The sequence below is a fragment of the Aulonocara stuartgranti genome (assembly GCF_965226115.1).
Source record: "Aulonocara stuartgranti genome assembly, chromosome: 19".
In the NCBI taxonomy this organism is placed as follows: domain Eukaryota; kingdom Metazoa; phylum Chordata; class Actinopteri; order Cichliformes; family Cichlidae; genus Aulonocara; species Aulonocara stuartgranti.
Window position 1 is genome coordinate 19,116,249 of NC_138955.1, and position 51,677 is coordinate 19,167,925.

General features: G+C 42.0%; 1 protein-coding gene across 2 annotated transcripts; it reads right to left on the minus strand.

Moving 5' to 3' along the window:
* Positions 1-867: 867 nt before the first annotated feature.
* Positions 868-48,116, minus strand: ldlrap1b (low density lipoprotein receptor adaptor protein 1b). 2 transcript variants are annotated; one of them, XM_082517174.1, is made up of 9 exons: positions 47,654-48,116; positions 23,658-23,800; positions 22,170-22,282; positions 18,401-18,515; positions 16,812-16,884; positions 10,113-10,208; positions 6,145-6,239; positions 5,683-5,717; positions 868-1,996 (listed from the first exon to the last, which is right to left on the minus strand). In XM_082517174.1, the coding sequence occupies exons 1-9, from the start codon at positions 47,736-47,738 to the stop codon at positions 1,852-1,854; spliced, it is 900 nt and encodes a 299-aa protein (XP_082373300.1). In that variant the 5' UTR covers positions 47,739-48,116; the 3' UTR covers positions 868-1,851. The 2 variants fall into 2 exon arrangements, with proteins under 2 accessions (XP_082373300.1, XP_082373299.1); XM_082517173.1 differs by having other exon boundaries at positions 6,106-6,239; positions 47,654-48,115.
* Between the last annotated feature and the right edge of the window lie 3,561 nt (positions 48,117-51,677).

The window sequence follows — 51,677 nt, forward strand, 5'->3', positions numbered from 1 at the left end:
ACTTATAGTTAAACAGCTTTCAAAATGTATTTAAAAGAAGAAAAAAAAAAATCGGCTGTATGTTCTTGTATGTTCCACACGATGGCGCACTGAGACAGCTTCTTTTACCCAGGCGACGGCTGGAGCTCTTTGAGAAGTGGACCACACAATAAGTAAACGAATAAAAGACGTAAATACACGACCCATATTTCGACCTTTGGCTCGACGAAGCAGTGAAATAACCGAGATCCGTCTGTAATCCTGTGCGCATGCGTCTCCAAATGCAGAAAAAACATGAGGATTTGGCGCCACCTTCTGAGTTTTGCTAGTTAAATGTACACATTTATCTTAAGGAAAAAGAAACTTACAATTACAAGCTACAAGTATTTAAATATTTTTAAATAAGAGGGTTGACTCATTGAAATAAGCCGATCTGTGAGCGCGCAGTCTCAGAAACAACAAATGTTACCTGTGAGGCTCACCACCCCCTCCTTCTTGGACGCTGACAGATGTCGTCTCAGGACTCCGACAAGCAACAGCATCAAACTCTCCTGAGCGGTCATGATCATAAACTTTATTTTTAGTCATTCAATTTTTTAATTAAAATTTTAGATTTGTGCAGATTTGCCTCACGCCACTGTGCGAACAAAGGTATTTCTATTACGATGTCTACAAACAATTTGTGATTATTTTATTATTTCTTTTATCTATAAATAAAAAAATATACATGCAAAAGCAAGCAGAGTTTTATGAGCTCTGAATTAGACAAATCAGTCCAAAAAAAAGAAAGAGAGAAAAGAAAACAGGCAGCAAATCCCCACAGTGGAGAAGACATGACATAAAAATAATATTCAACATTTAGATTTCAGAATAAAACGTGACACACACTGATAATTGGATTTTTATTGAAAACCAATGAATTAAATTAAATGAATATATTAACAAATGCTAAAATAACACTGGGATCCATCCCTGGGAAAAATATAGTAAACTGGTGGAGTGAACATAATTTAACATATGGTGATGGAGCGCCGCGTAACACCTGCATCCTCTCACACTGCTTGTTTTTTATAACTCTTTTCAGGTCATCTTCACCGATGGTGAAGTCTCACCGAGGGTCAAATATTTAAGGATGAGGAGGAAAGGCGAACAGAGGCACTGCATATAGTCCTAAATGATGAGGCTGACACGTGTGGACATTAAATTCCCTTACATGAAATGTGTGCTTTCGAACACGGATGAATGCAGAGTGCAAAAATAGATTTTGCAATACAAAAAAAAAAAAAAGATTGTCACTTTGTTCTTATTACACAAACACTCTCTGACCAACACATACACACTGTTTTTTTAAAGCTTTTGGTGCCCAACAAAAGGCCGAAGCACACAGGTAGTAACCTCACCAGTGAGTTTCCCTCAAATCCAGTTACAGTGCTCCATGTTCAGGTATATAAAACACTCACCAGCACCCTCTGTGACCTCACTATGACACAAACAGCACTCGGCTCACTTTGCACACATATACACTGCACATTCACACAAACACGTGGTGTACACAAGCACAAACACAACAGTAAACAGACACAGGAGTGACACACAGACTGCAACGCACATTAACTGACTGCATGTTTTTCTTTTTAAAAAAAGGAATAAATGGTTTGTATTGCTTTGGCCTGTTCTGTGAGCAGCCTGCTCGTGTCGCCTTCCTCCTCCGGTCACGCAACTACGCATGCATCAGAGAGAAGACGACAGCAGGGAGGCGGTGGGGAACATGGCGGATGTCACAGTGTCCGTTTCGTCACTGCAGTGTTCGGACACGTTTACCACCGGGATCCTCGTTTTCCTGGTTTTCCCTTCTTGGCCCGAGGCTTCACGTTAGAACCCCCACGTGTCTTTTTGTGCCGTGAAGTCCGACTCCTCTTGGTCCCATTTGCCGGGGGACAGGCACTCTTCAGTGCTGAAGTCCTGAGGGTTCACCCCAATGTCCAGGACCTGGGGGTTAGTGCGAGACTCAGCGAGTCTGTAGCGACAAAGGGGAAGAAAAAAGAAAAGAAAAGACATTTTATTAGCGGCTTTGGTAAAACTATAGACTGTACATAAAAGATGGACATGGCTTCCATCTGAAGCTCTAAAGATGACTGGGGTGCAGGGCAGAATCGCTGAGATGGAGTCGGCAACGTCTGGAGGAAGCTCAACGGAGAGATGTTTCTCCTCTGTGCTGATAGGACCCAGTTGAGCTTGCTCGGGGTCTAATTAGGCTTCCTGGACTATTTTTGAGGTTCCACACAACTGGGAGGAGTTCCCCGCAGAGATCACATCCGGTTTGGGAATGTCTAAGGAAGCAGTGCTTTCAAGTTCCCAGAAGGAACTTGAAAGCACTGCTGAAGAAAAGGACATCTGGAACACTTCAAAGGATAATGTCCATCTTTTGTATACAGTCTATAAAATCTGATTTTCTGTTTGCAATGTTTACAGATCTTTGATAATGGTCACACAAAAAACAGGAACATAAAAATGGACATCACATTTTTAATGAAAATGATTAGAAAATAATAACAATGTGGCCAGATGTGGAAATGAAACAAATCCCCTATTTAAACAACCATAACAATCTAACACGAGCTCCTCTGATCATAAACAGAAGGGCTTTTTTTTTTACTTCGTATGAACGTGCCACTCTCCGTCTCTGTGTTAAAGCTGACGGATGTGAGGCAAACACTCAAACATCTGTGATGACGGCGTGGACAAAGTAGAGGAAACATCAGGATCTGTGGCAGAAACGTCCCTCATACTTTTTTTAAACAGTGAAATGGTAAAAGAGTGAAGGCTTCCTCCTCACTGTACTCTAAAGTTAGTCGACTGGCTACCGTTCTGTGCTATGTTAATGGTTCCTGTCATGAAACATGATGCGGAGACACGTGGGGTGGTTGATCACGGCTACCCGCACAGATGAGCAGGCTTAAACAGTGAGGTTGACGACAGGACGATGAGGTCACAACATCCAGTGACATGATATTATTACCTGAGTAGGATTCAAAGCTATCCAGACTGCGGCTGAGGGTGCAAAGAAAACATCACAAGTCAGGCAACAAACTCTCCTGAAAGGCCTAATTATAAAGCAACTGGACTGATCCAGCCAGCAGAGGGCAGTGCAGAATCTCAAATCCCAACAACAGTCAGCTGACAACAGAGACAGTGGACAGGCTGGTGACAAATTAAAGGAAAGCTCTGAAAGCTTGTTGTGGCTCTGTTACTCTGTGTGAGGGCATCTTGGCAGCTTTGTTTAGAACCACCGAGCTCACCTTCAGCCTAGCAGGAAACACTGCTGTGCTGATGGGAGGCTGACAACACAGCGACATGAAATGCAAGTGAAAGCCACATGACGGCCTCGATCGGTTCAACAGATTTTGGAACGACACGTCCATCACTGCCCTCGAGCACCGACGAGGGGTGCTGCATCCCTTCAGTAGAACTCTGAGACTCTTTCAGACGCGCTTTTAAAAACCATCACTGTGGGAAATGTTACCGAGTCTGAATGCATGCTCTCACTTTAAGAGTGAGCGGGTTTCTGAGCTCAGTAAAAAGCACGATTATTTAGGAGCATGAGAAAAAAGAAATGAAACAAAAAGTTCAAGCATTGCTTGTTACTTTATGAACTGTGAAACATCCTGCAGTTTCACAACACTGTATACTTTGGCTCATTCTGGGGATCAAAATCGGGCCTTTAAGGGAACAATCCAGCAAACCATAGGGCATAAATTTAGCACTTATAGCAGTACTTCTGTCAGCTTTACACCCTTCTTACTGACATCACCTATGGCCATCTAAAAGATAAACTATTAAATAACAGGAAGGTTCCAAAAGAGTCATACGGATGCGTTTCTTTTATTTAAGACAGCAAAATGTCTTTAAAATGCAGAAAACCTTGACTTATCCTCTGAGATGAACCTCACTGACAGTGAAGATAGGGGAACAACTCAAAGGTGCTTTTTTTTTTTTTTAAATTAAAAATGTTTACCAGAAAATACTTTGACTAATTGACATCAGGGAGACTAATATTTTTAACTACTGTCTAACAAAGTTTATTGATAACACTTTCCTGAAACAGTTCAAATGTCCTGGATCACAAACAACAAGTTTATTTAACGCATTAAGAAACTCTTAATTTGTGCCTGTGTGCAAAGCAGCTACATATGGTGCGTGTGCTGCTCGCCCCTAATAATGAGTTACAGACCCTCTGACCACTAATCTCTGCTGCTGCTGTTTCTTTAATCTGAAATAATACCGAGCTGTTTCTTAATCAGACAGAACAGTGATTAAAAAGTCACATTTACTGTGCTGTAAACAATCCATTAATCTGGAGCTTATTTCACTCCTCGTGCTAAACTGTAAACTGTAAATAACGTCATTACTCAGTGACATCCTCATTCACAGACTCATAAATTGCCTCTAATTTTTTCACTCTCTCGCTCTGACCCCTCATCAACCAGCACAATCAGCTCCTCCTGACAGACAAAGAAGTCGACCTTTCCCTCGGGGAATCCGAACTTCCAGTTAGCGGATGCATCTCTGCTGATGCTGGGAGCATCCTCGTTAATCACAGAGAGGGCAGCTAATGGTGCTAGGGTGTAATTACAGTGTGTGCAGACAAATAATCATCTGATAACGGGGCTAAAATGGCCTCTTAGTGCTTGATTACAGAGACTGAGCCGCCCATTCGCCCGCCACTAAATGAAAAGTGAGAGGATGTGAGGCCCACTGCAGAATTAAGAGGGAATGAAAAGCGGAGCCAAAGGAAATAAACGCAGTCGTAAAAAGCTGAACGAGTCTTTATGGCAGTAAAATGAAAAGCTGTAAACATTTGCAGAGTGCAAACTTGACAGCAGACCACCGCCGCTTATCAGAGAGGCCTGCCGATGGAGCCCAAATTGAAGCATCGGTCACAGCGGCCTCCAGCTCCACTCTGACCAGTTTGTTGATGGTACAGACAGAAGTTAAGCAGAGACAACCGACTTCCCAGTCAACCTTGAACCTGAAGACCTCGTGTTTCCTGTGCTTCATATTCAAGTTCCTAGTTTGATGTACAGTCATGAAAACATTCAGTTTCAACAAACAGCCTTAAACTAAACAAACTTTCTCCACATTTGTGTTTCGAGGCAGTTTTCCAAGTACAAATTATCCTTTCATTTTCATTCCTTCCAAAGAGCTTTTGTTTTTTATAGCAGTTAACTATTTTTGTCCTGCATCCACTCTTTTAAATTTCGTTTTTGGTTTATTTGAACTATAAAAGCCTCGCTCGGTATGCACTCAGACGTCTGCTCTGTTGAAAGTGTCATGTGTAAATGTTCCTGTGGTCCAACCTAGTAAGATATCAGAGTTAGATTATCAGCTGTGAGGGCAAAAAGACTTTCCTATACTGCAAATAACAACATCTTCATTGAGCTTGGGATATAAATACCAAGCAATCAGTCTTCTTTTCCCCCCTCGTAGGAAATCAGTGTGTGGCAATCAAAGCCTAGAAAGGCAGCATGACTCAGGGAGGGTGTCAGCTGAGTCAGGGCCTGTAAACTGAGCCGGGGTGAGTCAAGCGGAGGGAGAGGCAGTGTTTACTACAAGTGCAGCCCAAACTACAGACTCCTGATCCCAAAACAGCAGCTCATTAGAGCCTGAGCTTCAGGGAAAACCCAAATTAACTCATCTCCTCACCTTGAGAAAGCCTCGTCCAGACCGTCCTCCAACTCCTGCCACACAGAAAAAACACACACACACACACACACACACACACACACACACACACACACCGGTTAAATTCAGAGTTCTTGTCTTATGAGGTGATAACAGTCCTTACTTATTATACATGAACATGCACAAAGTCTCCTCTATGCTCTCAGGAGGTTGAGTTATGCTGTTTGCAGCCCCACACCCTCGCCAGTTATGTGATAAGGCCCGTTCTGTTCAATAGGCTATTGTGTGCTTCATCACGGCAGCGGCTCGGCTGTAGAATACACTCCTTTGAATACAACAGGTACAGTACATCACTCGGACGCTTAATCACCATTTCCAGCACGGCAGTCTTCTTATCAAGCTGAAACAGCTGAAACGTACTGACCAGCCCTTCTCTCGTCTTACCCATACAGTATTGTTGTTCTCTGTTGCGTGATTATGCACCGTAAAGGGATCCGACTGGGTCTGCTTTGTTCCTGAGTGGGTCAGCGTCGCGTTCGCTCCCTCAGCCAAATCCAAAAGTTTCCCCGTGGCGACCTCTGAAAATCAAAACAAAGTTCGTAACATTAATTTACTCCTAAAAACCACACGGGCACCTGTGATGGTCAACAAACACGAAGAAGCAGGAAGTCAAGTGGCTTAAGTGGGCACATGAGATTTTCCTCATGTTCGAGGCCGAGGGCTGGATTGATCTCTGTAAAAGTTTGTGCTGAAGGTCGACAATGGGCAGCGACGAACACAATCATATCCAAATAAACTAAAAAGCACAGAAGCAAATTAAAAGACGAGACTCTCGTCCAACACAGGAGGCGGTTGGAACTCAAACACAGCTGATGCTGAACAGATTACATGCGGTCAAAGTTTCAAATCAACGTGCTCAGCCTTAAAAATAGTTTGTTATGATGTCATAGAGCGTTCCATCTGTCCATCTCCCACTTATCCGAAGATGTTACAAAGATCTCAGGATCATTGAACTCTCTCCCTGCTAATCCAGAGTGAGAATTGCACCTTTTTCGTACAGAACCATGACAACCTGACGAATCGCCACCTTATCATAGCGGCGGTGTTTGTGCATTCCTGGTTCCTGGTGTGATCCTGGCAGCAAGAGCTCCTGTTAGGGTCTCCCATGCCAAACTGGTCCCAGGCGACACAAAGGGACCCTCAGTAGCTTCTTGGGCCATAGAGACATGGTCATCTCAGTCTCTGTGAGCACAGAAGCCCCACCCCTTTCTGTTTCTGAGGGGCAACCAATCAGAAGACAGTTGATTTAAAGTAAAGGCCATAACAGCTTGTTTGTCGGGGGCCTGTGTAGCAGCTCAGTATGAAATAAAAGCTGGTTTAAAATGTGAATCATGCAAAGAATGAAAATATGGAGCTGGGAACAGGCAGAACAGCCCCACACTTCTCTTTATCAAGCTTCTAATGCATCTCATCAATTCAGCCATATGTGGCACGTCACTTAGTGATAAGTGAGCACGCAGTAACCCCACGCCTGACTACGGCGGCACTGCTGAACTGTAATGGGATTGGCTCGTAATGGCCCTGCCTGATGATTAATGCGTGTCAATAATGTGTGTCAACACTAATTTCAGTCGAGTCTTTAGGCTAATGTCACCCTCTGAGAACAGTAAAACCACAGTAACTCTTCTAATGGTGGGATATAAATACTCTTCAGTCCTTAGCTGACCTTTTTACTAGATTTTATGCTCCTTAAGGGAAAATGGTCCCGTATAACTGAGTCAGCATGCAATAAGATTTTCATGCAGTCTGTCCTGTGTGTCAACAGAAGGCATTCAGACCTTCTGCTGTTATGAAAAAGGCAATACTGTGAGACAGACCTTCACGGGGAGGGGAAGGACTCATCTGATGATTAATGCTGCTCACTTAAAAGCTTATTTATTACTATAGTGAAAGACAGGGTCTGTGAACAAACAAGGTAGAACTAATTCATCAATCAATTACCTGAAAGGTGATTAACAAGCAAACTTTTTTTAAAGTGGATAAATATTTAAGATGATACCAAAAGTTTTTTGTTTCTTTTGATTTTAAACTGACAGTCGTCTTTTTGACGTCTAAGGTTTTATAGATCAGGATACAACAACAAAAAAATCATCTATTCTTCGATGAACAACAGCGTTGCAGTCAGGCTGAGGTCTGGATTTCGTCTGGGCCACTGCAGCACCTCCATTCTTTTCTTTTTCAGCTAATCTGCAGATTTGCTGCTGTGTTTGGGATCACTGTCCTGTTGCATGACACAATTTGGATCAAGCACATCTAACTCTGGAATACTTTAAAGTTCACGAGAGAGAAGAAGCTTTCTCCCAGTAATCCTTCCAAACAAGCTATACTTTGTAACTGTGCTGTCATGAACTTTAAACCTTAAGCGCTAACTGAGGCCTGCAGAGTCTAAGATGGAGTGATCTGGGGGTTTTGTTGGCTCTTAGTCTTTTTGCATTGTTTGACCTTGGGGTGACTTTGCTGTGGTATCCACTCCTGGGAAGATTGGCAGCTTCCTGAATGTTCGCCGCTTGTGAATAATCGTTGTCACTGCAGAATGATGGACTTGAAATTGTTTGAAAGTGTAACACTTCGCAGCAAAACCTGCTTATTTAAGACCACTGTTGATGTTTTTCCTCCTTTTCCTCCTTGGCATTACGTTCCCACACCTGAAAGCTTCCAATCAGCCTTTTATAGATGTGCTCACACTTGCTGATGATCAATTAATCGAGTACATTTGACAAGCAGCACCTGGCTGCTGCTTACCCTCTTAATTCCTACAGAAGCAGTGAGAGTTGACTTTTTCCACACTGCTTCTTGCATTTTAACTTAGTTTGATTAAAATACATGTTTTATTGTTCAGTTCCATACTTTTAGGACCAGATTAATTTGTATTACACCTTGATACGTCAAGCCCTGGAATAAGCATGTACTGACTGCACATGCTTGTTTAATGCTGCCTATCTCTTAATCACAGCTGTTTTACTTCCTGTTGAAATAAAGACTAAAGTTTTTAATTTGCTGCTTCATATCGTGTCACAGAACTATGCATAAACACTTGAGTGCTGAAACTTTTAACCAAGAAAATGATCATCATCTCCTCCATCAGATTAAATTATAAGGAAACTAAGCTCTACTTTTAACCTTGTGAAGAGGAAGAGACTGAGAGGCTGATTCATCTCCTGCAGGCAAAATCCCCCAACAATCAGGTTATGGCAGGACGTGGCATTTACAGGCCTGGCGCTGGGAGAAAGTCGAGGGTATCGTGTGTCACGAATAAAGCTGACTCACCTCCGACAACGCCACTGATCCCGAGAGTCTCTGACACGCTGCTAGTGCATCAGCCACACAGTGAAGAGCAGATAAATGTAAGAGCTCTGCTGTCCCTGATCACTGCTTCAGGGCTGGCAGCGAAAACTCCAGAGCACCGAGCTTTACTCTGCTGTGAAATTATGCTAATTTGCCTCACAGAAACGCAGTCCACTGGCAGCTAAATGACCCACCAGGGGGTCAGTAGGATAATGTTAGTCCAAAAAAAAGCCTCTCTGCTTGCAAAATCTCTGCTTTGTTGAGTCTTCTCACAGAGGATCATCTTTAAAGCCCGTGTTGACCATGAAGCGCTGCACGTGCAGCACTGCAGAGCCAAATAAAGCATCAGAACACATTTAGGGAGCTGCGCTTCTCTGACGGGAGGCCTGCTGGCTGAGCAGAGGAGCACAAAGCTGATGTTTTTAAGACTTTCCTGTAAAAAAAATGGCCACTCCAAACAAATATCGAAAGGATCGGGTCGGGACAGGGAAAGGCATGCGCAAACACAACATGCACAAAAATAAAGCATCGTATAACAACATGATGCTTTTCGTGTAATTTATTCTCTGGATGCGGACATGTATGGGATTAATAATGCCTTCAGGTCGTCTGGCTCAGCGGATGTTTAGGGTCTGATTGAACAATGGGGGCAACAGAAATGTGAAATTCTTTCATGCTTTCTAAACAAACAGGGCTGTAATTGTGCTTCCAGAGTCAGGCGGAATAACTGCATGATAGCAGTCCTTTGTTTTCATAAAAATGTCAGGGGAATCGCTGAACCAAGATTCAGTTTAATGCATCCACAATGACTGCAGTGTGGCTTTTATGTGTTCAAATTAACCAGATCATCAGCAGCACCATTATCACCGCATGTAACTGCCTTAAACAGTCACCTACTGTTAACTTTTGTGATGTTAGTGAGAAATGGTAACCAATGAAAAGCAGACTGTCATCAGCTGACCTGCAGCCTCCATGTAGGCCAACCTTTGACAAGTGGCTGAACACTCTTCCGTCCCTTGAGGCTACGATCGCTGCGACACGGAGAGAGAGAGACAGAGAGAAAGAGGAAGAGAGAAAAAGATGTGATGATGGGCGACGTGACTCACCTCCTCCCTTCAGGCTGCCCTGGCTGGCCGAGCTGTCCGACTGAGAGCTGCTGGCTCCTTCCCCATCTGAGCTCGACTTTACTCGTTTCTCTTTCTCTGAACAGAAACACAGAGCAGGACAACAAAAAGGAAAAGAAAGAAAATGAAAACAGTGCAGTCAGTGAGGACAATCTGTGATTCAGGAAGTTCTAACCACAGGGCCAGAGTGGTTGTGCTGCAAAGAACAGTTTGCCTTCATGCAGCTCAGATGTGGTTAAAAGTTTCACTCAACAAGCATACATTCAGTGTTAAATGTTCACAAATTCTATATTCATTATGTGCAAAGTGAAATATCCCAGGGCGTCTTTTGCTTCAATTTTGATGATTATCGACATGCTCCATGAGGACAGTAAGACACAGAAGGTCACTGCTGAAGAGCCTGAAAGCTGTATTGAAGAATATTAAGCAGCAAGCGCAACAGGAAAAGGTGCAAAAACAACAGAGACGACCGCAGACTTTAAATGGTTGTAAAGAACAGTTGAAGAAATTTTGAGAGCATCACACAAGCAGACTCAGGCTGGCGTCACAGCATCAAGAGCAACAACGCACAGTTGTTTTCAGGAAGCTACAACCACATCATTCCCAACATCACCAATCCTAAACCAGACATTACATCAGAAGTGTTTGGTTTAAAAAAAATAAACATGATGGTTTCTCTGTGGCTCTAAATCCTCTTTTCAGATAAAAGATGCAATTTGGAAACTGAGGTCCTGCAGTCTGGAGGATGAGGCTCAGAAGCCAAAGTCAACACAGCGTGACCCGGGAGGTTTTAGAAAGCGTCACGCTTCCGTCTGCAGACAAGCTCTCTGGAGATGCAGATTTCTTTTCCCATCAGTAGAGGAAATTTGCAGTAGTACCAAATGTGTCCGGCCTACCAACTTGTCTGACCTGAGCCCCACAGAGAATCTATGAGAAACCTCGAGGAGCAACAACTTTCAACAGAGCGTATAATTGAGCATATTTTTCAGACATTTGATATTTCAGTGTTGAAAATCATGTTTGGTTGATCTTCTCAGAATCAGAGACACTAGATTTGTGATTTTCATTGGCTATAAGCAATGATCAGCAAAAAAAAGCTTGAAAGATTTCATTCAAAGCTTAATTAATGAATCTTTTCAAAACTTCTGCTGCTGTACGTTATACAATCCCCCCCCAAAAAGGAGAGAAATCTTTGAACATGTTAAGACTATTACTGAAATCATCTGCCAGCTACAGCAGGGTGTGTAACCGTAGCCTTTAAACAGGGAGCGCCTGGGTCTGTGTTTGGCCCGGGCGTTCCGCTGAAAAGTTTCTCCATGCAGAGCAACAGCTCCCTGCGACTTCCTGCACAACATTTCTGTTAATCTCAGTCCAGCAGAGCAGTTTCAGGCCCTGTATTATTCACACATGTCAGAGCCACAACTTCAAACTACATGCAGAGTTAACTGAGGACAGAAAACACTTCCTTTAGGCAAACCCTGGGTGCACTGGGTGCATGTCTGTGACGCCATGTCTCAGACACATCTTTGTCCCACTCTTTGCACGGCTTTAAGTCACACCAGAAGCATTTTAGCAGTACAGGATCTTTTAGTGTTTCATTTCCTGCCCTCCTCAAGTGCTCTGTACAGCTCGAAGCAGAAAACCTCTGTGGGGCTTTTAATGTGGACCCGAGTAGATCTGATCGGCTCCAGGATAGCTCCTGAATAGAATCAAGGACTTTCAAGTAATTTATTAGGCTTACAGAGCTGTACTGGACACAGAGTTTGACCTGAAACAAAAGGAACAGAGACGCGACTAAATAAATCCTGGTCGATGATCTATGCGGGGGGACTGGAGATGATGGTTGTCCTGCAGCCCCAGAAGAGCCAATCAACGGTCAAAGCAGGAAACATGTTAGTAGCTGTTTGACTGGCACGTTTCTGCATTTGCAAACGGAAACATGGCTGCAGAGTGGCAAAGCTCGCTTCTAGAGGGACTCTGAAGGTACTGCTGTGCAACAGTAGTGGTACAGATATCACACTTTGTGGCAAACTGTGGTTTTACACATAACAACAACAAAAGCCATATAAATATTTACAGACATCAGACGGTAATTAGTCAGTAATCTGCCTGAGCTGTGTCACATACGACCACATATTTCACCAGTTCTTTGAGGGCGCTGCTGCAGCTTGCACAAGCGCATGTTGCAACTCCTCTCTGGCATGCCATTTAATGAGCAACATGAAATCTCTCGCTTCCACTGATACGCCTTTGAGCTGCATCCTTTGTTCACTCCTATGGCCTATATGTGGAGGAACAAGAGAGGATCCACCAACCCGAGCAAAGCACAGCGGCTCACAGAAATCTCTTTCCCACAACATCACATTCCAGAACCGTACACGCAGCTACAAGCTCAAACTGATCTCACACGCTTTGAGTTTCACAAGTGTTTTTGAATTGTGTTAAAATATTTTAAAACTTGCTGTTTAAGCATGAATCATCAGAATTACACAACTACATGTGAAATCCGTCTGTGCAGAGACGGAAAGTACTCGTGTGCAGTTTGAGAAATCTTTCAATGAGCCCAGTGTCGTCACACGAGCGCTAGCATCACTCCCTGATTTTCACACCTCCGTTTATTTGGGGCCAATCACAGCGATTGATTAAGTTAAGAAAGCCAAAATATTTTTTTTGCCACTTGTTAAGCAATTCTGTCCAAAGTTTCAGTTCACAGTCTCTCCTGCTCTTTTACCTTACATGTGTATTCATGTCATACATGAGGAAAGGTGTGCATTTTCTATTCACAGATTCGTGATTGACCGCGCAGCCCATGACCACTTCTCTTCAGCCCACTGTAATCTGGTTTTCTTCCATTTAAGTGTCCGTCCTGGTTTTTGTTTGGAGTTTCTCTGCCAAAAACACTGATGCCCGCTTTCATTTATTTCGTGGCTTTTCTGTTTTCGGGGCAGACTGCGTTGAGTTTTCAGTCTTGCAGCTTTGATGTGTTTCATAAAAACAGCCGTTTGTTAAGAAATATTTGTGAGTCATATCTGTGATTTGTGCATTTTCTACAGTTTCCCAAAAAAAAGAAAAGAAAAAAAGGAAGCTGAAGGAGAATCCTCGAGGTTTATCGATTCCACCGTTTTTGTGGGTCGGCAAAACATCCATAAGGCTCGATAAAATTTTTAGTTCAGTCCAATTTGATTAAATTGGTCAGAAAAAAACTAATAAAATTATCACGTTGTGAAATTTACCAAAAACAACTGCAGCTTTGAAGTTTTAAAAATGCAAAAAAAGAGAATAAAGTTCATTAATAAGAGGATTTACTTGGTCTTTTTCATGTTGTTATACAGCATTTTTACATTTCTATATACAAGCTTGTTTATTTTTTAATAATTTTTCTGCCCTTTTAAACTTATTGAGCCATTTTATATCTGTATGTTTTATTTTATTGAGTTATTCCACTTTGTTTATAGGCTGTGTTTAATGTTTTGGTTGTTATAAATCAAACTTTCAGCATGAATAAAGTTCTACAGCTCGTCTTAAAAATAGATTATAGAGCTTTATTCCCGCCTCACTGCTTGAGATGAAATGTCGCTTTCTGCTTTTCTAACCACAACTTTCTTATACGCACCGTCATTCTTGGTGCAGTGAAAATAACATTTCCCATGAGCCCGGGTCGCTTGGTAATGGCAGCCTTAGAAAAATTTCCCAGGGCACCCGTTTTTTTCTCTCCTGCAGATCCTCACGTGTGCACTTTTCAGTCGGCTGCTAAACATGGAGCCAACTCACAGATACGGCAGTTCAAAGCTTGCTGTAGTGTTTGCAGTGAATATTCTATGAAGGCAGATTTATGAGCAGAGATGGGATCTGTAATATACAGAGGAATGTGGGTCAGGAATGTGCAGAACCACGGTGGGTGGTGGTGGTGGTGGTGGAGAGCTTGTAAGAAACAAGCAAACCACACAGACATGCGGTGGATATCTCCCTTCCTGCCCTCGTCCCCGGGGTCTTGCAACTTTAATGAAAACAGACTCCAAAGGATTTTTTTTTTCCTTCTCCCCATCTCTCTTTCTTCTTCCCTGTCACAAGAGAGCACCACGGCTTCTTTATAAAAAAAAAAATATATATTCCCCTCCATAACCCCACAGAACAGATAACAACTCGTTCAATTAAGCGACTTCGCCCACATTAAAAATTCGAGGTGAAAAGTATAGAGCGAGGGAAGGAGAAGGATGGGGCGAGTGAGACTGTACTAAATTGTACTCTTTAATATTCGACTCAGAAATACAAAAAAAGACAAACGAAGAGGCGTGAGGCGAGGAGTCCGTGGCCTTGATTTTGATGGGGGGAAAATAAAATAATCCCTCGTCAAAATGGAAATGTGGCCAAAGAGGCGGCTGGATTTTCAAATAGAGCAAGCGTGCGTCTCGAAAGGACTGAATAAATAAGCACGCCGTCGCTTGAGACGGGATCAATGACACTGACACTGAATCTGTCAGGAGGCTGAGCTCCCGCCGACACACACACACACACACACACACACACACACACACACACACACACACACACACACACAATCATTTTCCTTTCTCTCTCACACACTCGCCATCCAAACACCCCTCCCTACCCTGCCTTTCATGCTTTCTTGCCCCTCTCTTCTCCTCATCCCCATCCCCCTCAGTCGCTCTTCTCCACTCCTTCGGAAAAGAACCAAAAACAGAAGAAGCGATGGATTTGGATGGAGAGGGAATAGAAAACAACTAAACTGTGCATGCACGGGGAAGGCAGGTGTAAGACAAGACGACAAAGGATAATCACAAAATTCAAAGAGCACTCACAGGGCGATACAAACGTAAAGATTAGAGAAAATGGTTGAGGGGGTGCCGATGCAGAAACTGATATTATGTAGCAAGAATTGCTCATTTACGCTGGAGTCATACGTGCAGAAAATTACATGCATGTTTCTGCTGAGCTGCAGAAACACCGGCCTCACACAGCTCTCTGATTGGCTGCCGCCTCCACGGTTCCTTTGACACTCACACCAACTGTTCAACTGGGTTTTAGAGAGGCTCAACACAACTCAACAAAAATATAAATATACTTTGTTAGCTTCCAGCTAAATTTCTATTTTCTTAATTAGTTTTGGTGGAATTTCTCAGCTTTGATGGCAGGTTTGTTGATGGAGAGTCGCAGGCAGCTTAGAAAATTGATGGATGGTTTTATTAATACCTAAAGGTTTATACATTTTTTTCTGTATTAAATGTGTACTGTTTGTATATTTTCCCCACTGCCATCTTCCCAAGCTCAATCTTTCTGTGTTTTTATTTTTTACATTCAGAGTCAGGTCCATAAATATTTAACTTTGGTAATATTGCCTGTGTTCTCCACCACAGTGTATTTTAAATCAGACGGTCCAGATGTGGTTGAAGTGCAGACTTTCAGCTTTGATTCAAGAGGTTTAATAAAAACATGCAATGAACCGTTTAGAATTAGGGATTTTAACTGGACAAAGTTTTTAAAAAGAAACACGTTTGAACTCAATGACTTACTGAAATCTAGAACTCGTATTCATCACCAAATGCTGCGTTTCCTCCCTTGAGCCCCTCTGCATTTACATTCATGAAGGCATTTCCTGAATGTAGACTTTGACAATGATGTGCTTTCCTCTTCGAGGGCGTTCTTGACTTGGTTAGATGCTGTGCAGTTGTTGTGCAACTCTGTTTTCATGCACTTGTCTTCCTTGAGCTGTTCGGTGCATTTACTATTTTTTCAAAACTACCTGATTACAACTACTAAAAATGAGTGCTTGGAATCAACTCAGCTTTTCTCTACTTTGTCATGTAACATCTGTCACCTGTCCAATTAACTTTTAACCTCTGTGAATAAAAATGGTTGTAATTTTTAAACAGTGCAATGCTTTTATTAAACCTCTTGAATTAAAGCTGAAAGTCTGGATTTTTGATTTAAACTCCACTGTGGTTGTATGCAGATGCAAGATTTGCATCTCTGTCCGAACACTCACTGACCTAACTGTATGACTTCATGCTTTGCTATGCAAAGTGTGTCATGGGGTCAACTTTGCATGAAAAAAAGAGCCCAACAGTTAATCCAGCGACTAGCCTTTTTGCATAGTAAAGCAGAAATGCACATGGAAGTGAAGTAAATGCAAAATAAATTGCATTTACAGAGGAAAATATGGAAAATTGACTGCAATGTAATGTTAATCCAAAGTAAAAAAAAAAAAAAACATTGGTGCATTTAACAGCTTCCACATTTGAGTTATGTCTCAGTTTGGCACTTTTGTTCTTCCATATAATAAACTACATGAGAAAAATCCCACTTCCCACACATCTGAGTCTTTATTTTGTTGTAAAGGGAACAGAGAAGATCTATTCTAGTCACCCCACCTCTGCCCCAGGCTAATCCTCCTGTCCACCCCTCCTCACACTGATACCTTTAACTGTGAGACTCTCTAACCATGACTAAGTTGCCTTTAATAAACTGAACCAGGTGCCTTTGGCTGGTGATTTCACCGCTGTGCAGGGAATCGACGAGGACATCACTCTGTGAGTGAGAGAGATCACAGGGAAAGCCAAGCAGATCTCCAGTATTTCACGTGACCTCTCTGGAGGGTGTAAAAGCCAAGAGCAGAAGAAAGAGAGGAAATTTTCTGTGGTGATGAAGAGCGACCATGCGTACCTTCTTTGGCAGCCTGCCAGAATTCAAACGCCACTTTGAACGCCTGAGCCACCGTTAGAGTTACCGCCTGGGCCTGTTGGGACGGAGGAAGAGACAGAGACAGGAATGAGGGATGAATAATACACGATACGCATCTCATGCATTACAGGAAGGAAGGGAAGGTATGGCTGTGACACAAACAGGAAACGACCATCGACATAAGAAGGATTTTCTTCACAGATACTCGGAGAGAGGGAAGAGAAACTCGCGGACAACACGACGAGTTGTTTATGCAACTGGGAGGATACGTGGCCTTTTGACCACAATGAAATTAGTGAAGGGAAGGAAGAGGAGGGAGCGGCTCTTTCGGCAGAACTCCAGGGATGGTGAGAAAGCCGAGAGAGGGATGACAACCTGCTCGCCTTTCATGCTCCCGCTCCTTTCTTTTCCCGACTTAATATTTACACATTTGCATAAATACAAGTAAAGTGTCAGCGCGGCGACTCTCAGGTCTCTGAATAAACTGTTCTTCATGTGTGGCCAGGTGCAGAAGCTGCATGTTTTACCTGAATCCAAAATTGTATTAAGGCTCTGAAGCTGCAATGTGTGTCCTTAGCTCACATTGCATTTATTCATAGAAAACATTTCGCAGTAGATTTCTTTGCATTATGAGAAATCTGCCTCTTTAATTTCAGTTCCTTCACTCAGGGATTACATTATATTTGTTACATTATTACATTTATAACCCTATCATGTCATTTCCTGTATCCCAGCTGGGTAAGCTTTAGTCTGATCAGCAGTGGTACTGCTGGTTACAACAGTGCTTGTTTTTTAACAGACCAAAAAACAGATTTGCCAAAATGTTCAATTTACCTTTAAAATAAAGGGAAAGACAGGAAGTGTTTCATACAGAAAGTAAGTGCATATAAGTCACCTACACTTGTGTAAACTGGAGGCTGATTCTGTTATTTTTTGTGTGTGCCGGGGAAAAGAAAGAAACCTTCATTATAAAAACTAATTGCTATGACAGATTAACCTTTTATTAAACCTTCTCTTATGTCATTACTTGTCGAGCAGATTAGCACAATGTCCCCGCTGAATAAGGTTTTCGCCTTTTTTACAGTGATGGGGAGCTTTGTCCTTCCTTTATCCACCCCAAAAGTTGTTTTAATTATAGTGTGAACATTAAGTTATGGATCAGGCTTTTTTTCCTGGGCGAGCAATCCAAACCACACAGTAACATATTGATGACTAACCTGTGGATCATCTCCAATCCTGTCTTTTCTGAGGTTTGGTTTATTTTTTGCATCTTCTTCCTGCCGTACGATGGTGCCATCAACATGAACGACATCTTCATTATGCTAATGTGTGTATATTAGCCTAACTGTAGCTCAGTTGCTGGCATTTATTTATTGCAGTGCTGTTAAACCCTGTGGGCAATACCTGAGCAAACAGACATTTTATTGAAGCTGAATCTGGACTGTTTTGGGGCTCAAAGAAGAACAGGACTCAGACGTCCTGTCGCCCAGCGACAGTCGACAAGCTAACGTCAGCGACCACGTCGACTCTTCACACAGCAGGAGGCGTTTGAAAAATATCAACTTACTCACCATTTTCCTCTTAGCGCAGAGGAAGGCGTGACACTCGAGGGTCTCGTTGTGCTGACTCTGGACGATGTAGGCAAACACTTTGTCGTGCATTTTGTCCGCAGTGCAATATGATATTCTGAAACAAACACACACATTCAGAAAGCCTTTAATTTAAGACTCATCTGGGATTAAATGAAACTTTATCTGCTCTAAGCCCTTAAGCTATTCCAGAAATCTGACTTAAAACTGCACACGTGATCAAACAAACACACACACACACACACACCAGCTGTGTGCAGGTACACAGCTGGACAAAGTCATAAATCTGAAAAGGAACGTGTGCAGTGGACATCTGGGCTGTTTGGTTTCTGTTACTACACACACCCACAGTGTCAACCCATAAATCACAGTGGGGACATTCCATATAAAAAACAGTTTAATCTGGAAAACAATCAGCTGCTAATAACTCCAGTATGTTTAATGATGCCACGCAAAATTTACCATGAATATTTTCCGATCTTGTAAGCCATCCGTGTTGAAATTTATGCCGTTTAATCTCAGCACTTTTGAGCCATCCTAACTTCATAAATACAGGAGATATCTACATGGATTTTTATAGGGCTGAATCGGATGAATTTAACTCCCGCTGCAAGCATCACAATCTAAAATCAAAAACTCAACTTTGTTCAAACAGGTGTCATTTAACCCTGCTGGTACCCTGTATGTTTGATGGAATTTCTGATCATTCACCAGAGAAAACTTTCAAGTCTCATATCACCGTGTGATTGAAGGAGCAGCCATCAATCTTAAAACCTCTCTTTTTTTACCCGGGGCGCTTTTGGAGCCATGATTCCTTCTGTGTTCAAATAACTTTCTAATTTTCTTTTGACAAAGAGCCGTCATGCTAATAATTTCTCTAACATAGTTTGGACCTAACATATCACCCCTGAGCTAAAACTGAAGGTTCAAGAATCCTAAAACTCTGAGCTCACAGATGAGCCTCAATCACAGAAGTACAAGCCAGGAGCTCAAGAAACTGCAGCAGCATGTTCCCCTCCAAAAATTATTAAGAGTGTAAAAGATCTTACAGCAAAAATAAATAAATAAATCAGAAATGCTGGAAAAACTAGAGCAAAAATTTCACCCTGCCTTAATGTAACTGGAGGAGCTTTAATTTCACTGTATGCTGGTAAAATTTTGCATGGCTTTGTGAAATAGGCTAAAGTTACTTTAATAAATTACAAGAATTCGCCTGGACTCTGTGCAGACCATGGGGAAAACGTGCACACGCAGAAGGTCATCTTGATGTGCGAATCCTCTGCATCGTCTGTCGCTCTGGCTCGTCAGTCTCAGGTGCAGAGTACGCTTTCAAATTAAGCCATAATAGCTTTGCTCCACTATTTGATCATGATGCCATCACTCTAACGCCAAAGACTCGAGCGCGACGGCCAGTCGGGGAGGGGATACCCAAGATGATGGAAGAAGGATATAATGAATTTCTGCCATCTGTCCTTCCTTTCTCCTTCGTGCATCATCTTCACTGTGCGATAGTCACACAGTCTGCTAACCAATGACAGACATAAAAAACTTTGGAGGGGTGAAGAATCACAGCTGTGATCTGAGGAACACAACCGAGATTTACGGGCAAATGTTTAGGCGGGAGGGCGTCGGGGAAAATTGGGTGTCAGGCAAATCTGTTTATTGGCCGTTCATCTTCTTTACGTCTGAGCTCTATGCTGAGGTCACAGCTGGACTCGCCCGGTACAGCTTTTTAATTACTATAAACTATTTATTTCTTCAAATAAGCAAGTTCATAATTAACGCAGCGTTTTTCTGGAGTAGAGGGTTGGTGCTGAACAATGACGCCAACACGGACGTGTCAGCTTCCTCTGATATCCACTTGAGTTCACGTGGACATTTTAACAAGTAAGATCGCTTACAGCCTGCAACCCAACTTCTTTATGGCCTCTTCTTAACATCTCAAATAAGGTTGAACTCATCCACCTGGATACTGCAGTTACAGCTGGAGCTGGGACATGCCCGTGACTTGTCTTAGGTCCTTTTAAAACAAAACAGTAGCAACCACTCCATGGACCTGGTGGTGGAGGGATTTGGGTGCCCGAGAGATGCCAGGAGCTATAGCAAATCAGTCGTGAGCGAAGAGCAGCACCAAGCTTGACTCACGAGCACGCTATAGAGACGACAACTAGTAGGTCCAGAAACCTGGCCTGCACCAGAGACACCTCAACCTCCAGGCTCAGTGAAAACGAGCCACATGAACTCATTTTCCTGTAGCACACCACCTGCGGGTGGAGCTGCAGATGTGAAGTGCTTTGTGGCAGTTGAAGGCGGACGCCTTGGAGGTCGAATCCCGGCTACTTAAACTAGCTTTAATGGAGTAAGGAGGGTTGTTTTGTGGACATAAAGGTTTATGCTGCATTTTTGGGCCTGATTTCACTTTTCAGACCTGGAAGCTCTGTTTTATATGGAGTCTATTAGTTAAATAGCGAGGGAAAGATATGAAACAAAAGAAGTTAGCTGTTCTAGCTCCACCCTGTTATTTGGCTCTCCTATCACCAGCTTTAACAACACCCACACAGCCCACGGGAATAGGAGTGTCTACTCCTGCATCTCCCCAAATCTGAAAATCAGCTCAGAAATCACAACTTTCAGGTTTTCTTCAGTATCCAGTTAATCCAGTGATAACAGGACATGCTGTCAGCTCTTCCTGCATCATTTTAATTTGAACAAATATGGAGCTCGGGGCTAAAACTGTAGATCCCTGCATAATTTTCTGAAGCCCATTTCGCTCACTTCCTCCAGAACGTCCTTGGTTAAAAAAAACAAAAACAAAAAAAAACATTGCTCACAAAAAAATGATGCAAATAAAAGAAATTCTTACAGAGCAAATGAAGAATTGATCTTAATGTGTTTGGATACACTTACAGCTTCCAGCAACACAATTAATCAGCTGAGTTTTATCTCCACCCAACCCTGTGACATCTGTCATTCTGCCTCACCCTCCCTTTGCACAACAGTGAAAATGTTAGCCAAGTTTAGTCCCCCCAAAAAAAAGAAAAAGAAAAACAGCCTGGAGATGGAGAGACGAGATTTTTAATATAGATAAATGGTGCATGCTGGAAAATTAGCTCCATCTTGCACAGCTAGGCGACAGTTGTTCAGTGATAAGCGATGCAAAATTGAGCAGGTGGGGAGACTTTCCTCTCAAATACAGGCAGAAACACGACTTGTCCATCACATGGCTCCATGATACCTTGAGAAAACGGTCAATAATTTAAATGTTGTCCTCAATCTGCCAGCTTTGAAAAGAAATTAGTGTACACAGCCCACATTCGTGCTGGGAAAAACGCTGGAAAGTCCCAACTCTCCTTGATTTGTCAACTCATATAAGTGGAATTTGAGAAAAGTGAATCCAGCTCGGGGCCAGCATATGCAAGCTCTGGCAGGCAAGTGAGCTCTTAAGACAAGTGTGTGTAAGACACATCTGAGGTAAAAGCTCAGACACACAGCTCCCGAGAGCACCGAGACTGATTAGAAACAGCGCTGATAGACTCCTACCCTCCCTGCCTCTCCCACCGCCTTGGGAGCGCCACACCTCCTAACACACATCTATCCAGTGATAAATGACAGCAAGAGGCGGATAACAACTTTTGCTTTATTGTGAATGATAAAGACAAGCTTAGGGTGAAACTATTTCACAAATCCAGACAACCTGGTCAGGTCAGCGGCACACAATGTTTGCCTGAGGAGGTGAAAGAGGCAGACTGACCTGTATATGGAGACGTTTTCTATCAGCTGGTTTGAGGCACTGTCACGCAGGATGATTCCACGAGGGGAGACCGTTAACGAGACTTTCTGGAGCTTTTTTCCACTGGCTTTGGCCTGGAGAAAGGAACATGTAGAGAGAGGAAAGGGTGGAAAGAGAAAGGGTGGAGGCCACAAAAACAAAAAGAGGGAGAGAGAGTTAGCTAACAGAAGGAAAAAGAGGCTAAAACCTCAGGTGCTAATCTTCATTCAGCATGGTTAAAAATAAAAACTACATAAAACATTAAAGTGGCATGTTAGACCCACTCTATCTGGAGTGGGCTGGAACAACCAACCTATTAAATGATAACTTGTATCTCTCGTAGCAGTTTTATTCATAAAAAGAATATTTTAGCTAAAAAGAAAAAAATGTGTTTTATATCCTCAAGTTTAAAATTACTCTGAGGTTGAGATGTAGAAATGCTTTAAACCTTCCCTCCGTTTCACTTTAGTGTAGTAATGTGAAGATCATTTTAACCTGGGCCTAACTGGGCCTAACTGGGCACGGAGTTCATTTCCAGCTCCACATTTTCATTCCTGGATTTATCAAAGTAGCTTCGCATGATGCGCTGCTCAAAACAATCCTTCTTTATCATTTACCAAGGCTTGATGAAAACACACTATTTTAGCTCTTCCACCTTTAAACATACTTGCATCTAATTGGCTGCCCATTGCACACACAAGGTTTGAATGGCAGGTGGGCGGAGCTTCTGTGTCCATCTCAGGGACATCATCAAGTTTAGAAAAAGCACCTGAAACTGTGCGCTTAGAAGAGTCTAAAGCCTGAACTTGTGGCTCTCAGGATTACTTGTACAAAGGCCTGTCATGTAATACTTCAGCCATGTTTAATATGAGCACCTCTCGTGGTTAGAGCGCCTATGTGACAGCAAATAATTCAGGGTATCGTATACAATCTATGTGGTGTCTATCGTTAGACAAAAGCACTGTCACACAAACCTGTGCGATAAAGATTATTTACTTTATCAAGTCTATTGCTTAAAATCACTCAATTCCCATTCAGGAGTAAGCATCCTCTGCAGGGGGGCATTAAGGGCAGGCAGCAGATTAGACCCAATCAGAGGCTGTGACTTCATTCACCGTGTCCCACTATTCTGCCACCGCTAACTTCATTATCCACTGAGCTGCCAGATCCAATAACATTAAGCTCTCCACCATGATAAAGCTGACTGAGTCACACAGTGTCCACATACTAATTGCATCCTCCTCTAAATATCAACCTGGGCCTCAGGGAAGCAGCCAACCAGTCACTTTTCACCGAGGTGTCGGCGAGGTCAGGTCATAACGGAGCACGCTTCTGAATGACTAAAATATTTAAGCGGCAGAGGTGATGATGAAGAAAACGTCACGTATGCTCGAGAGAAACTCATTTTCTTGGAACCGTTTTCTGAACATTAAAAAGAGATTTTAAACTACTCGTGCGTGCGTGTCTCACCGTTGCCACTATCCTCTTGACAGCTGCTGCTGAGAGCTCCTCTCCTTTGGGCTGCTCGACCATCGTGACCCCCAGATACTTGAGCTGGAACGACATGCCCTCCAGTAGGGTCTCTCTCGTGTCCGTCCAGTTCTCCGGCAGCTCTGCAACATGAGACACACACCATTGACACTTCTGCTCACCACCATTACTAGCCGTTTGCACGGCAGGCTGCAAATCCCCCCGTCAGACATGTCACCACAGCTTGCAGGCTGGCAGAACGTGTCCTTATCATGGGTCTGTACACCCTCCTTTCACAATGGTAAGATTATGCTCTTGTATGGAGTATATTACACTTGCTACATTAAAGTGAGCTCAACTTAGGTGAGTAACAGGAAAAGCAAGGCCTTCAACCTGACCCTCACGGATCAACTGATTTGTTTACTAATAAACAAAACCTTAATACTAAGAATAGTTTTTGATTTAAGGGCCCTCAAGGCCAATTTACTCAGCAGCAAAACTGCACAATTTCATGTCTATGTTGTAGAGGAACAGAAACAAGCACTGGTGCCCTCCATGTTAGAGCTGTTTCCTGATTTAAAAAAAAAACCACTTCGGGCAAACTTTCAGTGGCGTTACCACCATGTGGTATATGCGGCTAGTCATAATAAAAGAAAAGGTTTGCTGTTCACCAACATTCAGATAGCAGACTCATGTTCTACCTATGAGTTCTTCTGTGCTTTTCAGTATCGTCACATTTTAACACTAATATAACGTAGCTGTGTGATCTTGTAAGACCAGCAGAAGAGGTTCGCAACTGTTGCTTCACTGCCTCAGATTGCAACAGTTTTCTTTTTGCATAAGACGGGATGTCCTCATCTGTGGCCTCACATTCAAATTGCATGAAATTAACAGTAGATTAAAAGCACAAAATATTCTGCTAATTCTGAGGGGGATGTGGGGAACCCACAAGGATGAATGCATAACTTTATATCATAAAATTATACATCCATTTTTTGCATCTCTTTATACTTCATCAGTAATCAAAGAAGAAGCAGCTGTAGTTTCTTTTTAATCATGCAATAAACATTTTTCCATTCATAAAGAAAAGGTGGTTTTGGCCTCACTGATACTAGTTTCAGTGTTTCTTTTAGTTTTATCTGATTCAGTGTGTGTCAGGGACAAAACCTGAGCAGTTCAGATTAGACACGACAACAAAAACAGCCGTTGAGTCATGCAAACGTCCCCAAGCCTCGAGAAACATGTGCATCCATGCCTCCATAAGCTGTCTGTGATGGCGCATGTGACCAACACGAGGAGGACTAAAGCTAAAGACAAGCTTTGTTAACTGAACTGTTTTTCATACTTTGTTTTGGTGAACTATAATGACCTCTAGTTAAAAAAACAAAAAACAAAATCTATGTGCTTCATAAGGTGCCACAAAGGCTTTACCCAGACGTCACTGCTGTCACCCCAACTACATGGAGTATTTCCATCAGTAAAAATGACTCCATCAGCAAATCTCCTGTTGTTTGGTACACGGGAGAAAAGGGAAACTTCAGACAATGAAACAATGGTGATAAAGTACCTTTCAAAGGAAAAGAGCTTTATCATGAAGCTGGAAGTGTGTAGAGGAAATGTGGAGCTGCAGTACTGACAGCCAAAGACTTTAGTTTGTTTAATTTGCATGAATCACACATTAGCAAAGCATAACGGCAGTTTTTTTAATTACTCTTCACTGCATCTGTTCTCTGCTTTCGCACTTCAAATCCGTTTCAATATCAGTAAATACACACAATTATACACACAATTAAGCACAGCCTCAGTTTCACAGTTATCCCGTTCTTTCCCATCATCAACCTTTATTCTGTTAAAAACACTGATTACAAAAACACCTACATTTAAGGGGAAAACAACATGAGCAGTGCTGTGTAGATCATACATCTCTTGCAGATTCAAGAGGAAAAACTAGTCGCTCTTTCCTGTTTGCCACATTTCATTTATAATTCTGCCAACTCCTGACAGTGAAGCTATTCATAAAAGACGGCTCAGGGCGAATTTGTTTTCGTCTTATTGTGCCATTATGAATAAAGCTTCTGCATCTGGTCAAGTAGTGCCAAATCCCCGACACCTATGTTCAACTTATGCCAGCACATCGCATTAGATACCCAACAAAGCAGAGCAAAACTGAGTAAATTAGAAACCAGCTGCATAAACAGCAGGAAAAAAGTTTCTGAGTGGAAGTTCACACAAGTAAACAACTGCTGTCACTGTTCAGCCATTCGCTCCAACAACAAACAAGCCGAGCTCTCCTTGAAGCTTGTAAAAGGTTTAGGGCTTGCCTCTGTGTGGTGTGATTGAGTGAGGGGCAGAGGGAATCCATTTCCCCCTTCAAAAGGTCCATCGGAAAACATTATCAACGACAGCACTAACCCAGGGTCTTCGACGTGATCGGCTGTCAGTGCCACAGTGTTTCTGTCCAAGATGTGCAAACAGGTGTAAGTGGGAAGAGTTTAGGCCTTTCTAAGGGCTTCAAATTAGGGCTGAACGATTATGGAAAATAATCTAATTGCGATTTTTTGCCCCAATATGCGATTATTTTTTAAGGTCTTTGTCTTCTGTATTATTAAACAAAGACAAGCAATACATCATATAGTATGGCCAATACTATATTACATTAATTTTAAACTGTTCTTTCCTGGAAGACAGACCTCTGTTATGATGACATGAGGTGATGCATGAATTGATGACTGACATTTTTATTTAACTTCTTCAATCACAACAGTATATTTGAACATACACAATAGCTTACAAACATCTGAGCATAAAGTGCTGGCAAGGAACCCTGGTGTAAACATTAAAATGAAAGTCAGTACAATGTGCAGATTGCAGAAATATACATAAACAAAATCAGTGGCTTTACCACACTCAGTTTTTCGACATCTGTGAACTACTAGACAGTCATTCAATTAAAAAATAATATTAAATAAATAAAACTAATAAATAAAAAATACACACATCTTACTGATCTCTGCAGTCAGTAACATTACACATAAAGTGCAAACATAATAGCAATTGTATAAACACACACACAAACACGCCTTTAAAATTTAAAGGCGTGAAATTGGACGGTCTAGTTCTGATTAGCGTCACCGCTGTCTCGGTGGAGTTTAATAAACTCGGCCGTCTGCTTCTTGCTATCTAAAATATAACCAGACACTGGTGTAAATTCTCGACTGTCTCATACTTCTGTTTAATAAGTTTTCTGTTTGACGTTTAGTCAGCTGTGTGAAAACCAAGGGGGAACCCACCCGGGGGATTAATAAAGTTTTATTTTATCTAATCTAATAACTTTAATCTCAGCCAAACCGATTTACTCACGAACAAACAAAACACTGAAAAAAGCCCAACAATAAAATTTTTAGGTTGTCTAAGTGACTTATATATTACGTTTAACCCGAGCAGCGAAACTCCGCGGTGATCTGAAAATGATGTGCCGGGAGTTGTGCCGTTCTCGGCCGCATCAGTAACCCTCGAGCTCCCGGCTAGCTGTCGAGCTGGTGGGTAGCAGACGCCTCTGAAAACGTCGAAGCACTTTTGCAAATATGGGATATCTTGATAAACCGAGCAGATATTTGATGTTTACACAACTACTTTCTCGCCTGAAAATATGTTAAAAGTTTATTTTGTGACCCAGAAAGATTAGTATGAGTAATTTTAAAACTTAGTAGCGGCCGCCATTGCTGGAAACTGGAGTTTGGCTGGGCCGCGCTATGAATTCTGGGATATGGTAGTAATTTGGACAGCCTTCGGCACGTCGCTGTGACGTAATCGGTCTACAAATGCGGCCTCAGGAGGATGCAGCCCATGAATTTGGACATGTCCAGAGTATAATCGCAGCCTTTGCGGTTAGAAAATTGCACTTGATCATGTCGCGATATTATCGCAAATGCGATATATCGTTCAGCCCTACTTCAAATGTAACGTTTGTTAACCTAACGTTTCTCCTACTGGTATTGGTCTTCTCTAAAAGGAATTTCACCCAGACTGAAAATAAAAATATACAATTCAGCCATTTTTTACACCAAGTTTAATTAAATGAAGAAAAGGGATTGGTGGTGTTAAATACAGTAACACAGACTGCTTGTCTACATGCAGACTAATCGTTACGTACACTGTCACGCTCGAAAGTCCCAAATGAGCAGCAAACATCTTATTAGACATGCAGCATTTAAAAGATTCTGGGCCACACCGATGCTGAAAATACCAGTATGGGATATAACACTGTTATAAACAATAACAAGATTTAAACTTTACGTCATACTTGCTTTAAACACTTCCATTCCATAAAACTGACACACCAAAAGCCGATAGGATGATGGTCGCCAAGAAGGCAGATAGCACTGTACAAAATATTGTGATTCCAATCATTTAGAATGTTTAATGTGAGGGGTTTCTTTGACCCCATTGATCAAAATAAATAAATAAAATCACACCAATCCATTAACACTGATACTGGTGTTTAAAGCAAGCTGCAGTCTAGTCCTGAGCAGTAGCTTATGCAACCCAAAGGTCCCTGCATCAGTGCTGATATAGGAAGTGAGGAAGTCAAAACAGGAAACAAAGTGATTGCAAAGAATTATTCAAAGTTTCTACAGAAGGTCATTTCCAAATTTCCCTCTGAGCTCCGGCGCTGATTTATCTTTGAAATGCCAGTAAAGACCAACCCACGCATGCACGACACCAGTGACATTAGTTTTGGCGCACGGCTCCCTTGGCAAGGGTGTCAGTGGCGAGCGTAAACTGCCAGTTAGGTCGAGACCAGCTGATGGGGCTTTGATCATAAAGCCCATTTCACAAGGGCAACCGCCCGTCCCTGCGTGCCTGAGCCTCCACCACAGGCTGTGGGTGCAGATGGCGACAAAGAAAAGCCCAGGCTGCGGGGGACTTGGCAGCCGCAGCGAGACACCGAGGGATGAAGCCAGCCGTGGACGGATACCATTAACTATGAAAATGCTGTGAGTTCTTCCCTTGTTGACCAGTGGCTCACTTTTACACCATGTTGGCTCGAGCCGAACTAAACAGAGAGTGAGACTGGGCTTTTTAAACCGAAAACACGTAGCTGTACAGGACAGGGGTTCAACTGATTTTATTAAAAAATAAAAATAAAAAAATCGTATTGATTTTGTTTTCATTATATCATGGAGCAAAAACGGTAACTGATATAAAAATGTAGTTAATGGCACAGCACGAAACAATGTTATGCCTTTTCTGAGGAACATTTTAACTAGTTCCCATTTTGTAAATGTAAATAAGTACTTAATTTAAAAACTGCTGAACAAATATAAAAGGAGACCATTGATGTGCAAAAAACTATTTCAGTTTTCCAAAGCTTTTTGAACACAGTTACTGTAAACAGCAATTTAAGACACCATATAATTTAGGGAACATAAACCATTTGGAAACAGCTGCTAGCCTATAATATTCCTTTGTTCTCCAGCCAAACCAACCCAGTGCGAGTGGTTATGGAGAATGGTTTTTAATGGTCTAAAAGCAGCTCCAACCAAACCGACACTTAAGTAATGGGCGAGTCTGACAGTGAACGCCCCACTCCAAGGTCGAGCTCTTTGAGCTCCTGAGTGGGGGGGGCAGATGAAGCTCTCCTGCTGAGCTGATCCTGCAGTTACATTAGTGCCTGGATAAGAAAAACACTCACTATAATAGAATCTGTGGTGGAGAATCACTAGCTGCTATTCATCACTGAAACCAAGTTACAAGGAGTCGCTCGAGATGTTTGCACACAAACGCAGCATCCATCTGTTCTCTCATGTTAATACAGTTTATTTCACTGTTAATCTGAGACGCTGTAATCTCATCTCATATCTGCTGTGCTTGTTTTTGGTTCGTTTTTCTTTTACTACCCACAGTAAGCTTTTTATACTGCATTATAAAGCCACTTTGCTGTGCTATATTCTGCTTTTATATAACTAAAGTGAATCATCGTTTAATATTTTGTTTAAATTTTACTTTTCATTGTGTTTTATTTAAGTTTTAAATTATTCCGCTCCATACTGTTTTATGTTTAACTTCCCCCCCCTCGCCTTTCCCTACCTCTCCTCGTCTTTTTCACTCCTTGCTTTGGCTCACCTTTCATTTCCTTACATTCCCTCTCCATTCCTTTTCTTTCTTTGCCTCACCTTACTTCTCCTTATCACTCTTCTTTTTCTTACCTCATCTCACCTTTTCTGTAATGGATAGAAACACAGGCTTAACCTGCACGGTCATAACATCTCTAACCTTGGATGCCTGCTGGTGTATGTAGAAGAGACAGCGAAGCTTCAGCTGAGAGACATTCAGTGTTTACACAAAAGTCACGCCGCTGACAGGTCTGCTCCAATGAATTTCAACAAACTGTCAGACATGATCAGTAAATGCTCCGAGTGATTCAAGGATGAGGAGAGATGCCAATCACAGAACACGCACAGGCTCTGAAAGGCGAGCCGCTGAGCCACGCGTGACCAGCAGTTCACCCTGACTGCAGGGACTCAGGAATCCCTTATCGAGGGAGGATCTGGGAAGGCAATCGTAAGACAAGACTGCACAGATAACAAGCCGAGACTTCAAGTTCAGCAGATGAGACAAATGAGAACGAAACAACAGCTTTCTTCAAAAGCTGGCACGATAGCGGTTCAAATGAGCAACTCTGGAACTGGAGCTATTTTTAGCCTGGTGCATACACCCAGAGTACTACTTCATATGCAATAATAATCCATTTTCATATTGGTCACATTTGCATTAGCACAACTAACACCCCCACCAGCAGCAGCCTCTGTGCAGCTGCGGTGCTGATTAGAGCAAACTTCAAAGGCTTCTCGGCCGGTCAGTGAGAGCTGCTCATGGGTGACACTGCCTGTAAATAAGCCTGAGAGAGCAGGTGATGGAGAGCTGCTGTTAGCTGAGAGGAGGGGGACAGGACAGGTAGAGCCTGTGCTTATCAGTGAGCACGATGGTCTAATTAAGCAATCTTCTTCAAAGGATGGAGCGGATAAATAAAGCAGGGTGCTACATTTTCGTGCCTTTCTGGGTCAGATGGTCATGTGCTGCAAACACAGCTGGTTCTGTCCAAAGGATATAAGTATAATTAGCTGCCAGTGTGTTTTCTTTATATGTAGCTCTCAGTCACAGAGGTCTAGAGACCAGCCAGTGATCGGGGAATACAAACTCTTCGATAGTAACCTGTGGCTGCAAGGTAAAAATGTGTATTGCCCAGCAAAATAGCGAGTTGATGCTGGAGGTTACTGGGAGTCACTAGGTAAAACTGGTCACGAAGACGTATACTGCACTGCTCTAAGAACCTCCTCCTTACAATGGCTTTGGTTGCAAGCAGGTTGCAGAGTTTGTAGCTTTCCTGGAAACTATGACTGACTGCAGCAAACTCACATCAACTACTCACTGAACTTGATGTGAAACTGAACAGTGTGACGCATACTGACAGCAGAGACCGTTTGCCTTCAAAGTAAAAGTTGCACCAGTAAGACACGACTTTTACTTTTACGGAGAACAGTCTCCATTTTCAGTATGCGTCTTTCGTGCAATCTGCCTGCAACCAAAGCAATAACGAAGCAGACTTTTAGAGCTTCTTTTCGACACATTTCACCCAGCAACCACTCACCAAGCAGTCTGTCTCCAGTGGCCTGTGGTTGTCTAGGCATGTGTGACGTTTACATCACGTACATTATCATACGTTTACATCATCTGCAGCGTTCACATTATAAGGAACAAAGACTGGGAAACTGAAATCTCAGCACAGGAATGGAAATCAGATTGTGACTTATAGTTACACTTTAACTCATTCATTAATTTCAATGTCCCTCCTCTGAAGTTAAATCATTACAATAGGCATAAACCAGACATATGCACCAAATGCATACCAAGGAACTCTTTGATTGATTGTCATAAAAACACAGCTCATTTTTCCCGATTTTCCTGCTGCACTGAAAGTTGAAACAAAGTTATCCTTGGAAATAAAACAGGTTTGACAGAGTCGCCCACACAGTTCATGTTGAATCCACACATTTCTTTACATGTTTACATTTTGATATGACAAAGGTTAAAGCAACAGTATCACAGACTCGTAATAACCCTTAATAAAGGAGCCTCTGACAATCAGTCACTGAGGCGTATGCAGCCCATAATCACACAGTTCACTCTGCCAATCAAATCCTGCTGCCATCCCCTCAGTCTCTTCCTGCCTCGGACAAGTTTCAACACTCCCAGCTGCAGAAGAAGAGGCGAACCAGGAAAAATGTACTGCTGCTTCATCGCTCAACTGCTGATGTGAGAAACCTCTAAAAAAAACACAACAGCTCACAGTAAACTGAGAAGAACATAATGTGTGTGATGTCTGGATCAAATGTTCCTGTAACCAACTGTGATAACAGGTCATTAAAGTGATGAGATTTCTGCACAAAGAGCATCTCTGACGCATTTCGCAATGTATGACAATGTCAGATTGTGTTCAGCTCACACTTCAAGCTCCTGAAATCTGTGGTTATTTCACTGAATTTCAGTTTTATAGCCAGTCTGCATATCAAAAACTGGAGCACAGAAAGAATTATTCATGACTGAGTCTTTGTCACGTCTTACAACCTTTTCCATCACCTCTGTTATTTTACTTTGTCTAATATCTAAAAGTTGAATAATCTTCCATTTATCCATCCATCCACCTTCTGCTGCTTATTCCCAGTCCGGATTGCAGCACTGGCAGTCTAAGCAGAGACGCCCACACATCTCTTTCCCAGAATGCACCATCCAGCTCTTCTGGTGAAACCCTGAGGCTTTCCCAATCTCACCAGTGTGGACATGCCCAAAACACCTCACCTACAAGGCACTCACGAGGCACCTGATGAGGAGAAGAATTGGCTCGACTCTCAGCCCCTCCTTAATGGTTTCACAGGAAGCTCATCTTTGCTGCTTGTCTCTGTAATGCTTATTCTTTTGGTCATTTCCCACAGCTCATGGCCATGAGGGGAAGGAAATCAGATCAACCAGGAACATTAATAGCATCACATTTACACTCAGCTCTCTCTTCAAAATAACTGGAGACGTTACACTAATCCTTCTGCCAGTTCCTGCTCCAGTCTCCTCTACCCGGGAACAAGAATCCCATTCCAGATAATCCTTGTCCAAATTCATTCATAAACATACAGCTTTTTCCCTCCATGTTTTACTCCAAGCAAACCAAAATGTGTCACTATTAACCATGAGAGGACGTCCGGTCCTCTTACTGTCTGGGGACAGCAGCAGCAAAAGTAAAAACAGGAAGAAGCCGCTCTGTTCTAAAGCCGCGAGCCCCCACTTACTTTTACACCTATTTGCTACATGTTGTGTACTGTGCACATATACTGCACTCATATCAGAGTAGACATATCCCAGAAAGCAAGAGATACGTGGCTAGAGCAAGGTGATTAGCTTAAACTTGCAGAGTGCACCTGGTAGTTGGGTCAGATGAAGGTTAAATCATGTGCAATCACTTGGCATCAAGGGTTTGGTCTCAGTCTGGTTGATCTGGTCCACGCCTGAGTGCAATTACTGTGTTCACACCTGCATAAACAAACCCACTGGGGAGGGAGATCCATTTAAACTGACAAAACACCGCAGGAGCGAAAACACAAAAAATAGGGTTAACCTATAACAACTGAACAACTGTTAGGAGTGCAATGCTGAATCACAATATCAACATACACACACTAACAGATACATCTATGGTATCCATCTCAAACTTCTACATCGCCTTGTTCCCGAGTTATCACATTCACAAACTTGGGTGTCCACACTCCCCACCCAACCGCTGCTTGCCCAACAATCATTATCCCATCAGGTTAAATTAGAACTCATAGTGTATTTATACACTATGTCTCCGCCTAAATTTTAAGATTAGGTCTGAAGGGTTAACCAAACATGCTATTAGTGAGATATGGCAGCAAGGCCCAGCTGCAGCTGTCCATCTCCTCTAGTGGTAAAAGGCAGAAAACATAACGTGATGGTCTTGGCTGCTACTTTAAGATTCGATCATTACCCAGAAGTTTTCATGAAGTTTTAATGAAGCTAAAACTACAGAGGGAGATGGGTCCTTTTGATGCAACAAGAGATTAGGAGAGGCAAGACGGCACAGAAGTCTTGGGAATTATAATCAAAGGGATTTGGTCGATGAGCCTGTGCAGAAGTGGTAAAGCAGTGGTGATGGTGCCGAGTCTTTTGGTCAAAGCCAACACAGAGGAAGGTCAGAAAGGATGAGTATCACTCTGCTCTTTCTGGTCATGCCTCTATTTTCAGATGGACAGAGGGTGACAAAGGACAGATGGAGGCATCGAGACATTTTAAGACAAATAAAGACTGAAGACGATGAAAGAGAAAAGGGAAGTGAAATATTTGTAAAATATTTTTAAAAGAAGTTAAAAATCTGCAAATGAAGGCAGCAGGCGCACGTAAGTGCCGCCTTTGTATGACAAATGTAATGGCCAATTAGGGAGATGCAACAGTTTAATCACTGTGGAAACAGCAGGACCACTCCGCTGCGCCGCGAGTGCAGACTAAATAATTCAGTTCATACGGTGGAGCTCCCAAAGAGGGAGAGAGGTGCAGCCATACAGGCACAAAAAACACAAATCACCACCAGAGCCATGCTGTCAACAGAGTCATTTTGTCACTGCGATCTATTCTGCTTCCAGCTGACATTAATAGTGTTTCTCTGCTTGAAAATGGATGAAAGCTCATCTCCAAATACAAGACATGATTGCACAAGCGCTGAGAACAAATAAAAGATAAATAACAGTAACAGTCTTTTCAGCCCGAGGGTCGCATGATTTGTGTTTGGCCCCGACAGCTTTATTAAGGAGGGCGGCTACAAAATTGGTCCCCCTCGCCTGCGACGTCAAATCAGCTGCTAAGAATGACGGTATTATTGTTCGGAAACATTTCAACTTACATCTGTAAACTCATCCAGTCTGGTTTCTTTTATCTAAAAAAAAAAAAAAAAAAAAAAAAAAAAAACACACAACACACAACAGAATTCAAGCCTTTACCATCAGCCTGTAACTTGGAACACACACACAGGTAATTTTCTTCTCCTAGATTACTGTGAGCTATTTTTCACACGAACTGCTCCAGATGACACAGCAAGGCCACTAAATTCTGCGATCCAAAGTGTCCACATTCCAGCTCAGGTCGCACACCCTCGAGGTGATGCTTGCAATGCCATTTAAAATAACTGTGTCGAATTTTTTACAGAACTTCACGCGGTAACTCAACAACAATGTGACCTGGCTTTGTGAGTCACGAGCGGTGGGCAAAGGATAGCAATGTTGCTGTTGCTATGGAACAACAGCATCGACTGTGTCTCTGAGGTCATCTTTGTTGTGGTTGTATTTATCTGAAATGAATACAGAGAATTTCCAAAGGGATAATAAACACTACTAACTCACTCTCTAACCAGGTAGCCTGTGATTCCACATCACCCCTACGCTTGTTTCCCTTCACTGGCTTCCAGTGAAATTTAGAAGGTGTTTTACAATTTTAATGGAAGTACATACAAATGGCTCCTGCTTACAGACTACTGTAGTCAGCCTCTCTGGCCCTGGGATCAATGGTTTTTCTTTAATCATTTCCTTTTGAATATGGGTCACACTAAATGCCTGAATGAAACTATATATAAGAATGTATGCCTGAATCTGTGTTTGTATCAACTCTAGGTTTTACAAAATGCTATACAGGTAAAGTTACTGTAACTTTGGAGTGACTGAGTCAGATCTCCTTCATCTTTGTGTGAAGGAGATCTGACTGATCACAATCAGTTCCACCGGTGGGAGTTAATGTTCCAACAGGATGTGGGAAAATCCTTTTAAATTCCCGTTATTGACATCATCCAACAAGTTGTTTGCCTGTGAGTAATCTGTTGTAGTGTCAAAATGCAACAGGTATTTATTCCCCCATGTTTGCTATGAATCATTATTTCAGATTGCAGAAAGTGGGGAAGGGCAACTAGCAGCCAGTGTGACAGAGTTTGGTTTGACACAAGCACAGATAAAGATGTCACCACCAAAGCAGAGTGCACGGGTCGAGCCTGCAGCACTGACAGTTTGCTCCTTTGTTAGGCTCAGAAAGGAGCTTCACAGCACTGAGAACTCTCTGCATGGTGCCGCGTGAGAGGAAAGGATCCCAGTGCACACGTCTGTAACCTCTGGACTCAAACTGTGAATGACTCATTGTTTTGGCTTGGCTGGACACACTCCGGCACACCTGCATATCTTCTCATGAGCAAAATGGGAAATTCAATCTTCTCTGCAGTTTCAACTGGTTTAAAAACACATTTTATTGTCATACAGAGGAATCTGCACAGGAAAAAATTAAAAAAATAAAAATCTGGCAACCCACAGGGTTTCAGTCTTGCTGTGGTTGGAGATGTGCGTCACCCTGGGATACTGGGAAAGGCTGCACTGCCTGGCTGCCTTTTTATATGGTCCTCCAGACAATCATGGTTTAACAGAGGTGCTGTTAAACACCACTGCTCTACAGACAGCGAGGGAAGTCAAAGCCAGCTGTCAACCTAAACAAACTGGCACAGATGTCTCCTGCAAAATGTCAGGGAGCATTTAAACCACCACGATTAACATGATACTGTACAACTAATTAAATAAAAAGGGCCAAACACAGCAGTTTAACAGTCAGATTCAATCTTCACAGCCCATTATTCACACGCATTATGAAAATTTATAAAAACATCACATGCAGACTTCACATGGACTGACTTTAAAAAACACACTACAGCCTGTCACCACGACGGGCCTCATTTACACAAAGTCATGTTTATAGTTTTAAGACCTGCAGGAATAATAAAAATACCCATTAATCAAAGCACATATACTGTGGTGTCCTCAATGAAAGCACACGGCCTCTAGTGACTTATTAAATAAATGCAAATACAGTGACATATTTTATTTGCCAAATATTTTATACCAAAAAAGAAAAATAACATCCAGTTTCTCATCTCCCAGATAAACTACAAATCCACAATTTCTGCAGTACACTTGTTCTGTTCTGCAGCTTCGGTGAGATCACTGCAGGCTCTGGTTTGAGTTAGAGTACATTCAACTGCAGGTCGTCTCTGGGGAACAAGCTGAATAAATGTCACAGAGCGCCACAGGAACAACCCAGGCCTCCAAGCCAGCCAACAGGAAAAAGAGATGGGAAGTGCAGGTACACGCTGATTGGCACGCCTTACTAAATTAGACAGGGGACTGTCCATGAGTGAATCAATCGCAGGTGGCATCATTTTTTATTTAAGTGGTGGGTGAACAGCACTATATTAACAGGTTGCACTTAAGACTACAGAGCAGATCCCACAATCCCATCTCTGATCCTTTGGGTCCTCCAGGTTGAGGTGTGGGTCCTCCAAGAATCGAGCTTAACCATCAAACTGTTCCTGAGCAGTTTGAGTCAAAGCTGCATCAGGAGACCACTGTCATTGGGGAGTAACGCTGCCATAAGACTGTGTCAGTTTACAATGTTAAAACTGTCTGAAACAAGAGCTGCATAATTGCCAGGACCAGCTTCCTCTGTAGCGCTTTGAATTATTCATCGTTTTACTTTCAGTAAAAAATTAAAAAATGCCTCACCATCTCATGCATTAATACCTGTGCTCCAATTACAAAATCTTAAACTTGTGAGAAAATAGTGTAACATGGATCCTTTGAGACCTCAAGTGACCCATATCTCTTGTGAGATGACTTTTTTTTTTTTTTTTTTTTTAAAGTCTCACAGCAACAAGATGTGTTCAAAAAAAGCCCAATTCCAGCGTTATTAGATTCCAATCAGGACTTTCTGGGCTAATTTAGAAACTGCTGACTGACGCAAGGAAAGATGCCTGAAGGTATAAGCAGAGACAAAAAGCCCAGAGCTTGTTGAGAAAGAAACATTCAACTTCTAAGTGTGCCCAAAATAAAAGAAAGTTCTACATCTAAGCCAATATGTTCTTTTCAGCCTTTTGATTCCAAGTGTAGAGTAAAATCATCACTCACAGAGCTGGGCATTATGGGAAAAGGCTGAGAGGGAGCATTGTTAAGAAAAGAAAGACTGAGTGTTAGTCAAAGGGAAAAACTGTGTTAGACCACATGGGACAATTATCATTGTCTGTCTCGGCTGCGTACAAAAACTGATACGCTACTATTGTCCCGTCTTCCTTTGAGCTCCAGCTTCAGTGGAAACTGTTTAAGAAATGACTGAAAACCCAGGTCAAAGACTCTATGTGACATCCACAAATAAAACCATTAAGCACAAATGACCACAGAGGCATAAACAGACCAGTTCACTAAGGGAGCAATCGATACGAAACGAGATCAAATGAACAGTCAGCGAGGATCCATTTAGCGGCTAAATGGATCCTCGCTAAATTTTAGCCCATCAGCATGTGACCTCGTCTGTCTGTCCCTGAGCTTCAAGATGCTTCTCTACTTTCATCCTCCAAACCTGTGGGTTAATCATAATAATCATAATCAATATCAGACGGTACACGTGTTGCATGAGCGTGCAGCCATCAGCGTTTAATTTTTAGGCCCGTCTGAAACAACGTTCAGTGTGAAGGGAAGGATTTGTAGAAAATAAGAGTCTTATAATTGATGCCTTAACATTGAGACACATGTCACTCAGTATTGGCCAAATCCACTCAATGAAGGAAAGTGAGGAGATGAGAGGAGAAATGAAAGGTCATGCCAGTCAGGGATTACAGCGGATGACCAGCTGAGGCCAGAATGTACTCTCAGCGGGAATCTGGGTTATGAAAGTGATCCTTAAAGCGCTCTGCGCAGAGTCACGGCTAACAGGAGCGGCTGCACTCCAACGCAGCTCAAATCACTCTCACTGAAAGCGATGCAGTCTCCACAAAATCGAGGGATGCACGGTGCACCTTGTAGTCTATGCAGATAAATATACCACCAAATCTCTAAATTATTAAAGACAGGTTTGCTCTTACATCAGGCATGATAAAAATCCTTGAAAAACTGGTGAGAAATTTGAAGGCAAACAGAGTGTGCCTGACCCCTACATACACTACACATACACTAGGCTAATGTTACTTGATTTTTCTTATACGAGTTCAGCCTCATATTTCAACCAGCAGGTCTTTAGAACAATTTTGTGGAGTGGATTCTTGGCTTCCTCATAAATGGAAGTTTTCTCCTCACAAGGATTCATTTTTATCTCATTTGTGCACAAATGAGCCCGAGCAGGTATGAAAACAGCCCTATGTTAAAATGGACTGATTCAAATAAACATATCTAAATTAAAAGATATAACCACTGCGTTTAGAAAATGCTCTCATACGCTAAAGATCATTAAAGGTGTGATACTGGAATGTGCAATCATTTATTCATAACTGAACTTTGAAGCAAACTGGAACTGTGTTTAAAAGGACGCCAGCATCTCAAGATTCAAAAACCATGATTACCTTATTTTTACTGTGCTTCTATCGAGTCTGTTTTGTCTTCCTTGGTGTTGTGGTTTGGACGCTTATCTGTAAAGAACAGAAACTCCACAGCCGACAGTTTCAGCAGTTGGTTAGATTGATTGCACTCTACTCCTTTGCATAGAGTTCCAGTTTCTTTTTTCTTGCTTAGGGCTCATAGCACCAAAACGCAGGCAGCTTTTTCCAGTAGCCCTCACTCAAAAGAACAGGTTGGATGTTTTATATCCAACAACAATGTGCTGTAATTGTTTTGAAAAATCTAGGTGTGGGATGGATGGCTCATCCACAGCAAAACAACAGAATAAGATAATCGAGTAAAGTCTGCCTAAAGTGCAGATCGATGTTTGTCTTGTTTAACACATCAGCATTTCACACCCGGGACCACAGATCTACAGCATGACCCTGAAATTTATGCAGTATGCAGGTCAACCCCTCTACTAGTGTACTCTCTGCACACGACTCCAGTGCGTTTGGGTGTTTCTTTGCAGATGTCTTTCAACTTCTGGCACCAGCACAGACACGCAGATCCAAGCAGGATTGAGGAATCCTGAGGCATTTTCAGCACAGCAACAGTTTTCTAAAAGGTTTAGATTTAATAAAAAGGTCAGAGATATAAACCAAACAGAACCTGCACCAACCCGAACCCACATGTGCCTTAAACTAAAGCAACAGTCAAACCAAAGCAAATGATAACTAATCTGAAAGACATGAGCCTCCCAGGAGAAACGAGACAGACATCTTGGGAGGAAACAAGTTCATACAGATGCAAAGCAGGTGAAGTAATTTCCTGTATAAGCCTTGGATTGTTAATCAGTAGAAAAATTCAGGTTCAGCAGCCAAAATGGACACGAGGCCAAGGGCCACAGGACAGCACAGTGACTCTAGATTTTGGACTGCTGGGTGGACAAAACAAGTCATTTAAAAACACGTTGGAAGAATGTAATTATTCGCTGCCCAGTGTTTCCTCCAGGACAGCTCTGACGGGTAAAGCCAAGAAAAGTTCAGGGCTGCAGTGTTGTGTGAAAATAGCTTCACATTCATAAATAATCCTCTTTCCAGTCCCACAGACTTCATATATAGAATGAGTTAATGGTAAAGAGGAAGCGTGAAATGTGAGGATTGTGCTGATGCTGAACAGGGATGGAGGGGGTGGGGAAAGGCAGGGTGTTTGATTCCTTCCTCCTGGCTGAACACTCAAAAGAGATCCATAAATCATTACAGATACACTCAGTCAAGTTACAGAAAGGAGGACTGTCTCTAGTGTAGGTGCACAGTAATGCTTGAGGACTTGTGTAGCTATTTAAGTATTACTGACACCATTGCTCGACAGATTAAACAGAAGGAGCTGTAACTGTGGACTGGAGCACTAACTGCTAACAAAGAGAAGGCTATCCAAATACACTTAATTGGTATTTTAGGCTCTCTTCTTGCCTCAAGTGGTGTTTATTAGGCACCAACACGGCCTACTAACAATGAACCAAAGCAACACTGACCATATGTCTAGACATATGGCTAAAGGAGATTACATGAACTATTTCTTTCCTCGAAGTCATGCTGTTTAGACCCAGACGTCCTTACTGGTGTCTCGGAATGACAGAGTAAACTGGAAGCACCCTGCACTGTTAAAAGCAGGTGTAAATGTGTTACATCCTATTATTTAAAATAGAACATGAAACAAAAGACAGAGTTAGTGACTCAAGACTTCATTTTCTAGCTTTTTTGCCATAAATAGACTTATGCTTTCATTAAAAGATGCACTTTGGAGAACTAACAGTGGTTAGTCCAAAATAACGCCACATAGAAAAAGTTCTACTTTTCTGATCACAAACTCAAAGCAGCCAGTTTCACCAACACTGAATACCATGTTTAAGTCCAATAATTCATTTTCATCTATTGCCCTGACAGCATCTATTTTTAATATCGTTCTCTGGGAGAAACAGTGACGAAGCATAGTTGTGCAGCCCTACCAGCACATGCTCACACATGACCAAACACAGAAGCAGCTTATAGATACAGATCACAGTAAATCAGTAAGGATTTTACACTCCATAAAGGAAGCCAGCAGGATGTGATCTCTATTACAGCCTGGCAGATACTTTTGGATGACTTTGCACCGGGTGACCAGGGCTGGAGCAGGGATGATGGTACTTTTACAGTTTATGGAAACAGCTCGCCGGGTTTGACTGATAACTTGGCACACCACCCTCTTACATAAACATGGGTGGTGTCTGAGGTCATGTCTTTACTCACCACACCCTATACAGACAATTATATATTGATCACTAAAATATGTTTAAAACTACTTTTGGACACTGATTAATGAGTCAGTATCTTGTATTGCATTTGCGGCAATAACTTGAAAATCTCTGACAGCATGTCGCAATTACACCAGTAAAGTCCAGACCTAAACCTGGCTACACTCACACAAGGGAAAAAACTGGTTAGAGACCCTGTTGCAACCAGGATTATTGTGACATGTGGAATAAACTTCTGATCACATTGCCTTTGAAATGGTTGTTTTAAAGAAAGGCATGTCAGGTGCTGTCTTCAATGCTATTTTGATGCATAAAGTTGGCAATAAATTGGCAACAAAACAGTCTCGTATCAGTCTGTGATTAAATGTGGTCAAGCAGACAATTGCATGCAATCTGCTTGCAATAACACAACGATTAACTAGCCTGTAACCATCTGCGTAAACAAAAAATTCATATTATTTTATAAATTCTGTATTCACAGTCCAGACAGAACCTCAGAGATCTGGAAAAATAAACAAATTCCTCCACAGTTACATGCAAACCTTCACTGATCCAACTCAGAGGGATTGCAGTCAGTTCAAGTCAGACCGCGCTTCTTTGGAGAAAGGCTGCCTCTCACCAGGAGAGATATGCAGTCAAAAGTTTCTAGGTTGCCCATTTGGTTGCCATAACTACTTGTAAGTGTAGAGAAAAACATTCAATGCAATCATCAGTCACAATGAAGTTGATGTGAGAGACTGATAAACTCCAACAGAAAGCAAATACTTCAAGTTGTTCCTGCTTTATGTGAATCTACAAGCAACTGAATCATGAGACGGGTGACATTAATACACGATAATAACAGTTTAACATGCAGTACTATCTGAAAAAGGTGTAGAAATACACATCATGATAACTTTGATCAACATCAACTTTGGTTTCCACATAAAGGTCTTAAATGAAACGTAGTCCACACTCTCACACACACAAGTCTGGTCAACTCAGACATTCGGTAATCTAGCAGTGTCAGTACCAATAACCTCAGAGGAGACAGCCTCTTGACCATGAGAAGAAAATGTTTTAGTCATATAGGTGGGGATTTCCTGTCTCACTCACACATGCACACAAACACGTTGCTTTCATGACCTAAAAAGAGGTCTAATGTTACATACCACTCTACCACCTACCAGAAAAAAAATCCAAACTATGTCGATGTAATGAGAGGGCAGCGCAGGAAAGCCAAGAAAGAAAGCATGCTCTTTAAAGATATGCAGGAAACGAATGCAAAAAGGAGAGCAAAGGGAACGAAGCAAGCACTGACGTCAGGCTATTCTAAAAGGCTGACGAACAGCAAGCATTCAAAGACACAGGAGCTTAATGAAAACAATAACAGCACCTGTTATGATCTACCACTGACAGTAGGAGAAGAGGAATTCAGTGTTGATGCATGCCAATGCTGTGAATAGGCTGCTCTGACAAGGCCAAGCCCACACACGGGAGGAACAAGACTGTAAAAAGGCAAAACTTTACCCTAATTGCATATACAGACTGAAATGTTGTGCCTTTAAGGCAATACAATCCAAGCCAGAGGGCACGAGGTTAAGTGAACCTTTAATTCTTACCCTGCATGAATCTCATGTTTAAAAGCAGGGTACACTTTAGAGAAGCTATCAACACCACAGGATGACAAGTTGCTTTTTACTCACAGCACCAAAACAGCCAAGTGTAAGATTATATTAACAGATTGGGAAAAAAGGGGGAAGGTGACGCATTGTTTGATCATACACAAAAACAGGAACCCCAAATAAATTAGTAATGTAGGTGAAAGAATCAAACAATATAAACAGCTGCTCTAAAAAGGCTGACTACACTGTGTGAGAAATGCCTTCAACTTAATACAAAGTTTAAAGTATACTTACTTATGTTCAGAGGTTTTTTAACCACACTAATGAGTAAAGATTTGCGTACTTGTTTCTAAAAATGTAACATATGCATTAGTAAGAACAAAGACCTGTGGTTTGAACTCTTACCTTCAAAATCTTAAGTTAGCAGTGTTATTATTTTGGTACATATTGTGTTTAGATTTTGAGTTTGGTGGATGTCTAATTTGGTTTCCAGTGTTTGTGTGGTTGAAAACAGCGCAGTAACAGCCCTCCATGACCGAGTCTCTTGTAGTGATTAAAGATCCAAATCAATGGTGCTGTTCAGATATTACCGATAGCTGTACAGTATATGGGGTACATCAACGTGACAGAAAGTGAGATCTTGAGACTTATCTGGATGCGGCTTCTGGTGTTTGTGTATCCAAGAACAGTGTACAGTTTGAACGCTCCGAAATGATTAATAACTTCAGGTCAGTGCTCAGATGTTAAAGAATTAGAAAGAAAGTGTTGTGGTAGGTAGGGCTGGGCGATATATCGAGTTTTTAAAACGTATCGATATATCTTTATACGAGATATAAGATGTGACAATATCCTTTATATCGATATAGTCTATGTTACGTTATAATTATAGTTGTGGAGCCGCAAGTTTGCCTCTTTTTCATCCACTTTTGTCTCTACGCAACGTTACTCCGCCTCGCCTCTCTCCTTCACTGAACACAACTCCCCCTCCTCCCCCATCGCTTCACCTGCAGGCAGCAACAAGATGGACACAGCAAATCTCTGTTAACGAGTTACTGCGCATCGCCCCGTGCGTGGGGCTGGACGGCGTCAATGTGTTAACGAGCTAACCGCGCTAACGCTATGCAGCCCGGAGGGGCTGCACAGCCTAAAATCCTTTCATTCTCTCAAAAGTTGACAGCGCGCCTTATGTATGAATTCTGGTTGTGCTTGATGGCCGCGAACCGCTTTTATGTGGAACACGGCGCTCAGCAATCTGTCAAAAATGTTGGAGTACGACTTTGGTCAGCTACGGAGCTGCACCGCTTGATAGATTGTCGGCGCATTACGGCTACTGAGGAGCCTCGCGGAGTGATACGTACTGTGCTTCAACGTAATATTACCGTATTGTGTGTGTATAAGGACCATAAATGGCACCTGTTAAGGGACGTGGTTATGAAGCGGATTTCAAACTCCAGGCTGTCAGTCACGCAGTAAAACTTGGGAATAGAGCTGCTGTGACATCTGTCTGTCTTTGTTACTATGTTCAGCGTCTTTTAGTTTACATTTTGACTGCACAATTGTGAGCTCTATGTTATGCACAAAAACAACATGGTGTTATGGAGCATTATTATTTAATGAATGCTCATAATTTATTTTTGAGTAATTTTTTATGTGCATCTGTGTTAATAAAAGTGCCTGTGTGACATCTGGGACACAGCTTTAACTAAGAACTCTCTTTTTGTTCTTACTTTATGGCTTAAAAAAATATCGAGATATATATCTTATATCGCCATCCAGCTAAAAAATATCGAGATATGAATTTTGGGTCATATCGCCCAGCCCTAGTGGTAGGTTTCAAAAATAATTTTACTGGATTCCAGATATAGGTTGTAGTCCTCCTCCTTGGCTGTTAGAAGCAATAAGCACTCCAGCGACTGTGTTCACAAACATTACTCTAATTGTTCGGTGTATGGGGCAGATTCAAGCAAACAAAAACAGAGATGTCTGTCACTTAACACAAACACACAAACTAGAAATTCTGCTAACATATTTTGAGTTTGTGAGTTTATTCCTTTTTGATTTAAATTATTTTTTTAATTCATTTAATTCATATTTTGTAGATTAATTAAGTATCATTTCACAGTACCCATTCATATTACATGCATCTGCTGATATTGTTGCATCCAGAGTTAGAGTATCTTCGTATGGACACTGGCTAATATATTAAGCCCACTTTATATCAATTATATTTTCTGTTTGTTTCATTATGTTTACAGTTGTGGGGTTTATTTACTGTCATGTTAGAACAGTAAAGCTGTAAAGCGAGGGGCTAGGTTAATGACCATCAGTGTGGTAGCAACATAGGAGAGTGCAGAGCTTGCTGAGAGTGGGTAATCACTCACAGAGACAAGAGTGATAAATAATGATTATATTTAAATATCAGTAATTACAGTATTTACTGTAATTATTTACTGTAAGTATTTACTGTCGTTCAGCACCACTGAACGACACAGGAAATCATTCCTGCCTGTGGCCATCTCCCTGTACAACGCATCCACTTAACACACTGTTTGCTGCTACAACTACACATGTTTCTTTTCCAAATATTTATTTATAAGTGACTTATGTATGTATGTATGTATGTATGTATGTATATATATGTATATATTGTACTATTCTTAGTTAGCGTATTGTCTGTCTTGTCTTAATGTTGGTTTAAAATGGAGCACTGTAACAAAAATAATTTCCCCCAGGGATCAATAAAGTATTCTGATTCTGATTCTGATTCTGATTTAATCCGAGATGCTTAGCTGGTGCCATAAACTCAGCTCCTGGTCCCACAGGAAAGACAGGATTATGCAGCATTATACTAAAAGCAAGGTACACTGATAGGTGCTCAAATATAATTATATCCAAAATTCATTTTAAGACAGAAGTGATCACGCCTAAAGGATGTGCCCAGTATCATGATGTAGGCAAAAAAAAGTCTTAGAACTTACTTAAGCTGCTGCCTATCCCACGTGGTGAGATGAGACTTGAAAGTTCACAATCCCTCCTAACAAGAACTAGCTAACTTCCCAGAATTCAATAAATGATGTAGCTTTCTTAAATACATGAACAAATCATACCGTAAATGCGATAATAGATAACAGAGCTAATGTCTCAACCTGTGGATCGACTCAGACTCCACCAGCTTAAAGAATAGTTTTTACCTGTAATGCTTCATTTGCTCAGTTTAGGGGCACCTGAACCAGCACTCCACCTGCTCCAGGTTCTGGTTAGAGAGACCTTGCAGCTCACAACAGATCTTCAAAGAAGAGCAAGGACTACTATCTCCAGCTGTCGTTCCAGACGGTGGAGCTGGAGTCTGTCGAACCACAGGCCAAGTCTCACAATAGTGAGTAGTTTACTGATGCGGACCAGAATTTTAGCATATATATGCAAGATGTAGCTGTACATCCAGCATTTTGTGTATTTTTCACCACAGTGAAAGTAATCAATGATTTCTAGCAAATTTCTTGGTTTCAGGATTACTTTATTCTGTCATGTCTACAAATATAATGCATTTAAAATGCATTTCATGGTGTGATCATTTGATTATCATTTCTACACCTCTGAAAGACCGTTACAATCTTAAAGCATTAAAAAAGGCTCCTCAGGAGTTCTGCCAACTTTTCTCATTTTTAAAAACATCCAGATAAAACTCAAAACCTCTGAAAAAGACTTAGAGGTGTGACCTCTGCCACAGATTCCACATGGAGGGGAAACTCCATTATCAGCTGAGCTGATCGATTACTCATGGAGGGGTCTGCGTAGCTGCTGCCCGATCGCATGTGGAAGGACCCTGCTGATTGTGCATCACTCCCAAAACAAAGCATCGATTGGTCTGGCACGTGTAAGCACGGTCAAGCCAACAGCTCCATTGTCTGTGAAACAAAATTTAAAAAAAGCCAGAGAGGCATGGGGAGCAGGGGGTAACCCCCCACTCTTTGTGCAAGGCAGCTGAGCATGCATGCAACGATTGAAGAGCATCGTCATCATAGTGCATCCTAAAGACACCTCCATGGTGTTTGAAGAATCCCCCCTTTAACACAGCCTCCTCATTTTTGTGTTTCCCAGTGTGCATCGCCTAGCAACAGAGTGAGTTGTAGGGCTTGTAAAGGCTTGCCAGGAAGGAGACCGCTCATCTCTCCGTGCCTGCTCCTGCCTCCTTAAAGTCCAGATTACAGTGTTTTAGCTCCCACCGATCCTCTCCTGCACGTTTCCGAACGCGTCTGAGCGACGTGGCAGGAAAAACAGCAGCACTCCTCAAACTTCTGACACGTTTTGTTTGCGCCCCTGTTCCAAAATAAACTCAGCGGAGTGGGCAGGGAGCCGGCGTGGAGGCTGAACTTGTTATTCCGAGCTGCGGGGCGCTGCTGTCAGTTTCAGTGTCAAGTTAGTTCAATCCCCTCACTAAACGTTTCCTGATGTGAAACTATTCGGGTTGCTAGGTGTTCACGCCACTACGACAACTGTAGCTAGGTAACGCTCGGAGACCACCGGTTTTACAGTTAGCTACTTGTGGAGGCTAGCTCTTCTTAGCCAAGTTAGCTTTGGTGTAGCCAAATTAGCACCAGCTACTGGATAACACATGAGTGCAATGAGACGGCGAATACTTACTTTTATGTCTGCCCGCACCCCAGGACTGTTTGGCGATGCTGGGGCTCCGTATAATTGCCCTTCCGGCGGATTTCAAAGCGTCCATATCGTAATCCAAAAGTGGGGCAAAGAGCCCGACGAGCGCCTGTGTGTGCGTGTCGAAACACTCCGCTCGGTTTAAAACAAACCTCTGTCGTTCAAACTTTGTTTCAGCTGTTCTTCTCTCCCCTCCTTCGTACGACTAGCTCTCAGCCGACGGTAAATTACCATGTTCGTCCCCCTGGGCGGTGTTAGTATGTAAATTAACCGGATAAGGTGCGTGACGCCCGCTTGTGGAGTCACGCGAGTGGGTGAGGTAGTAACAGCAGCCGCGGCGGCGCTGGCAGCCCGGACGGGCGGTGCTAGTGTTATTCCTGTTAATAACGCCCTCTAAGACCCGGCCTACAGTTTCTACTGTCCCCCCGCGTCTTCTGCGACGACTGACGTGATCCTCCGATCGCCGGCTGCTCATAAGGGGGTTCAAAAATATGGTTAGGGGGCCAGAAGCGGCCGTCAAAGGCACCCAACCCGGCCCACAGGTCCTCTTTAGAAAATGTGCAACTTACAAAGCAAGAGGTCAAAAAATTTGAACTGTATTTTTGTTTGTTTTTATAGCCTTCATTCGGACATACCGTAAGAAGACAAATGGCATATCTGCCTGGCGTACTATTAAGGAAGTAAAAACAAACCATTAAACTGTCAAATTTTATAGCCAGTTGACCTGGAATGTCTAGCTGCGTGTCTCAGGCAAAATAGTATAATTTTACTATTTGTGTATTCAGTACGGGTGGTGTTTAGAACTGCAGTGTACATGTTGCCAAATGCAGTGGTCTGATTGGTCACATTTGTTTATTTGGATTGGAAAAATCGCTTCTTATTGTTATTAGTTTATTGTTAAGATCATAAAATCATATATTAATATTCAAATATTTGCATGAATTTTAAGTGTCCAGTGTGTAAAGGCCTTTACAGTGAGTCCACAGTAAAAAATAGAAAATCTTTGATAAATAAACACAAAATGTAAGTTTTATAATCGCAGATAATGAGCTCCCAGTACCTTCCTTTTGTTTTTGCATTCTTCTTCTTAAAGATCAAGCCCAAAAAGTCATGCTGATGGGGTTTACTACAGCAGAATATGTGACACATTACAGGAAAAGCCAAATGAAGACACATACGTGCACACACAAACAGCCAAACAATGACACAAATTGAGATAGATAGATAGATAGATAGATAGATAGATAGATAGATAGATAGATAGATAGATAGATATGGTGTCACTTCACGGTCATTTTACACTCCACACTCCTTTGCAGAAAAGTTTTAATGGCGGTGGGGCATGCTGGAAAATATCTCACTCATACTTCCTGACCTTGCTCCCTGTCATTTGTGCAAAATGCTCACAAACCCGGGTGACTTCCACTACGCAGCAATTTATTAGGTTTTTTTTGGCAAGTGGCTTACAGAGTAATTAGCTGGGGAAGTGGTATTTTAAATTATCTTTAGCAAGCAAAACAAAAAAAAACCTGTTGCTGAAAAGAGGAAGGAGAGAAACGAGAAGGACGAGTGCACCCCTGGGACTTTGGACTTGAGCTATGACTCTGTGAGCGTGAGGCCTGAAAGATGAAGCTCTGATGGGTGAGTCATCTGTGTTTTTGTAAAGGACTGAAACATTGTTAACACATCAAGTTAAAAATATATACTCATACTTTAAGGTGTGTCTGTGTGATGTGTCTAGATGTATCTGGAATGAGGAATTCTGTGACTGAGTGACAGGGAGTGCAGAATTATTAGGCAAGTTGTATTTTTGAGGAATAATGTTATTATTGAACAACAACCATGTTCTCAATGAACCCAAAAAACTTATTAATATCAAAGCTGAATGTTTTTGGAAGTAGTTTTTAGTTTGTTTTTAGTTTTAGTTATTTTAGGGGGATATCTGTGTGTGCAGGTGACTATTACTGTGCATAATTATTAGGCAACTTAACAAAAAACAAATATATACCCATTTCAATTATTTATTTTTACCAGTGAAACCAGTATAACATCTCCACATTCACAAATATACATTTCTGACATTCAAAACAAAACAAAAACAAATCAGCGACCAATATAGCCACCTTTCTTTGCAAGGACACTCAAAAGCCTGCCATCCATGGATTCTGTCAGTGTTTTGATCTGTTCACCATCAACATTGCGTGCAGCAGCAACCACAGCCTCCCAGACACTGTTCAGAGAGGTGTACTGTTTTCCCTCCTTGTAAATCTCACATTTGATGATGGACCACAGGTTCTCAATGGGGTTCAGATCAGGTGAACAAGGAGGCCATGTCATTAGTTTTTCTTCTTTTATACCCTTTCTTGCCAGCCACGCTGTGGAGTACTTGGACGCGTGTGATGGAGCATTGTCCTGCATGAAAATCATGTTTTTCTTGAAGGATGCAGACTTCTTCCTGTACCACTGCTTGAAGAAGGTGTCTTCCAGAAACTGGCAGTAGGACTGGGAGTTGAGCTTGACTCCATCCTCAACCCGAAAAGGCCCCACAAGCTCATCTTTGATGATACCAGCCCAAACCAGTACTCCACCTCCACCTTGCTGGCGTCTGAGTCGGACCGGAGCTCTCTGCCCTTTACCAATCCAGCCACGGGCCCATCCATCTGGCCCATCAAGACTCACTCTCATTTCATCAGTCCATAAAACCTTAGAAAAACCAGTCTTGAGATATTTCTTGGCCCAGTCTTGACGTTTCAGCTTGTGTGTTTTGTTCAGTGGTGGTCGTCTTTCAGCCTTTCTTACCTTGGCCATGTCTCTGAGTATTGCACACCTTGTGCTTTTGGGCACTCCAGTGATGTTGCAGCTCTGAAATATGGCCAAACTGGTGGCAAGTGGCATCTTGGCAGCTGCACGCTTGACTTTTCTCAGTTCATGGGCAGTTATTTTGCGCCTTGGTTTTTCCACACGCTTCTTGCGACCCTGTTGACTATTTTGAATGAAGCGGATCTGAACAGTCAGCCAGCCAAATTTGCCCGGTGACTTTTCCATCTTTGGTTGGCATTGATATGGCTGTGAGGATTGTAACCGATGTACAGTTTCTTGTAAACCTATTAAGTTCAATTCAATTTTATTTATATAGCGCCAAATCACAACAACAGTCACCTCAAGGCACTTTATATTGTACAGTAGATTGTACAATAATATATACTGTAGTTTAATCCAAACATGATACAAATAAGTTTTTCATCCAGGTTACCAAACCCTGGATGAAAAGCAAAAATGGTTTTTTTGTTACATAAATGAGTAAGTTATAATCTTATATATCACCACTGTGATTTTTTTTTTTTTTGCACTAATCTCGCTAAAGTTGTTAAAGCAGGACCCAGTAGTATTCCCTGAGGAACTCCTTTCTTTAAAACAATTTCTTACAATGTTATAATCTAAAAGTAAACAAAGTGTTCTCAAAAAGTGAGCGCGCTCCTCCATCCAGCACAAGTCTAAACTGCAATGCTTTATTGTTGTGAGGGATAAATCTGTGCCTGTTTTTCATTTTGCAGTCATGCCAACACTTTTAATTCCTGTTTTGCACAGAAAGCCCAGTCATGAACTTTTGCAGCACACCACTGACATCCATCAGCCACATGCAACACAAAATGCCCATCTCAGCTTGTATTTTGGGCTAAACTGGTTTTCACTAGAGGTGGTTATTAAAGTTTAAACACAAGATTTTACTGCGGCTAATTTAATGTAACCTTTGACCCCATATCCTGCACTACAGGGAACTGTTGCAGTATGGAGGAAGTACGTGGGGGGGGGGGGGTTTCTCCTCAAAAAGGACATTTTGCATCAGTGAATCTTTGCTTAGATTAGAAAGCCATCTTTCCACTGCGGATCTGATAATAATTCTGTCTCTACAGAAAATTTTGGTGTCTCAAGTTATTTAACACAATTTTCTTTTATTTCTTAGCATGAAAACTGATTTTCTCATGCAAGTGACAGAAAGTTTTGAAGC

What these genes read in the sequence shown, in the direction of transcription:
- ldlrap1b (XM_082517173.1), bottom strand. Translation starts at nt 47,738, where the DNA reads ATGGACGCTTTGAAATCCGCCGGAAGGGCAATTATACGGAGCCCCAGC. An exon ending in TCAAGAGGATAGTGGCAACG is followed by an intron (nt 22,283 to 23,657) that starts GTGAGACACGCA and finishes TCCTTTCTCCAG; the next exon opens with GCCAAAGCCAGTGGAAAAAA. An exon ending in AGAACAACAATACTGTATGG is followed by an intron (nt 5,718 to 6,105) that starts GTAAGACGAGAG and finishes TCTGTGTGGCAG; the next exon opens with GAGTTGGAGGACGGTCTGGA.